A 64806-nucleotide genomic window follows, 5' to 3' on the forward strand; every position below is an offset into this window, starting at 1 on the left:
AAATTTAAAGTTAGCTTGTCTGACAGCTGGGATGTAAAGAGACAGTGAAAGGATTCTGACTTTTGGCATTGTCAGCAGTTTCCCTTGAGAGTGGAGCCATGTCTTTCTGCAACCTGCAGCTCTCGCTTTCCTGCTGTGACTGAGCCAGTGGGATCGTCGGCCAGGAGAGGGCGCCTCACTCAGGTGAGACATAAATCCAACTGCACCCTATGAGGGCACTAGGAAGGTGAAACTCAATCCTCACCTACACTTGCTCTGCTCTCTGCCGTTTCAGCATTCCACCTTAGGGCGTCAGGCTTAACTTTGCAGGTGTTAAATCTCCGTGTGTCCATGAAACACTTCAAGTACTATTTCAGCAGCTTGGAGAAATCCCAAACACAAGTCAGGAAGTTATCTCCGTCAGAGGCTTGCCGCCTCACCCCTGCATGGCTCTCAGAGAAAGCTTCCTTTCTGTGAGACACATTCCAATCATCGCACTGTGGCTAAAAGCCTAAATATAGGAGAGACATTTGCCCAGATATAGCAAAGCCGATGTTGGTTTGCCTAGGCAATTTGATAAATGATGATTGTGTGCAAGTGTTGGCTAAATAGACCATAGACTACGTATTAAGATAACTTATGAGGTCTGCTGGAGAGAATGGGAAAGTGGGTGTGTGTGGATGTTTGGCACTGCCTGGGGCTATGGCTATAAGAACCTAAGTCTAGGATTTGCCATAGAATATTCTGTGAGCAAAAAAGACACCTAATTCTCAGTTATAATCCTCATGAGAATTTTTATAATATTTTTTAAGCTGTGCAATCCACAGCTGTGTAACTGAGAAAAATCACTTAACCTGTCTGAACCTAGGTTTCCTCAAATATATTCAGTCTGCACTCCCAGGACCTCACTTTAAGAGAAACCTGAATCTCTTGAGCACGAGCATTTGGATGGGTGTTATTCCCTTCCTGCACACCTTCTGTGCTTCAAAGAGAGAACTTATGTAACCTTTTTCCTCATGTATCCCTGCTTTGAAACCTGTAAATTTCTATCTTTCTCTGCCCTTTTCTGACTTCTTTTATTATTATTTTCAACCTCATCGATTTCTTCAAACTACTTTCCATCCACTAAATATTTCTAATGAGCCCTGTACATTTTTCTGTACCACTGTGGAAAAAAAGTAAAATAATTTCTGTCTTAACAAAGGATTGCCGCACCCATCTAGCATTAAAAGGAAGAAGAAAAAGCGGGACACATTAAAAACAATAAGTGTTGATTTCTCTGGCTCTACCTACAGACCTGTTACTGTGAGGCCTTTAATCCATCTTCACCGCCGCTTTCTTCCCTTGCTTTGTCTTTTAAAGTTTCAGGGGACTGTCACAAACAGGGTCTTACTCAGGGCCTCCTGCTGCTGCTCTGTGGCCTTGTTGAGCCCGTGGGGCTGGTTCCTGTGGCTCCTCCTGGCCAGTTGTCCACTGCAGGTGCCATGGATCCAAGAATAACCTCTGCTGGGCACCTCCCTCCCACACAATGACACCCTGCTTCCAGGACATGCTGAGTCCTATCTCAAGGCATTCTTGGTCTTCCCTCAATGTTCCAGAGTAATATTATTTTATCTAGAACATTCCTGTGTTGAAGCTCAGTAAATGTCAGCACAAGTAGGCAAAAGTGTATTGCTTTGGGTGGTAAACTTTCTCCATGTTCTCCCTGGACCCCTTCTTATCCACTTTACCAGCCATGTGAATGCATCCTATAGCTTCTCTGTGCTATGTTCCAAATGGCCTGCCCCTGTGACCTTCTTCAGAGGCTGACCATGGGCCAGTCCATCCCTCCCAGAGAGAGCCTGGAATGCCTGGTAGTGTAGTTCTAGGGAAGCCTATAGCCAATGACTGTGCAAGATTCTGAAAGCCTGACTCCCTTTCCTCAAAATGGGGCAAATTCTGACATAATTTATGGTCTGGAGCTCCCCAAAGATCTGGCTAAGGCCAGGGAGTTGGCTAAAATTGTGCCTTTCTCTGTTCTTCATTTCCTTTTCTCTTGCATTCTTCTCCTGGCCCTTAATAAATACCTTGTTCATGATCTGTGTCTCAGAGTCGGCTTCTGGAGGTCCAGCCTTAGGTATTTGGTTAGGAGTGCAAGGATGATTTTTGGAGGCAGATTCTGAGGGTGGGATTCTAGAGTTAAGTCACCAGCTAAGTGGCAATAAATACCCCATCACAGGGGTTATGTGGAGCCCAGAAGGGCCCTGACACACTAGAGCATTGCAGTTGCTAAAACTTTTACCTGGAGCAAATTAAGATGATGTTATGGGTTGAATTATGTAACCTCAAAAGATGTTGAATTTCACCCCCAGTACCTGGGAATGTGATATTACTGGGAAATAAGATATTTGCAGATAATCCAACTAGAATGAGATCATTAGGGTGGGCCCTAATTCAATATCACTGTTGACCTCACAAAAAAAGTGAAATTTGAACATGGAGACATACATGCTTAGAGGAAAGATGGTGTGAAGACACAGGGCATCCACAAGAACAATTTGAGGCCAACAGGGAGGTCATGGAACAGATTCTTCCCTACCGTTCTCAGAACCAACCTTGCCGACACCTTGATTTTGGACTTCTAGTCTCCAGAACTGTGAGACAATAAATTCCTCATGTTCTATGCCACCCAATTTATTGTATTTTGTTATAGAAGCCCTAGGAAACTAATATAGAAGGGATTCTGACAGAACAGGTATGCTAGATTGTGCGATTTTCTTTGGCTTTTGATGGTACAAGGTAAATGGTCATTACAAAGGCTGTGGATGGGTTCCATGATAAATAGACTCCAGTTGGTCAGCATAAGGCAAAGTGAGAAAGTCAGAAAGTCCCTTGGCAGCTCTTAAACAAACCCCCTTTTTCTATAGCCAAGGGAGACCATGCTGAAGACCAGGCCAGGACCAACTATAAGAACAGTGGACCTTTGGTGGCTCATGCCTGTAATCCCAGCACTTTGGGAGGCCGAGGCAGATGGATCACCTGAGTTCGGGAGTTCGAGACCAGCCTGAGCAACATGGAGAAACCCCATCTCTACTAAAAATACAAAATTAGCCAGGCATGGTGGCATGTGCCTGTAATCCCAGTTACTCAGGAGGCTGAGGCAGGAGAATCACTTGAACCCGGGAGGCAGAGGTTGCAGAGAACTGAGATCATGCCATTGCACTCCAGCCTGGGCAACAAGAGCAAGACTCCATCTCAAAACAAACAAACAAAATGAAACAAAACAAAAACAAAACAGTGGACCTTCAGGGATGCCCAGTTTACATCCTCAGCAATCCCATGCAACAGCCAGGACCTTGGTAAGGAAGAAATGGCTTCTTAAGACTTGGAATCAGAAAATGTGAATAGATGTCATTGATAAATGTGAAACTGCAGCTGTCCCTGAATCCTCTGGGCCTGCAGAATGGGCCCACATCTTCTTTCTAGAGGGCAGAGCTCTCTTGCTTGAAGATTGGAAGCAAGTGTACAAATGTAAGCAGAGAAGCCTAACAAGAGATTAATTTTATGGCTTATATCTTTATTAGAACTTAAATCCAATATGTTTGTTAGACCTTACAGTTCTGTCTGAGAGAAAAGAGGGATATGTTAAAGTCCTCACTCCACAAGATTTGTAACCATAGGCATAAAACCTTTAAAGGATATACTTTATGGCAGTGCATTCCAAATTTACACATAAAACAGATTTCTGCTATTGCATTCCAAATTCAGACATAAAACAGATTTCCAACTTCTTTCATCTGTTGGGCTGGTCCCATGTCATATACTCAATGTGCAGTACTCACTTCTTTGAGCCTCAGTAACATGTGAGTAGAAATGGGATCATTGTAATAAATCTACTTGCATCAATATATGTTCCTTGTCTCATAACAGCCATTTCTCCCCAAACTTAATTAAATATTTCTGAAGGGTAACTAAAGAATACTGGATTGCTGTTGGTTTCAGATGAAATCTGTGCAGAGTCTGTGCCTTGAAGGGCTCTGCCTATATTTTGGTTACAAAAGTTATCTTATTTTGGCAGGGTGCGATGGCTCATACTTATAATCCCAGCACTTTGGGAGGCAGAGGTAGGAGAACTGCTTGAGCCCAAGAGTTTGAGACCAGCCTGGGTAACATAGCAAGATCCCATTTCTACAAAAAAAAATTAATTAAGAAAATTTTATAAATTTGTAAAGCTCTTTGTGCCAGCTCCATGCAGAGATCCTTAAAGACAGTCCCAGTTGCGGCCGGGTGTGGTGGCTCATGCCTGTTATCCCGGCACTTTGGAAGGCTGAGGCAGGCGGATCAAGAGTTCAGGAGTTTGAGACCAGCCTGGCCAATATAGTGAAACCTCATCTCTACTAAAAATACAAAAATTAGCCAGGTTTGGTGGCAGGTGCCTGTAATCCCAGCTACTCAGGAGGCTGAAGCAGGAGGATTGCTTGAACCCAGGAGGCAGAGGTTGCAGTAAGCTGAGATCATGCCACTGCATTCCAGCCTGGGTGACAGAGGAAGACCCAGTCTCAAAAAAAAAAAAAAAGCCTCAGTTGCAGGCCTTCGGAAGCAAAGCACAAAGCAGCTGGAAGAGGCTTACAGAAAGAGCACAAGAATGCGGGGTATCTGTGTGTGCTGTCAACAGTGCTCACTATTACTGCGAATGAATATCTGTGTCCCCCCAAAATTCATATATTGAAGCCTAACCCCCAAGTTGATGATATTTGGAGGTGGGGCCTTGGGGAGGTGATTAGGTCATGAGTGTGGAGCCCTCATAGGTGTGATTCCTGCCCTTATAAGAAAAGATGATCTCTCTCTCCACCATCTAAGGATACAAGAAGACAGCATCTGCAAACCAGGAAGGGGGTCTTCACCAGTCACAGAGTCTGCTGACACCCTGACCCTGGACTATCCTAGGCTCCAGAACTCCAGAAATCAATCTCTGTTGTTTAAATCACTCAGTCTGTGGTATCTTGTTATAGCAGCCCAAACTGACTAAGACAATTATACATGTCAAAATCCTTTCTAATCTGTGGATCTGGGCTTTGCAATTTTGCATGTCTCACAGCCAGTAGAGGATTCTATTATTAATGGTAATCCATGCCAAATTTAATACTATAAGAATTTTTCATAAAATCAATTTGTTTTTAACCTTTTGGCTATCAAACCAGTTGTGATTTGAAATCCAAGACAATTAAATCTTTGTAAAATGTGGGTCTTTTTGTAAGATGACTTTAACCACAGAGAAAATGTAAAATTTTAGGAAGCATAAGACATGTAGTTAGCACCGAGATTACTATGTGAGGCCTAATGTCATCTATGTGTAAGGCAATCATCAGTGTTACATTTCATTAGAAAGATGGCTTTTAAAAAACAACTAGCACCAAGGTGGGCAGATCACCTGAGGTCAGGAGTTCGAGACCAGCTTGCCCAACATGGTGAAACCCCATCTCTATTAAAAATATAAAAAATTAGCCGGGTGTGGTGGCAGATGCCTGTAATCCCAGCTACTTGGGAGGCTGAGGCAGGAGACTCGCTTGAACCCAGAAGGCAGAGGTTGCAGTGAGCCGAGATTGCTCAACTGTACTCCAGCCTGGGCGACAAGAGTGAAACTCCGTTAAAAAAAAAAAAAAAAAGAAAAAAGAAAACTAGCCAGCTTCACAATGGAGGCAGTTCCATAATTTGTTGGGATTTTGGGATGGCAGTGAGCTACTTATCTTTTCTTTCATGTTCTAACATATAGAAAACAAACTAAGTCTTTGTATATTAGCTAACTCAGCAGGACAGTCTGTGGGAGATTATATTGATCTTGAATACACAGTGCACACGTATTGGATATTGATGCATAATTTGGGTCTAATTTCGTCTCGTATCTAAATACCTGTAAACATTTAGAATGGTTTAAATGTACAGGCTCAGAATGACTTTAATAGGGCCTTTAAAATTTATATTTATACATTCAAATAAGTGCTGATGGCACTGTTGTTTATAATATTAGGTTTCTTGCTGACCTCTCAGAATTTTCCTTAGAGCCTGAGACAGGCCGACTGGTTGGTTCCCTATCTTAAGATTGTCTGAAGGAAAAGGATAAAAGCCCCTCAACTCAAGCTCTAGCTTGTCTAACTCTCAGCCAATCAGCAATAAAAGACCAAGGAAGCTATTAATTGCAAATTTCTATTTCAGGGGGCTAGAGGCTTTCCCAGAGTCCCATATGTGGAGTCAGATTTAAACTCCAACCTAAAGTTATCTTTTCCTCATTTTAACACTAAAGTTCATGCCCAGGGGTGGAGATTTAAAACGCTAATGCTACATGCAATGTATGAAGAAACATGTTGAGCCATTTTGCAGGTGCTAGCAAAACTCCCCCTATACATTCCCTGAGGGAACCCTTCCCTATGGAAAGACCCTATACCTAACCGAACCACACAGTATCTTCAGGGAACAGCCCACTCCTTTTTGCTTTCTCATGGCTGGCTCCCTGAGAGGTAATAAACTCTCTTCATTGCTGCCTCTGGTGAACTCTCTTGATTTCTATCCTGGGAAATCACAAGATCCCAGGGCACTGGTAAGAAGCTTATCACAGATTCTTTGAATTTCTTCAATGGTTCTGAAACAGGAGTGTTCCCTTGACCCCTTTGCGGGACTTGTGACATGAGTGACTTGTTTACTTGTTTACCATGCTGAATCCCTTATGGAAGGAAGCACATGAGTGGATGGGTGTGGGAACCAGAGCAAATGAATGTGGAACTGGCCTGTGGCTCCTCTCCGGCGGGAGCAAGCTTTGTGTGGGTTCTGCAGCAGTGTCAAAGTGTGTTACAATGGTCTTTTAGCTCTGCGGTCTGGGAGGGGCTGTCTGCGACCCCCAGAGCCCCAGAGGGCATGTGTTACAATCAGTGCTCCTTTAACATTTGCTGTCTGTGGATGGCTAAGTGTTAACCAACTCAGTGGATGGTCAGGGTGACAGCCTTTTACACTTTGCTGTCTTGGTAACTGAGTTCTGATCCAGCGTCCAGGAAGAATCAGGTCACATGAACAAATTGAAGGTGGTGAATGTGGAGGACTTTATTGAGTGGTAAAAGTGGGCCTCAGTGGGAAAGGGAGCTGGAAAGGGGATGGAGCAGGAAGATAATCTTCCCCTGGAGCCTGGGTGTCTCCAGCTGAACTCTTCTCTGACCATAGTCCCTGACCTCCAGCTGCTTCTTCTCATCTCAATATCCAGACACTTCTCTCTTCTGTGTGTGTGTCCACTGAGTCTAGGGCTTGGGATTCTTATGGGCACAGGATAGGGGGTGGTGTGGGGTGGGCCAAAAGGCAACAATCAGGTGGGAAAACAGGGATAGTTCTCACTTTGGGCTGCGGGTCCAGGCATGTGGGTGGAGCCCTTGCCAAAGATCCTGCCCTCTTCTACCAGTATTTGCCTGCCTTCTGTCCATTTCAGTTCAAGACAGTTTGTGCAATTTGGAAACAGCCAGATCTAAACAGTGTAAAATCTGGATAGTCAGGCAGAATAAGGCTGGAAAAAATATATAATTATATAGAATAAAGCTGAAAAAATTCACTGAGTAATACTGTGTGTGTGCACCTACATGCACATGTAACAAAGTGATAATTTCTATTTCCTTAGATGTTTCAAAATGTATCTTGAACATATGACAAATATTTAATGTTTTCTGGGTGACTACATTGAAGCCCACCACTCACTTGGGACAGAAAAGTCATTTTTTGGTGTGTGATTATACTTGCTATCTTATGGTCACAACTTTTAATACTACATAGAAGCATTAATATTTTTTATTTTTCCTTTAGATCCTTCACTGAATTCAACCCAGTCTGCTCAACAGTTCACCAAGAGTCTTGCTATCTCTAATTTCAGGATATGCTTTCCATCACCAATACCCAGGTTAATGGACACTCCTCAACCCTTTGTCAGTCCCTGCCCAGCATTGCCTTTGAGACTGAATTCTGGACGGCCTTTCCATGTTCTCTTTTCTGTAAAAATGAGACTTTTTATTTCTGGAAGCACTTGCCTAGGAGATAGCAAAGTTAAATGTTGTGTTTCATCACAATCAGTCTCAACTAACTAAAACTAATTAAACACTAGGAATTTTGAGTAACCCACCTACCCTCACTAGACCCTTTCTGGATCTAACTGAAGATGTTCATGATCAAGAAGCAAGAGGCTGTTTCAGCTCTCATGTACAGATCTCAGCCTTGTATAGAAAGGTAGTTCTCAGTGCTTAATTAGCACCAGCAGCATGGCCCTACACTTCATAGCATTTAAAACCTTCAGTTTTGCCCTTAGGTCCACCTATGCAGTTGTCCCCTAATAAGCTCAGCTCAGCTCCAGGCCACCCCTGGCTCTGTGGCCCATGGTTTTTGTATTATTCTTTGTCATCTCTAATTAGCCTCTTCCGCCTCGCCACTACTTAATTATTTATCCTTTTCAGAACTTCTGGCATGTATTGTACTATATTTTACTTTTAAAATATGTTGCCAGTGTTCTCAGTTTGTCATTTATATGACATGTTCCATGACAAAGTACATCCCTAATACAAAGCCTTAAGCAATCTCATTAAGGACAGATTGCTGATATCTAATTTCTTTTCCCATTCGTAGAGGCAGTGGTCTTCAAAGTGTGGCCTCCAGACAGCAATATCAATATCATCTGGGAATTTGCTAGAAATGTAAATTCTCAGGTCCCAGCTCAAATTCAATGAATCAGAAACTCTGGGTGTGGGGCCCAGCAGTCCTTCAGGTGTTTCTAACCACATATTCAAATTTGACAATCGTTTACGCAAGGTCTCACCCCTGGTAGTGTCTTAATAAATGCCTGTTAGGTTGACTTTGATAAGTCTTTCTCTCAAGCCATCTTAAAAAGCATGGAATCCAAAAATTCCAGAAAGAAATAAGGAAAAATGTTACAAAGAATGAAGTAGGGATTTTAGGTTTACGAGCAATTAGAGGGAACCGAGTCTTCACAAAGAAACACAATATCCTGATTTCCTATCTCATGCTTGATTTTCCTACATTGTCTCACCTCAGCTGCATGATTCCATGTATCTCACTAACCCTTCTATTTGCCTTCTGTAAGGTTACATGTGGATTCTGAGAAAAATCTTTTTCAACTTTCTATCTCTTATTCCCATTTCAGTCTATGTCTTCACAGAAAATTATCACTGCAAAGCTGAGCGGTTTCTGGAGAATCTTGGCTCATTCACTGAATTCTTTGGGAAGGGCTGGTTCCAAGAAAAGGGAAACTGAGCCATCCTTCAGCAACTCTAGGAACAAATCAAGGTACATATAATGATGGGGTAGTAAATGCTAATACCAGCTATCTCCTTCCCTTGTATTTATCCCTGTTTTTGTTCCCCTCTGTCCACTCTGGCTTCCTATTCTCCCTTTGTGGCAAAATATCCACTATTCTTGAAGAAAGCGAACCAGCAAACCTGCTAATATTAAAGCTTCAGTGACCCAATAGGTAGCTACACTTTGAGGAACATTTGCATTTCCAAAGAAATTATCTGAAGACAAAAATGTCTAATTCAATGGGCTAAAATGCAAATTGTTATATTTCAGGCTAGAAAGATATCTATCCCAAGGAACTTCCTTATCATGCTCTGGGAGACAGTAGGCTGCCTCATGGAAGGCCGTTGTAGATGTCCAAGTAAACATTGCAAAAAACAGGTATAGAAGCATTGGCTTGGGACTGAGAAATGATATTCATTTGGTGCAAAAGTAATTGCGATTTTTGCCCTTGAAAATGATGGTTAAAACTGCAATGACTTTTGCATCAACCTGTGGATTAGTAATTGATACACAAAGACATGACACATGAGAATACCAAGTGCACTGCTTGGCACATAGTAGACATTCAACAAATGCTTCTCGCTGACAACTTTTGCTTTCCTCCTCAATCACCCACTTTTTAGAATCCTTGAAAAAATCTTACAAATTTTTCAAATATTCAGGAAACTTAAATAACATCAGATTTAGAGAAGAATTATTGACTGTAGCCAACTTTTGGACCTATACATTTTTTTTAAACTATGTGATGGGAATCTCTTCATTTTTTAGAGCAACATGGATGCATATCAATTACAAACCTTGCTAAATCATCCTTTCTATCTGTGAGGCAATAAAATTCATTATCCTGGTTAGTTTGAGGATATACTTAACCCATAAACACCAACAGCAAGTATAGATTCAGACATTTGTATCTATAATTTAGACAGTTTAAAATGCAATATTAAGTAATTCAAAAATTGTTCAAAGCTCAGTACCTTTTCACACATTAATACTTTGATTATCAACTTCCTTTTAAAGAGTAAGTGAGTAGAAAAGGGTAAGTAGAAAAGAGTAGAAGAGGCCTTTCTTTCACAATTTGCCAAAACATGCATCACTTATTTAAAATAAAAAAAAATGCTGTTTGAAAAACAAGAAGGATGGCAAGAATGAAGCTCCTTCATGCAAGATACCTCTGACTACCCTCTAAAGACAGATACTATGGCATGGTCATAGAATTACTGCAGGAAAAATTTGTCCACTGAGGCTGCTTCCTCCAGAGGTAAGGTTTAACTTATGGTAACTTGCTATGGATCAACAGCTCAAGATGAAGTGTGTGGCTGGCAATTTAAGTGTAAAATTAGATTTCCAGTATAATCAGTCATCTGATAGCCCATCTAAATGTATTCTGCATTTGCACATTTAATTAATTATGTCTTAATTGAAAACATTTTGCTCATAACGATTGGTTCTAATTTTATTCCAAATTAAATTAGTAGGGGAGAAATTTAGTTTGGGAATTTATTGATTTTTATATATATTAAAGAAAAAGTAAAAATAATGGATTTTCTCTTTTCTTCTTAAAAGGAAATATCTTTCTGCTCATTTAGAGGTGCAAAGGAAAACATTTAGAACTTTCCAGATGAATAAATTGCATTTCATCTGAATGAACATCTAACTTTGGAGATGGAGAGAACATTCTTTCGTATTGTTGTAGATATGCCTAGTATAATATTGGTATAATTAATTTTTCAGCTACAATGCAGATTCCTGGGTCAGTGCAAAAGACCTTGTTTATTTAGAAGTGATTATCTGAGAAAGTGGCTCATAAGTCTTAGATTCCTGGAATGCACAGTCTGGTCTGCAAATTAAAATAGCTATTTAAATTCCCTTTATGAAAATTATGCCTGATAGGGCACTTCCATGTGCAGTGAGGTTTGTATTTGCACATCTAGAGCATCCAGGAAATCAGCGAAGTTGCGTTTTGTGTCTTTAGATATGCTACAGTTGATAAACCCTAAGATTCAGATATTAACTATTGGATAAGCTCTTGCATTTCCCATAACTTTAGCTTTGAAGCCATTCATTACATTAATACTAAGGAAAGAATGTCAGAAAATCCAAAGAGAGAGAATTCACAGTTATGATTTTTGGACATATAATTGGAAAGAAGTCAGATTTGGCTTTTACAATTAGTGCCATATAATGTCACACAAAGTATTTCCTGCAGTGTGCTCAAAGAGGTCAATTTGTGATTTATTTGCAAGTCATAGTTCTGAAATTACTGACTTGTGTGTGTAACAATTTAGCTTTAACTTGGGCACTTAATTTAGCATTAAATATAGCTCCTCTTCAATATTGATCCTTGCCCTGAACAAGATATCATTTCATAAACCCAATTAAACATGGTGCCTACTGTGGTTTAAATACCAAGACAGATTAAATGTATTGTCCAGTTTCACAGATCAGCAATGCTTCTCTTCCTGTATCACTAGCTCATGATTAACATAAGGGACCAGTCTGTGCCAGTGGATGGGCCAGAATTAAAAGAGGATAAATATTGATGTCCTGCCTGAAAGAAAATTGGGCACCCAAGGTGTCAGAGAGTTGTCTGATATACTGTGACATGAATGTCCCATATGTATAAATTGCAGCCTTTTTAAAATAAGGTAGAATTGTTTGTGGAAGATTAAAAACTCTCTTTCTAAATTGTTGAATTAAAATATTTAGTTAATAAATAAATCACTGCTATTTTCATCAATATTGGAGTTGTTTCTTCAAGTTTGTGTGTTTTCTCAATTAGAAAAAAAGTCTAATTTGTTTAAATAGTGAGAAGTCAACATTGAACTGTTGTCTACTCAATAGCCACAATTCCTTATTTCTTGTTTACAATGACCATAGATTGTTTATGTTTGTATTGTTGCAACAAGTTCACAGACAATGGATTCCTCTCCCAATCTGGGAGGATGAGCCATGGTTAGTCTAGGCCATGAATATTGTGGTAGATTGTATTGTGTGTTCATAATTCTTTGTTCTCTGGCCAGGTGCAGTGTCTCACGCCTGTAATCCTAGCACTTCGGGAAACTGAGGCGGGCAGATTGCCAGAGCTCAGGAGTTCGAGACTGGCCTGGGCAACATGGCAAAACCCCTCTCTACTAAAAATACAAAAAATTAGCTGGGTATGCTGGTGCGCACCTGTAATCCCAGCTACTTGGGAGCCTGAGGTGTGAGAATCACTTGAACCCAGAAGGCGAAGAATGCAGTGAGCCAAGATTGTGCCACTGCACTCCAGCCTGGATGACAGAGCGAGACTCTGTCTCAGAAAAAAATAATTAAAAAAGATGATTCTTGTTCCCTCCCCATCCTTACCTTTTTTTAATGAGGAAAGAGAATATTTCCCTGTATCACTGACTTTGGGCTTGGCTATGTGACTGCTCTACCCAACAGAATTTGGGTAGGTTAATAGTAATAGAAGTAACTAAGCAGAACTTTAAAGAAGCTTCTCCTCTTCAACTCTTGCTTATAAAGCATTATAAAAATCAATATATATAAAGCATTATAAAAATCAAATGCCCTAAGTAGTCTGTGTCCTTCAACATGGGTCCAGGAATGAGAGACACCTGGAGCACACCTGACTCTCATCTGTAGTCTAAGGTAGAACTGCTGCAACCAATTCACAAAATTCATGAGCAAGGAGTAAATGCTTGCTGTTATCGGTCAGTAACTTCTTGTCATGTTTCTTAAGCATTATTGGAGCAAAAGCAAACTAATACAAATGTTAATGTAATTCCTTTGCTTGTGATTGATTTAGAGATGAATATTTGTCTTGTTTCCAGCTAATACAATGTATTTAGGAAGAATGCCAAAGGAGGGAGCTTATTAGTAGGATTTTGACCTCTAATGAAAATGATGGCCAAATATATGAAATTTTTTCTTTCTTTGGTTTTTATTGTTCAAAGACATAATTATTTAAGTTGTGTTAGTTGTGTGTGATCTTTTAACTGTGAGGAATTACATAGAATGAAAATGGAATGTGCTGTGGTGGCAGAACAGAAAGAAGTTGGGTGATTGACACCATTGAGCTGCTGCAGGAAATCTGTTAGTCTCCATTTCCAGGGGTCTTGCTATGTAGAAAAATTGGATGACTTTATTGCTTAAGTCACTATAAGAATGTTTTCTGTTACCTGCAACCCAATGCACCCAACTAATAAAGTATGTTTCTAGAAATACACTTGCCTGCACTCATTTTTAAGACACACAGACCACATACACACGGAGAGATATTTTTAAAGGTCTTGTACTACATAAATTGTACTATTTTTTAATTTAAAAATATGGGCCAGGTGCAGTGGCTCACACCTGTAATCCCAGCACTTTGGGAGGCCAAGGCAGGTGGATCACAAGGTCAGGAGATCAAGACCACCCTGGCCAACATGGTGAAACCCCATCTCTACTAAAATACAAAAAACTAGCCGGGCATGGTGGTGTGTGCCTGTAGTCCCAGCTACTTGGGAGGCTGAGGCAGGGGAATCGCTTGAACCCTGGAGGCAGAGGTTGAAGTGAGCTGAGATCGCGCCGCTGCACTCCAGCCTGCTGACAGAGCGAGACTCTGTCTCAAAAAATAAAAAATAAAAAAAGATAATCTGATTTTTTTACATTATAGCACATGTACAAGACTGAAATCTGTCTCATTTTTTAAAGTAACTGCCTAGTACTTTATGCATGAACATCCTTTGCCTTCAAATTGAATTTGAGGATCAACCTCAGCTATTTTCATAAAATAAATTTAAAAATGTATAAAAAGATGAAAAATATGAGGGAAACATTAAGTGAAATGGAATTTGAATTCATAAGTTGTGATATCCATCTAAATGAGTCACCAAGAGATAAAAGATGAAAAATGAAAACAAATACAGAAATAATAGAAGAAAACTTTAAAAGGTAGAGAATAAAGAAACACATGCTGTAATGTCACTACCCACTCAGTGTTAATTTAAATGGATTTGTTGGGAAGACTCCAAAAGCAGGTATAAATGTCGAGTATGTGTGTGCACATGTGTGTGTGTATGTGTGCAACCCTATATAAAATATTTTAAAATCACTTTTATTGAAATATTGCATATGCACATCTAAGAACAAATTTTAAGCTTGATGAATTTTTACATTGTTGACACAGCCATTTAACTATCAGCTAAGAGAGGAAATAAAACATAACCAGCAACTCTCACCTCGTTTTATATTCGCTATCAATCCTTACTCTTTTTTTTAATTTGAGACAGAGTCTCATTCTGTTGCTCAGGCTGGAGTGCAGTGGCATGATCTCAGCTCACTGAAACTTTTACACCCTGGGTTCAAGCAATTCTCATGCCTCAGCCTCCCAAGTAGCTAGGATTACAGACACTCACCACCATGCCCAGCTAATTTTTATAATTTTAGTAGAGACAGGGTTTTGCCATGTTGGCCAGACTGGCCTTGAACTCCTGGCCTCAAGCAGTTTGCCCACCTCAGCCTCCTAAAGTGCTGGGATTACAGGCATGAGTTACTGTGCCTGGCCCATTCCTCTTTTTTAATACCCCAAAGGCAACCGATATCCTAATTTCTCACACAAGAGATTGGTTTTGCCTGGGTGTTGAACTTTATATAAAGGGACTATCAGTACATTATTTGCCATATTGATCTATGTTATTTTATGTAACAATAATGCATATTTATTCATTGTTCCATAGTATTCCATGTAGATATAGATCACAATTTATTTGCTATTTCTTCTCTTAATAGATATATTTGGGTTGGCTTCTGTTATTGTTATTATGAATACGATGCTTTAAATATTCTTTTTTTAGTAAAAATATGTGCAGATTTATAGCTGAACAGAAAAAGCTTTGTCTTTTAACCTGGATATCTGGAGTTTTTTACTCTTGGTGAAGATAACTGCAATGACATTTATCATGTATGATTTAAAGTCAGGAAATGCCTCCTGGTAACCTACAGGGTCAGTTTTTCACTGATGGGTTACAACTGGCCTAATTGGTTTGACAAACCTAGCTTGATTACATGGACAAGGAAACATAAAAGGCTTGTGGAGAATTTCTCCTCGAAGCCCTCCTGAAAGCATGATTCCTAGCACAGAATCTTGGTGGTTGACACTGGAGACAGAATGCACACTCTGTGTCTGTGAATACTTGGAGCCCTGGGTAGCTTTCAACATGGGATGTCTTTCAGACTCCCAGTCCATGCCCGCACTCTCTTTCACTTGCTGCACCATATCCTTTGCCTTTAAATAAAAGCCCCATGTAAATATGTTCTATGGAATGTAGTGGTTCCTTTCAAACATCCAAACAGGAAGCTTTTCAGTATGTATACATTTCTATTGAGAATACACCTAAGAATGAATTTGCTATTTGCCAGTTCATAAAAGTATATATATTTATATATTGAGCTTTAGACAAAATTTGCAAGTAAAATACAAAAAGAAATTTCTTCAACCATTAGAGAATAAGTTACTGACCTGATTCCCAATTACCACCAAATATTTTGGGGTTTATTCCTTACAAACAGGTTTCTCCTACATGTTAACAACACAACTATCAGCATTGGTTGTATTCCCACTAACACCCTGTTACTGTCTAATCCTCAGACCCCATTCAAGACCCTGGCACTCTACATTAAGCTACCCCTGTGTGTAGTTACCTTCTTCACTCTACTCTGACTCCAACACCTCATGCTTGGCCACCGTCATTCTTGGATGCCATCCCTGGGCTCTGATCTACTCCCTAGATTATCATCCATTTCACACAGACACTCTTCTCATCCTTCCTGGGTTAAACCCACATGGGTGCTCACCCTACTCTGCTCAGTCAGGCTCTGACACTCCAACCTTGCTACATCACTGCGTGATGCCCTTTTCATCTTGCTTGGGTTCTGCCACCACTTCTGTGTGGACTCCTTCTCCTGTTCTTTGGCTTTGATACCTGGCACCTTGGAGCCCTCCTATACAGATGCCCCTTTCAGTCTATTTACACCAGAAAATCCCACAGTGACCTGACTCTTCTACATGCAAATCCTTTTTATCCCATTCTGTGCCACTGCCTTACATGGGTGTTATCTTCCCACTAGCCTGAGGGGTTTAGACACCAGGTGATGGATAATACTTCTGTCTGGATGCTCCCTCACCTTTTTTTGATTCTGACACCCCACGTGGGTCACCTACATGCATTGAAGCCCTTACTCAGCTGTGGCTTCAATCCAAATGAGGCAGCCTTCCTCTGTAGATGGAGGAATTAACCATTTTTCCCTATTCTAAAAATTAATCATTTCCCCAAAGAGCACAGGTTTCTTTCATGGAGAAATAGTGTTTGGATACAAAGGTCTAGAGGCTAGGTGTTCTACTAGGGTGTCATTGCTTCTAGATTCTTTCACTTCACAAAGCTAAGAAATACATATGCATATACCAAGCAAAGCACACCATAAGGGTAAAATGATGACTTTTTTGAGGTTGGAGGTTACTATCTGTCCATCCTGTCTTCCTTAGATTATTTCCTTGAAATCTTAATAGGTCCAAATAACAGATTTATGCTTTTGATTTTGCAGTGGAAGAATGGGGACTTTCTGACCCTTGGAATTGTAAACAAATGCCTCCAAAACTTACTTGGGAGTTTTTCACAAGAGGACTATCTTAGGATGTAGCCCTTTGTCTCTTGAGGAGATGAGAAGTTATTCTTACTTCTGCTTTGCTAAATAAATTATGTGAAAGTCTGCCTAGACATTTTAGTCACTTTTGTAGTACCTACGTGCATAGAAATCTGACCATGTTCATGTAGTAATAAACTGTGTTCTCTTTTCTATGTTGGTTCAGAGAGGTCTTTGTTAGTGTTATTTTATTTCCAACAAACACACGGCCTATATTTCTGTATTGTTACTTTCTAGAGATGGATGACTTTGGATGGTCAAATATTGATAGAAAGGCACTAGTGAAACATAATTCAGAAAAAACACATTTACAGATTTGGTGACAAGAAATGAAGAAATTTTTCATGTTAAGCTCCAATTATCTCCGAAAGGTAGAAGGAAAGTCATTAGTTGAGAGTATACATGGCATTGGAGTTGGAAGTTTTGAGAAAAGTGAAGGCTTATAAAATTAAAATAGTTGTTTCCAATAAGATGAAATAGAACTGATTAAAGAACAAAGGAGACATGATTGCCGAGGAGTATCTCAGATTATTTCACGTTGATCACTGTAGTCTATTGTTTCACAATAACTCATTCCAAAGCAAGCTGCATATTGGATTCACCTGGGATCTTTTAAGATATACCGATTCCTGGGTGCCACCTGCAGAGATTCTGTTGTAATCACTCAGGAGTCTGACATCAGCATCCAGATTTCAAAAGTTCCCCAAGTGATTCTAAAGTGTCCTGAAGATCAAGAACCATTGACCCAGATAGAATGTTCATCACCTTTATTGTTTTCCACAAAAACCTACCCATGTAAAGCATTTGTGAGGATAGAAAAGTTTACTGAAAATTAGAAATTGAGAGTTGAATTGGCAAACAAATTTAGTCAAATTAAATTCTGAGTTTTAATGCTTTCCTATGGCCAACCCAAGAGTGTGGAACTTTCCTTGGGCCTTCACCCCTTTGTCTGCAAACTCAAATCATTTCACTAACTCTTCTCCACCTTCCCAGTCTCTGCTTTCTGAATGCCACTTCCTAGTCTACCTGACTCTGGGAACTATCGGTTGGAGCAAAAGTAATTGCACTTTTTGCCATTAAAATTGATGTCAAAAACCACAAATTACTTTTGCACCAGCCTAATAAAACTTCTCACTCCATAACTCAGAGTGATTCAGCTCTCACTAACAACCTGGTGTTCTCCATTTTCCTTTAGCGTGGACTATAGCTATTCATCACTTTTGAGAATTTTTAAGAGGCAACATTCTTGCATGTGATCTGGTTTATACAACCAGGATAAAAGGCCAATGTTGACTCCAAAGTTTCCCAGGCCCAGGATCTCCTCAGAAATATGTGGCAGAGACAGACCTGCAGGATAAAGACAAGATATGCAGTCTTTTCTCATTCACTCCATTGATAGCTAGTAACAGCCGACCATATCTCAGTTCAATGAAGGAAAAAGATAGACAAATAGATACAGTAGAGTGTAGACTATATAATGGTTTAGTATACATAGGAAGTACACAAGTACAGTAACATCTGGACAAACTAGAGGATGAGAGAAGAAGGGAATTGAGAGAGCATTGCAAGAAGTGAAGAACCCAGGGTTTGAGCTAGCCTTCTGAATCCACATGTATAGAGTTGTAGAATTGGAGTACTACAAAGGATGTCAGAAATCGTCTAATCTAGTGACCCTTTGTTACAGACTAGAAAATAGAAATCTCATAGCCTAGGAGTTGAACTGAATTACAGAAAGTCCCATAACAAGTCAGGGGCAGCACAAGGATTAAATTGGAATTGGCGTTCATTGACGACTGGCCCAGCAATACTCCCTCAACAGGTAACGAATTTCTAAGGTTCTATGAGCACAGCTACAGGAGGGATTAGGCCAGCAATAGGGTCGCTGGTGGCAGTAGAGGCCTAAACCTGCATGGCTTACACCTCTGTCTGCAACGTAACTGACTCATTCTAGCCCTATCTGTGCACTCTGCAGTACCTCTGCTCAGAAGGTGCCAATGGGGGAAAATGCTAGATAGATAATTTGGCTTGAGCATAGAGTGTGAGGGAAGGACACATACTGAAAACAGGAAGGAGAATGAGAAACCTGAATCAAGAACCAGCCTAACAAATATTAGGCCTTTGAATTATAAAGCAGGCATATGGTATGGCTTTAGGAAATTACAAGATCATAAAGATGAGCAAATAAGACTAGAAAATTATGACTTTGGGACCTTGTGTCTGAAGTAAATGGAGAGGCACTTTGGGGAGTGGCAGGCAATGAAAACATATCTACCACCTGAGGAGATGACTCACAGAAATTCAAAACAGCCTCTTTTTTTTAAGTCCAATGCAAATATAGTCAAGTGAGGGAGGGTACATCATTCATTCTCAACTCACTGTGTTTAGTTTCTTAAAAGATGGCCGAATTGTAAAAAAAGTTTTTGAATGGGGCAGTTCTAGTGTCAGTTGTTCTCTCTTTTCCTTTTTTACTTACCCACTACTATAAACTACCATAGATACATTCTTTACATTCAGTTAGTTAGTTTTACGTTTCCCAATTTCCACATTTGTAATTATAGCCTAGGAAGCTTCTTTGCTTGGAGAAAGATGTTCTTATATTAAAACATAAAACTCTTCCCAAGCATCCACTAGTTCATCCAGTAAGCAATTTCATCATTACACACCAGAGGTCAGTATTGGATTATTAATTTACATGAGTGATTAATTTTTACTTTCCCAGTAATAAAGATGAGAAACAAAATACCAAAGATTATTACTATATTAGAGCTTTGGTGTTAGTTCCTTAAGCAAGTATCATCAGTGCAGGCATGCACAGATCATGAATGGCTTAACAAAAATACAAAAGAAAAAGAAAAAAGCCATCACAATGAAGGTGGCCTTTGTTCTTTAGGAAGACATTCATAACTCATTCCAGGCATATTAATTATGCAACTTTTACACAAAAGTTACTTTATATTGAGAAATGTTCACAACTAGCAGTATTAACAGACATGCTGGCAGTGAATTAAAAAGATAACAATAGTTTTTAAAGCCTCATTCAAATCTGCATATCTACAATAGTGTATCAATTTGGGATGGCCAAAGTTATAGATAATTTGGATAAATAAAATAAGGGCTCAGCAGTAAAATAATGACTATCTCCAGAAGCTTTAAGATTAAATGAAAAGAAGAAAAGACTAAAGGCAGATCAAGCTATCATGCTGACTACAGACATAGTAAAGGCTTTCCACAGAAAGAGAAAATAGATTAGTCTTGTTTTACTCTGGTCAACAAAGGATAGAATTATAGAAATGGAGATTGCAGCTGCATATAGATAGAATTGTTAAGACTCATAGCTATTCCAACATCTTTGCTTAGGGGGCCATAGGGAGTGCCAACATCGAGTATCAGAACAAACTAGATGAATGCCAAAATCTCTTATATTCTAAGGTTATATGAGAAAGTGATTTTGATGCCAAAGAGTAAGTATTCCACAAATTCCAAACCTCCTTCCAGGCATATATATTCGGGTGGCACCTGCTTTAAGAAGTCTCCCTTAATCTGAGAACACAGTTTGCTTGTGCTTCTAATACTTTGACCATATATTGTCTTTTGTCATCTTTTGACCATATTGTACATTTATGTATTATTTAGCTTTGTGTTGTTATGTCTTATCTAAAACCAAGATTCTTCTTTTAGGAATACATGTTATTTTATCCTCTATGACACCTAGCACAATACAATGAAGTTAGTAGATACTCAGATAATATCTGTAGTCTGAACCTATTTCCTTATCTAAAAAGTAAGGAATAAAAGCACCCACTTTACCTGCCTCACTGAGCTGTTTTGAAGATCAGATGAAATAATGTGCCTGAAAGCACTTTGAAAAGTATAAAATGTTATACAAATGTAAGGCATTCTAATTTCAGAGGGAGGTTTTTCTCAGTTATAACCTCCATGTCAGCTTGAATAAAGGAACATTTTTTAAAACTTAATCTGAAAAGAAACTTGTCCCTTCTGGGCACAAATTATAAAACTCCCCAAAAAATGTTTGTATATATTTTTGTTTGTTTGTTCCTAAATAGTATAACAAGCTATGGTCTTTCAGGGAAAATGTTGCTCTGATACTAGTTCACAATGTAGAAAATTGCCCTTATGTACTTTCAGGAAAGAATTGCAAACAAGTGAGCTATTTTCTCTTCTCGAGTAAAGGGACTTCCCAAGCATGGGTGGCAGCTGTTCAAGTCCATCTGGTCAAGAATTCACTAAGATCATAATGTGAAAGTTGCTCAAGTGCAGATTTGCATGACAGCCTGCAAATGTTCCTTTGGAGACGAAATGGTTTCTCAGGTCAATAATCTGCATATTTAAAAGTCTCTAGGACACCCTAAGATGGCGGCGAGGGAGACGGTGAAGGTTGGCTCCCGCCTGTCTGGGCTCTGATCCTCTGTCTCCCCCTCCCGCTGCGGCCGGCTCACGGCCTGGCGGAGGCCCGAACCAAAGACCTCCGCACCGCCGTGTACAACGCCGCCCGTGACGGCAGGCTGCAGCTGCTCCAGAAGCTGCTCAGCGGCCGGAGCCGGGAGGAACTGGACGAGCTGACTGGCTAGGTGGCCGGCGGGGGGACGCCGCTGCTCATCGCCGCCTGCTACGGCCACCTGGACGTGGTGGAGTACCTGGTGGACCGGTGCGGCGCGAGCGTGGAGGCCGGTGGCTCGGTGCACTTCGATGGCGAGACCGTGGAGGGTGCGCCGCCGCTGTGGGCGCGGACCACCTGGACGTGGTGCGGAGCCTGCTGCGCCGCGGGGCCTCGGTGAACCGCACCACGCGCACCAACTCCACGCCCCTCCGCGCCGCCTGCTTCGAGGGCCTCCTGGAGGTGGTGCCCTACCTGGTCGGCGAGCACCAGGCCAACCTGGAGGTGGCCAACCGGCACGGCCACACGTGCCTCATGATCTCGTGCTACAAGGGCCACCGTGAGATCGCCCGCTACCTGCTGGAGCAGGGCGCCCAGGTGAACTGGCGCAGCGCCAAGGGCAACACGGCCCTGCACAACTGTGCCGAGACCAGCAGCCTGGAGATCCTGCAGCTGCTGCTGGGGTGCAAGGCCAGCAGGGAACGTGGATAGCTACGGCATGACCCCGTTGCTCCCGGCCAGAGTGACGGGCCACACCAACATCGTGGAGTACCTCATCCAGGAGCAGCCCGGCCAGGAGCAGGTCACAGGGGTAGAGGCTCAGCCTGGGCTGCCCCAAGAAGGCTCCTCCACCAGCCAGGGGTGTAGGCAGCCTCAGGGGGCTCCGTGCTGCATCTTCTCCCCTGAGGTACTGAACAGGGAATCTTACCAAAGCTGCTGTCCCACCAGCCGGGAAGCTGCTGTGGAAGCCTTGGAATTGCTGGGATCTACGTATGTGGATAAGAAACGAGATCTGCTTGGGGCCCTTAAACACTGGAGGCGGGCCATGGAGCTGCGTCACCAGAGGGTTGAGTACCTGCCCAAACTGGAGCCCCCACAGCTGGTCCTGGCCTATGACTATTCCAGGGAGGTCAACACCACCGAGGAGCTGGAGGCGCTGATCACCGACCCCGATGAGATGCGTATGCAGGCCTTGTTGATCCGGGAGCGCATCCTCAGTCCCTCGCACCCCGACAGTTCCTATTGTATCCGTTACAGGGGCGCCGTGTACGCCGACTCGGGCAATATCGAGTGCTACATCCGCTTGTGGAAGTACGCCCTGGACATGCAACAGAGCAACCTGGAGCCTCTGAGCCCCATGACCGCCAGCAGCTTCCTCTCCTTCGCTGAACTCTTCTCCTACGTGCTGCAGGACCCGGCTGCCAAAGGCAGCCTGGGCACCCAGATCGGCTTTGCAGACTTCATGGGGGTCCTCACCAAAGGGGTCTGGGAAGTAGAATGGGCCCTGCAGCTGCTCAGGGAGCCTAGAGACTCGGCCCAGTTCAACAAGGCGCTGGCCATCATCCTCCACCTGCTCTACCTGCTGGAGAAAGTGGAGTGCACCCCCAGCCGGGAGCACCTGAAGCACCAGACCATCTACCGCCTGCTCAAGTGCGCACCCAGGGGCAAGAACGGCTTCACCCCTCTGCACATGGCTGTGGACAAGGACACCACAAACGTGGGCCGCTACTCCGTGGGCAGATTCCCCTCCTTGCACGTGGTCAAAGTGCTGTTCGACTGCGGGGCCGACCGGGACAGCAGGGATTTTGACAACACCCCGCTACACATAGCAGCCCAGAACAACTGCCCGGCCATCGTGAATGCCCTGATTGAAGCAGGGGCCCACATGGACGCCACCAACGCCTTCAAGAAGACGGCCTACGAGCTGCTGGAAGAGAAGCTGCTGGCCAGGGGTACCATGCAGCCCTTCAACTATGTGACCCTGCAGTGCCTTGCAGCCCAGGCCCTGGATAAGAACAAGATCCCTTACAAGGGCTTCATCCCGGAAGATCTGAAGGCATTCATCGAACTGCACTGACCTGCCCAGAACATCTGCACCCTCACCTCTCCCCTCTCCTGCTGAGACGGGGGAAATCAGGCTGGGGTATAGCAGATGCTCGTTCTTGCCTCCTTCAGGCACCAATCAGGAGAAGGGTTCTGCCTCCCATCCCCTTTACCTGAAGACAGGGTCTGAGGTGTTAGCGAGCCTTTGGTGCTAGAAGCCTTCAGGGTCACATGCCAAGAGGACAGTCTTTCTCCGGGAGCCCACTGACTCAGAAATTCTGAGTTAGGAAAAGACACAAGACCTTCCCCACATCCTGTCTGCCTGGGTTACGGAGGCCTTTGCCTTGTTACCTAGAGGCGGAGGGACTGAAGCCATTGCGTTCCTTCCCTGCTAGAAACACAGGAAGAAGTTGAGGACGGTCTGCCTTCCCTTGTCCTTTTACATGGCCAGGTAACTCCCCCTGCTGAATACAGTGTTAGGACTGGGGGCTCCCGAGATGAGAGTTTGAAAGTCAGGGAATGAAACCACCTCTCATTTCTTCCAGCATGATCACGACCTGCTCCTGTGCCACCGTAGTCCCTGGCAGACAGGCAGGGCTCTGCTCAGGGCAGCCTGCCACTTGCATAGCTTTTGGTTAGTTTGGTGTTCTGTTTATTTAATAAGTGGGAAGGTTGCAAGCATTGCACAGAAATTCTGAGATTTACTGCCTTTTTTTTTTTTTAAAGAAAGTTGTTTGTTGGACTCCATAAGTGAATTTCAAGCAGTGAGGATTTTGTAGTGCCTGAGATGGCTGAGGCCACAGGGAGTGAGCTGTATGTGTGAGGAAGTTGGTGAGCGAGATAAAAGTCCATGGTGTCGACCCCTAAAACGGGTGACCGTACATTTTTATACATCTCCACTCTACGGCCTTTTATAGGCTTTCCAATTTTACAGGCCCTTCCAATTTTCCATTCTCATTGGAAAGAGAACTGTGCTTCCAAACAGAAATCAGGAGTGACCACAAAGCCTGACAACACTTTGCCACCCAGCAAGAACTGGCACAATTGGTTTGGGTCTGCATTGCCATAGTGCCCGAGTTAAAACTACAGGCCACTCCACCTTGCAAACATCACGTGGCCTCTGATTTCATTGTGGGTGCATCCACAGGTGGCCCTAGCTCTTTTTTCAGCTGCTCCGAGGATTGGGACCCAAGTCATCATGAAAAAGGCCCAGGTACAGTCTTAATGTGAAAAATCCACTAGCTAAGACGTTGAGTGCCAAGACCAGCCTTCCAGCCAAGGTTTGGACAAAGTCTCAAGTTCCCATGACTCAGGGTAAGGTGCTGGGGCTGCCAGAGGACCTGCCCCAGCAAGATTTTTCTCAAGAGTGAGACTCCATCAGCCCGGGCAGACGGGAGCAGGTTCTTGGCCGGTGTAGACAGCAGCAAACAGCAGAAGGGAAGCCATTCTCACTACATCCTCCCTGCAGTAGCCACAGCCAGGCCCTTAGGAGGAGTAGCAACCGGGGGTGTCCAGAAACATCCTGTCCCTGGATGGAAACTAGGTCTCGTTTGGATTTTTTTTTCTTTTTTTTTTTTGCTGTGTTAGTTAGGAAATTATTTATTAATTTACAAGACAGGTTTTATCTCAGCCAAGGAGGGAAATGGCGTCCCTGTCCCTCCCAAAGCACAGAGCAGAGAAATGAGGCTGTTTACATCGCAAGTCTCTGCGCTGGTGTTTAAGTCATTAAAAAGATATTCAAAAAAAAAAGTCTCTAAATACAGGCTTATGGAATAATTCATAACAGCTTTAAGGAACTATCATGGTACACTGGGAAAGTCACTCATATTGCAGGATAGATTTCTTCTGTTGGCTGGTGAGCATTTGTTTATAGTCGGCCTTGACTCTACCACAATTTTAGAAGTAGTTCTTTTATTTCTTTAAAAGAAACATTTTGGGACAAAATATTGTGAACAAATAAGGAATACGACTATATTTGTGAAACCCCTTGTTAATTTCCAAGTGACATTTTAAATCTTGAATAAGACATGAACGCTCATAAATAAAGAGGGAAAAGAAATAATTAAATCAATGTTCCTAAGAGCTTCTCAGAAAATAAGAGATAAGTGATAGAACTATGATCTACAATCTACCCTAACAGTATATTTGCATCACTTCTTAAACTTTGTTTAGTATTTTAACACGCTGTTTCTTATTATATGTGAAGAATGCTGTGAGGTAGCATGTCAATGTTTTGCAGATTAATAAACTGATGTCAAAAGAGGTTAAGTGACTGATTTTGTACTTTCATTATCTCAAAAGTGCAACTAAAACTGCACTTAGGATTGCCACTCCTGTCGGGGGCCATGGCTTTGGTCCTATTTTCTGCAAGTCTCTGGATGATGTCTGTCCACCCACCGTCTCTGAGTGTTCTCCTCACCTCGGCCTTCCTCCCTTATTTTAGTCCCACAACTGTCACCACTCTTCAGAATCCTCATGAAACTTCAGGAAAATCGACTGGGTAGGGCTTGTTTCAGAATTATCATCCAGCATTCTAGGGCTGATTTAGAATTCAGAGAAAGAAGCAAAAGCACTTATCAAAGTGTGTGCTCTAGAGGTAAGCTCAGAGGCACCATGGCAATCCCCACATTTCCCTAGGATGTCTTCAGAAATACCTGATACTGTCATCTCAGGCCCAGATATCATCCACCAGCTGAAGGCCGTGGGCAACATTCACATCTCAGAGTAAAGAGTGTTTTAGAAGTCCATGGGCAATCACCAGTCACGCAGGGAGTTCCAGGGACCAGCCAGTTGTTCCTTTCATGAGTTAGGAGGCAGTAAGGACATCACGGTGATCATTTCCACTGAAAACACAAATTTAAGTCCACTCTGCTACTCAGCAGTTAATGCTGACTTCTGAAAATTATGAAGCATTTATCACTATGGTCTCCTTCTAGGTTTATCAGTGCAGTCAGCTCAGAAAACTTTCATTCCTTCAGTATATCCAGCTCCAGCTAATCAGGTAGGGAACAATGAAAACAGGCTGACATTTGATTCAGAGGTTCTGGAAAGAAAGTGGACCTGGCAACAAAGTGACTGCACTTACAATCCCCCAACCTAATGTCATCAGGGTCCAGGGTAGACCATCTGGGGCTACCGGGGAGAGAAGACAGTTTCAGAGGCTGTCTATTATAAGCAGCTCCGATTAACATCTTAGGACCACAAGACAAATTATCATTGGTATTTGAAGGCAAAAGGTCAAGGATGATCTGGCCCTGGGTGAGTACCTGGGTCTAACTCACAATTCTCAGAAAGGCCCTCTGGGTCCATTCCCGATACATTAACAAAATGCCTGAAACACAGTGGGGTTTGAGCAAATGATAGAATGAATGTTTATGGAGGACGATTGTCTGACCTCTTCTACTATACACTTTTGAGAAAGGTTCTCAGAATGTATGGTTAAAGTATTGTATAGGATTAGGAGCATTCCTAATCCAAAAATCAGAAATTCACACTTTTTGAATGCTGACATAATGTTCAAAGGTTATACTCAAAAGGAAATGCTCATTAAAGCTTTTTAGATTTCAAATTTTTGAATTTGGGGTGTCAACCGGTAAGTTTAATGCAAATGTTGAAAAATTTTTTAAAAATCCAATATGCATCTTGTCCCAAGAATTTTGGATAAGGAATACTCAGCCTGCATTTCAATTGTTTGCTTGTTTGCTCTGTCATCAAAAATGAACCAGGTGCGGTGGCTCATGCCTGTACTCCCAGCACTTTGGGAGGCTGAGGTGGGCAGATCACTCGAGGAGCTGGAGACCCACCTGGCCAATATGGCAAAACCCTGTCTCTACTAAGTTAAAAAAAACTTAGTCTGGCATGGTGGTGGCAGGCTAATTTTGTAATCCCAGCTACTCAGGAGGCTGAGGCAGGAGAATCGCTTGAGCCCAGGAGACAGAGGTTGCCGTGAGCCAAGCTTATGTCACTGCACTCCAGCCTGGGTGAGAGAGTGAAACTCTGTCTCAAAAAAAAAAAAAAAAAAGAATGAGTTTCTTCAAGAGAGAAATTGTACCTTGTTCATGTCCATCATTCCCATGCATAACATGGTTCCATAAGAACTCAGTCCTTATGAAACTCCACTCAGTAAGGACTCAGTTTTTTCAGAATGAACAGACCAAGTAAGAGCAATTACTTATTGTCATGTAGCTCAGATGAGAAAGGGCTGGGATTTGAGAAAAGGCTCTATTACTGCATAGGATCCGGATGGATGGATTCCATCACAGATGTAAAGCAAGACTACAGTAGTGTGTCCAACAAGATCGAGTGATAGCAGGTTGTAGTGCAGGTAAGTAGATATCCACGAAGGGTGGCAAATGAAGTGTTGACCTGTCCAAACAGACGGATGCAGTACAAGACAATTTATCCTTACAAGAAAGATAGCAAATTGGAATTAGGAATATTTGTCATTTCAGAGGAGGGTCCAAGACAATGGTCCAGGATCCAGGACTGGGGAACCCCTTCCTGAGGACAATGACAGGTAACAAAAAAGGATCAAGCTGAAGCTCAGAAATCAGACTTGGGTGCCGGGAGAGGAGACTAAGGAACAGACTGAGATCCACTTACCAGACCCAGGGTATTGTCTCTGCATTAGCTCAGAGACAAAGAAAAATGATGAAACCACAGCTGGCAGACACGTAGTCACGTAAATCTCCTTAGCATCATTGCAGGATTCGTGCTGAAAGTCAAGGCAATGGTGAAGCTGCAGGAAGGCTGTAGGTGGTCATAGCTCTTTCAGAGACTAGAAACTAGGTCTGAGCTAAAACATTTGCAATCTTGGATTTCTTTGGGGATGTTCATTCTACTAACAAACCAACACCAATTTAATTTCCTGATGTTTATTTTGGGAGGTTTACAAGAATTAATTTCCTTGGAACTGATTTTTTTAAACATCCATTATAGAAAATTATTTTTCTCACTTGTGAACACCTCTGAAAAAGAAGTATTATTTATAAAAGTTGGTACCTGTTGACCTATTAGAGTTGTGGGGAAAAGCCTTTACAGGGTTCACAAGAAAATGACTTCTCCAACTATGACTTACAGATGTACTCTTAAAATAATGACTTGACATATTTATATGTATACCGTTAGTTTAATGTCTTACCTAATCATCCAACAAACTAATTCAATGTTGTTTGCGATGCATTAAATGAACAAAAGATAAACTGGGTATTAGAGAATCCAGAGAGCCTAGTGGCCCATGAAATCACTGGATTTGCAAAGTTATTTTCTCTTCAGCGCTGTGCACTATCTCAGAACAAAATCTGTTGGCAAAGCACTTTATTGGCAACCAATGGGTTAGAATATAGAGACATTAGGAATGCCACATGGGGTCCAACCAATGCTCCATCCAGGCCAGCCTAGTGCAAAAGCAACATGAGAGGATTTTGGAGAGCGAGGTTGCCCGATGTGGTATTAGTTTGTAGTGTTGGAATTATTTAAAATATCTTCCCAAAATCATTTTGTGAACTAACATGTAACTCTAATCTATCATTTCAGACAAATCCCTTGATTTTTTCCCACAGCTCTCCCTCTTTGTGTTAGAGTTCCATAAATGTAATGCCCACTATGTGAAGAGAAAATTAACATTCCCCTTTTTCTACTTGCAGACTTCCAAACATTTCCTGAAACCTTAAACTCTTACTGATTCTTTAAACTGTCCCCATTCCACTTTTCTCTGCAGCAAGTAGCTCTCAATGTGTAGTCCTCAGATGGGCAGCATCCACTGGAAAACTGCTAGAAATGCACATTCTCAGGCCTCACCCAAGATCTGCTGAATCAGAAGCTCTGGGGTGGAACCCAACAACCTGCATTTTAACAAGCCTTCCAGATGACTCTGAAGCATGCTCCATACTGATAACTAATGCAATGCATTATGGTAAATTTGCCCACCCACCCTCTGGCAAAAATAACATCTAATTGCATTTACTTTTTAGTTTGATGAGTACTTATCTCGGTATCTTTTAATTCACCTGATGTTTCTGTTGGTAACAAAACCAACAAAAACATTGTAAATTTGGTACACTGAAATGCAAAATAAGAGTGAAGGAGAGGGCTCTCCCTCTCCCTCTCCTTCTCCCTCTCCCTCTCCCCATGGTCTCCCTCTCCCTCTCTTTCCACGGTCTCCCTCTGATGCCGAGCCGAAGCTGGACTGTACTGCTGCCATCTCAGCTCACTGCAACCTCCTTGCCTGATTCTCCTGCCTCAGCCTGCCGAGTGCCTGCCATTGCAGGCGCGCACTGCCACGCCTGACTGGTTTTCGTATTTTTTTGGTGGAGACGGGGTTTCGCTGTGTTTGCCGGGCTGGTCTCCAGCTCCTAACCGCGAGTGATCCGCCAGCCTCGGCCTCCGGAGGTGCCGGGATTGCAGACGGAGCCTCGTTCACTCAGTGCTCAATGGTGCCCAGGCTGGAGTGCAGTGGCGTGATCTCGGCTCGCTACAACCTCCACCTCCCAGCCTCCTGCCTTGGCCTCCCAAAGAGCCGAGATTGCAGCCTCTGCCCGGCCGCCACCCTGTCTGGGAAGTGAGGAGCGTCTCTGCCCGGCCGCCACCCCGTCTGGGAAGTGAGGAGCGTCTCTGCCCGGCCGCCTATCGTCTGAGATGTGGGGAGCACCTCTGCCCCGCCGCCCCGTCTGGGATGTGAGGAGCGCCTCTGCCCGGCCGCCACCCCGTCTGGGAGGTGAGGACCTTCTCTGCCCCGCAACCGCCCCGTCTGAGAAGGGAGGAGACCCTCGGCCCGGCAGCCGCCCCGTCTGAGAAGTGAGGAGCGTCTCCACCCGGCAGCCACCCCGTCCGGGAGGGAGGTGGGGGATCAGGCCCCGCCAGGCCAGCCGCCCCGTCTGGGAGGGAGGTGGGGGGGTCAGCCCCCCGCCTGGCCAGCCGCCCCGCCCGGGAGGTGAGGGGCGCCTCTGCCCGGCCGCCCCTACTGGGAGTTGAGGAGCCCCTCTGCCCGGCCACCACCCCGTCTGGGAGGTGTACCCAACAGCTCATTGAGAACAGGCCATGATGACAATGGCGGTTTTGTGGAATAGAAAGCGGGGAAAGGTGGGGAAAAGATTGAGAAATCGGATGGTTGCCATGTCTGTGTAGAAAGAAGTAGACATGGGAGTCTTTTCATTTTGTTCTGTACTAAGAAAACTTCTGTCTTGGGATCCTGTTGATCTGTGACCTTACCCCCAACCCTGTGCTCTCTGAAACATGTGCTGTGTCCACTCAGGGTTGAATGGATTAAGGGCGGTGCAAGATGTGCTTTGTTAAACAGATGCTTGAAGGCAGCATGCTCGTTAAGAGTCATCACCACTCCCTAATCTCAAGTACCCAGGGACACAAACACTGCGGAAGGCCGCAGGGTCCTCTGCCTAGGAAAACCAGAGACCTTTGTTCACTTGTTTATCTGCTGACCTTCCCTCCACTATTGTCCTGTGACCCTGCCAAATCCCCCACTGCGACTTCCCTCCACTATTGTCCTGTGACCCTGCCAAATCCCCCTCTGCGAGAAACACCCAAGAATGATCAATAAAAAAATAAAATAAAATAAAATAAAAAAAAAATAAATAAATAAATAAATAAATAAAAGAGTGAAGGAGAGGACACTGGTAGTGAAATCAACAACTATAAAGCAGTTTGGGGCAATTCAGTTTAGGGACAGGCATTATATCTCAAAAATCCAGTGAGCATCACATTATAAAAGCACAGCTCCAAAGGTGATGATTTCATGTGAGGACCCTTCAGTCACAAAGAGAGGATTAGCTCACGTTCATTATTTCCAAATTTCCCTCACCAAAGCACAGATTATTAAGGCATTTTTGCGACATTTTTATCAAAATGAAAATGTGTTTGACAATGGAGCAAACTGAGATATATGAAATATTTACTTGTTTGAATATCTGAAGATACTAGAAATGTGTCCTTAATTTACTCTGTCTTATATGAAATGTAAACCAATGCTATCCATTAGCTTCTAAACATGTTCCAACTGATGCATGTTGCAACTGTTCCAGCCCTGTTGCATAGGACAAGACTCAGTTTTTTCAGAATGAGCAGACCAAGTAAGACCAATTACTTATTGTCATTGAAGTTTGTGGTTTTTGTTCAAATTTTATAAGCGTACAATATAATGTGTTTAATCATCATGGTGGCCACTTTTTATACATAGCTTTTTAAAAACTTAAATGCAAACTTCACAACCTTTGCCTCATACTGAATGTGGCCTCATAACAAGCCCTCCAGATGAGTCAGTACTAGTAGAAGTCTGATTTCACATTCCATGAGTGTTTGCTGAAGGAGAATGTATGTGCCTGTGTTCTGCTGGGCATTTCTGAAGGATATTGACAAGCACAGCATATAAATCCTAGGCTAGCTGTGTCACAGATTGGCACAATAGCAGAAAGAATATCTCTGAGAATTTACATCCCGGCAGAGGCAAATCAATCAGTCAACTATGGAGTAAAACATTGTTAAATTCAATTGGAAAAAAAAGTTGAAATTTTCTCATATGCTTTGTCATCTAATATCTGTGTTTTTCTCCGTTCAGTTACTCTTCTCTGGATTTCAAATAGAATTTCTAATAATAAACGTGTACCAATTCTATCATCAAGCTGTTTATGTTCTTTACATTTCTGTTCTTGATAATTATATGCTAGTCTTTGAATATGAAGATAATGCTTCTGACCCAATATTCATAATGCATGTGCCTCGAGTTGTTATTTTTTGCAAGAGAAATAAGTTTATTTTGATCTGATGCACTTTCTTTCCCAGTCTTCATGTGACCAGCAGCACCAACTGCAAGACTGTCTGTCACCTGAGTGTGGCTTGCAACCAAGCACATGTGGGAATTCAGTGAAGGCCCCTGCCTTGACCTCATTATCAACAGGAACCAGCCAAAGACAGTGGTCACTCTTTATCCATGTAAATAGACACCGTAATTTATTTTCAAAAAAATCCAAAGGAAAAAATTTAAGGCCATTGTAATACCAGAAATCTGCACTGTGAGTACTTGGAAGATGACAGTTGATAAAGCTGGGAGGTTTACAATGACTAGATTGTCAGAAGGGGTTAAATGTATGTTCTAATAGTAAGAGAACAAGAAAAAAGAATGACCTGGTGATGTGTAAATTTAAAATACAGTGGTACATTTTAGGAAAACCAAAAATCAATCCATGAACTTTGAAATGAAGGGAGATAGTTCTGAGAGATCTAGAGGAACTGGACTTGAGATCCAAGATTACAATTTACTCAATTTTTTTATAGATACTTTAAGTATGGAAAATTTAATTTTATTCTTACAGATAGTAAGGTATAATACAGAATATAAAGTCCATTAAATTAAGGTGGTTATAGATCCTGGTTTTCTTGACACTCTTATATCATGCTGATGGTTCCTGTGTGAATATTAACATTACCCCCTTCAATTCACAAGTGTCTTGCGCTGTGTGTGTGTGTGCGTGCACGCATGCCTGTGTAGCTTTTGGTTTTATTCTGGTTTGTTTTGCAAAAATGAAATAATAGCAAACATGTGATCCTGAAACTTTCTTCACTGAATACGTATCTTAGAATCTTTATTTTTCTTATTATTCAAAATAATTCATTTTTTAACCTACTACTTACTCATCATTAAATATAGTTATTTAATCCCCTTTTAAAACCATTTGAATTGTTTTAAATTTTGTCCTACTGCAAATAATTTCATCATATTCTTTTAACCTATAACTGCACATATGTTTTAGTATTTCTGTAGGTTAAATTTTTGGAAATGGTATCAGATCAAAAAAGTTAACATTAAAGTCATAATCAATATTCCCAAATGTAGACACATTTTTGAATCTTCAATTTAATCACTTTCATAAAATTTCAACTTTCCTTAATAATACTTCCAATTTAAACTAAGGAGCTTTAATTGTTTAGGACCACAAAGATTTCTATCAGAGGGAGGACAAAACATGAAATATTTTGTTTTGTAATTTATTTGTTGCAAAAAACATCACTGCTGTTTGGAAATTGAGAAACTGTCCAAACAAGTACACTATGGACAACAAATGTCATGAACTGCCTGTCCACACTGAGGTTTGAGAGCCACAGGAGACTTGAGACTTCTTCTAAGACAGTTTAAAGAAGTCTCATTTATTTGTCTTTTTATACAACGTAGCAAATCAATATATTAAATAATATAAGAACATCAAGTTTTCTTACATATAAAACTAGAGTAACCTATCAAACAAAGCTGTTCCACGTAACTGAGAACTCATTAACCCTGAGGTCCTAGGACTATATGAAGTCAGTGCAATAGCAGGCAATAGCCTGTCATGTGCAACTAGGGCTGCTGGTGGGGAAAAGTACAACATCCCAGATTCGTCAGTGATGTGGCTGGATTGTTGTGTGTGAGAAATGCACCAGCCCTGACTCAGAGATGCCCTCTCTTACTCATCTTCCTGTCATTCTGGTGCTGAACACCTGTGCCCACCCATAGTGACCTGTGACCAAGGGCATGGGCACAAACACCTTCCCTATCTCCCTGTCTTTTTTCTTTCCCTCTTTTCCCTTTATTCATTCCACTATCCTTCTTCCTCCCCCTGACAACCCCAACTCTTTTCATATCATCAACAAATGGCAAGTACAGGCCCTGAGGAAGACACAGATGACTAAGACAGAGCTTCTGCCCTTGAAAAGCCCCTGATCTAGTCTGGGAGACTGACATATAATCAGAGGATCAGACAGCCTGATGAATACCATGATCATGTGCCTGACACCTTAGAGTAAAGAAAATGTGGCAACTCATGTTGCTAGGAGAAATCAGGACAGCTTTGCAGAGCACCCGGCGTTTGTGATGTGTCTGCAAGTTCATTGTCTTTGAGTGTAGGAAACCACCTTTGGAGCATATAGGCTGGACCTAGGAACCCTGGGCTCTGCACCAAACACAGGCTCCTGAATGGAAGATAGGAGACATTGTCACTGTCCTTAGTCCCTGCCCTGGCTTGCCTAGAAGGCAATAAATTAAGTTGTTATAGGTGGTGTGTACTTGTACCTAAAGATGTCACTGCTAGCTGAGGGGAAATAAGCCCCTGAAGATTGTTAGGGCAGTGAAATTATTCTTTAAGATACTGTTATGGGAAATATATGACATAATGCATTTAGCAAAGCCCATAGAACCGTACAACACAGGGACTAAATCCTAATATAAACTGTGGATGTTAGTTAATCATAATGCATGAATATTGGTTCATCAGTTGTAACAAATGTGCCACACCAACACAAAATGTTAACAATAGGAAAAACCAGAGGCTGGTCGGGGACGAGAGTTTACAGGAACCCCATATATTTTGCTCACATTTTCTGAAAACCTAAAACTGGTCTAAAAATCAAAGTCTATTAATTTTTTTAAACACCTTGAAACAGTATATCTATTAGTTCCCTGCCTTTGTGAAAATAAGAGCAGACTTTTGGTTTTTCTTCTTTAGGACAAGAATTATATTTTTATAATAACTCCTCCATTACTTTTGATATATCTAATTATTTCTTTAATAACTGGATCAAACACTTTAATATTAATGAAGGTAGAGCCAATAGGATATCCTGGTAGATTGGAAGAGACAGTGAGAGAAACAGAGGCATAAAGGATGATGCTGAAGTTTTTGGCTTGAGCAAGAAGAAGCAGGGCTGCTACTAGGGTGAGCCAAGTGAGATGTTGAGGGCATACAATTTAAGGAGGCCCTTGCATAGCCATGCAAAAGCAAGGTCAGCACTTCCTTGATGCTCTGAATGCCTTAAAGTTTGTGCCTAAGTGGTTGGCTTACTTCACTCTTGTCCTAGTCCTGACTGGATCAATGGTATCACCATCCACTGAGTTGGGGCAGGCTGAGCAGAAGCAAATTTGGGGAGGCTGGATTGAATATAGAAGCTTGGTTCCGGACATGTTGACTTTGAGATGGCCATTGAACATTCAAGTGGAGACATCCGGTACTCAGCTGGATCTCTGAGTCTATATCTCAGGAAAGAGGCTGAGACTAAAGTTATGTATTTAGAAGTTATCACAGGACTAAATGAACTCATGAAGAAAGTGAGTGTGAATGGATAGTTAGATGGATAAGGGAAGAGTTTCAAGGCCTGAGCCATGAAATACTTCTATTTGTCAGAAAGAAAAAGAGGAGCCAGCAAGGAACCTTGAAAAAGAGCAGGCAATAAGAGAAGGAACACTGGCAGTGTGTATTCCTGGAAGACAAGACAATGCTTCAAGGAGTAGAGAGTAATAAGTTGTGTTTCATGCTGCTAGAGTTGAGTTAGACAAAGCTTGAAACTAGAACTTTGGTATTAGTAGCATTGAGGTCATCGACGATGTTGACTAAAACAGTTTTGGTGGAGGGATGACAACAGAAGCCTGGACAGAGTGCACTGAAGAGAGAAGAAGAGAGGAGAGAAATTTGATTCTGCATATACATAAAACTCTTTCAAGGTCTTCTTTTAGAAAGAGGAAGGAAGATAGAGAGAGAGACAGACAGACAGAGTGAGAGAGATGAGAGAGAAGCCAGAGGGGGAAGAGAGGTCCAGAATTTAATACTTTCCCAGTTTTTCCAACTTGCATCTCAACCCCTTATGTCTGGGTTTTAGCAGTGGATACTTTGAGATTCTAATATTTATCTCCTCAGAAGGTGAGATGCAGAAGAAGAGATAGGAAATTGAGATAATAACTACTTTCTTCTGATGGGTGGGAAAAATTCTATATGAGAATTTTTCTACCAAGACACATGTGAAAGGAAGTGGCAACATGTGGCAATTCATCTAAGATCAGCAACTTTTTTTCTCTGTTTGAATTTGTTGATTTGGAAGGTATTTGTCTAGCTCTGCAACAGAATCATTACTTGCTCTACCAACTTTTCTAAAGTCTCACATGCTGATGCCAGTTAAGAAAGAATACATTTTAGTCTGTCAACTTTTGCTTACAAAAGAGGATCTAAAAGTGTGTTCCAAGGTAATTTGAACACTCTTTCAAGATGGTGCATATTTTAGTAGGTCCACAGAACAGTAAATATAACTTGATAATCACCCCAAACATTTCTTGAATTGGGAAATCGAATTGGCAGGTTTGCATAATAAAGGGCTAAAATTATGAACCACACAAGATTTGCCTGAAACTTGATTGTTCAGGCTCACAATTCTCTACTGAATACTCTTGTGCTTGCTTTTGTATTTATCCATTTTCATGTAACTGCTTAGAGCAGACATTTCTTTTTTAAATCTTTTTTCATAAAAATAAATTTTAATAAATATGCCGGCGGATGGTAGGGATGCCGACCCTACCGAGAAGCAGGTGGCAGAAACAGAGAGAAACGATGAGGAGCAGTTCGAATGCCAGGAACGGCTCAAGTGCCAGGTGCAGGTGGGGGCCCCCGAGGAGGAGGAGGAGGAGGAGGACGCGGGCCTGGTGGCCGAGGCCGAGGCCGTGGCTGCCGGCTGGATGCTCGATTTCCTCTGCCTCTCTCTTTGCCGAGCTTTCCGCGACGACCGCTCCAAGGACTTCTGCAGGACCCGCAACAGCGCAGAGGCTACTATTCATGGACTATCCAGTCTAACAGCTTACCAGTTGAGAATGATATACGTATGTCAGTTTTTGACAAGAATTGCAGCAGGAAAAACCCTTGATGCACAGTTTGAAAATGATGAACGAATTACACCCTTGGAATCAGCCCTGATGATTTGGGGTTCAATTGAAAAGGAACATGACAAAGTTCAAGAAGAAATACAGAATTTAATTAAAATTCAGGCTATAGCTGTTTGTATGGAAAATGGCAACTTTAAAGAAGCAGAAGAAGTCTTTGAAAGAATATTTGGTGATCCAAATTCTTACATGCCTCTCAAAAGCAAATTGCTTGTGATAATCTCTCAGAAAGATACATTTCATTCCTTTTTTCAACACTTCAGCTACAACCACATGATGGAGAAAATTAAGAGTTATGTGAATTATGTGCTAAGTGAAAAATCATCAACCTTTCTAATGAAGGTAGCAGCAAAAGTAGTAGAAAGTAAAAGAACAAGAACAATAACTTCTCAAGATAAACCTAATGGTAATTATGTTGAAATGGAAACTGAAGCTAATTTGGATACAAGAAAAAGGTCTCACAAGAATCTTTTCTTATCTAAGTTGCAACATGGAACCCAGCAACAAGACCTTAATAAGAAAGAAAGAAGAGTAGGAACTCCTCAAAGTACAAGAAAGAAAAAAGAAAGCAGAAGAGCCACTGAAAGCAGAATAACTGTTTCAAAGAGGCAACCGGTAACTCCTGAAAAACATCGAGCTAGAAAAAGACAGTCATGGCTTTGGGAAGAAGACAGGAATTTGAGATCTGGCGTGAGGAAATATGGAGAGGGAAACTGGTCTAAAATACTACTGCATTATAAATTCAACAACCGGACAAGTGTCATGTTAAAAGACAGATGGAGGACCATGAAGAAACTAAAACTGATTTGCTCAGACAGCGAAGACTGATTGTGTTTCTAAAAGCTTTATGAAAGGACAGTTAAGTATTTTGATCACTGCATTTTGTTTGAAACTTGTGTCATTGATGTATTTTAAAACTTCTGTTTAAAGCATTACAGTATTTTTCTGTGACCATCAATTAATATGAGGGTTTGTGCTATAAGAGTTAAAGCATATGCTATCATTGTATTCTTTAAGAACTTTATTTTGATAAAATGTAAATTTGTTGAACCCTGCCACATTTAGTATCCCCACCCCCAAAACCTGTTCCAATGAAAAAATTAAAACCTGTTATGAAAAAAAAAATTCAGTTAACCTATTTTGTGTCTGTAGGCTGACCTCAACCCTGTAATATAACCCATTAAAATGAATTTTCTTTTTTTTTTAAGACAGAGTTTCTCTCTGTCACCCAAGCTGGAATACAATGGCACTATTTCAGCTCACTGCAACCTCTGCCTCCCGGGTTCAAGCGATTCTCCTGCCTCAGCCTCCTGAGTAGCTGGGATTATAGGCACACACCACCATACCCAGCTAATTTTTGTATTTTTAGTAGAGGCGGGGTTTCACCATGCTGGTCAGGATGGTCTCGAACTCCTGACTTCATGATCCACCCACCTCGGCCTCCCAAAGTGCTGAGATTACAGACGTGAGCCACTGTGTCCTGCCTAAAATGAATTTTCTAGATGATTGAATAACAGTAGTCCTTTGATAGGAGATAATGACTTGGTTTATGGCCTTAATATACTACTTAATTACTTAAGATGTTTATTAATAGAATGATAAATGTACAGAGTAACCTATAAGTGTGACATACTTTTGCTTTCAGTAGTTTCATGTAAAGAAAAAAACTTGAAAATAGATTACTATTAACCTGAGGACCCATGGGAATAACAGACACTGGGGAGGTAGGGTGGGGAGCGGGAACAAGAGCTGAAAAACTACCTACTGTGGACTCTGCTCACTACCTGGGTGACAGGATCATCCATACCCTAAACCTCAACGTCACACAGTACACCCAGCTAACAAACCTGCCCATGTGTTCCCTGAATCTAAAAAAGAATCAAAATAATTGTTTAAAAAAAGAAAAAGACAATAGTATTACCCATGGGACAAAATTTGTACTATTAGCAAGAATCATTTGTGTCTCATTTAGAAACAATTTGACTTTTGTTCCATTGTTTAAACTTTGACAAAAATGGTTTTGAATAGATCTTTATAACCTGATGCCATAAATACAAGATTCTCTGATACCTTCATTTAATATATCAATATTGGGCCTAAAAGAGTATTCTATAAAGCTTAAATTGGTATTAACTATGATCATCTTGATGTCTATGATAGATAATAAACAAGGTCATACATACCTTACTAAACAATTTTGGTTTCTCACCAACATTTTATCTAAAAGATTTAGACTAATTGAATTATTTAGCATTTCGAGTCATGTGCTTTATTTAGCAAGTGAGTAAAAATATTGGAATATTGAAGTATTTGCATAAAAAATCAAATGGTAGTGTTTTGTGATCTCTATTGTATTTCCTATTAAGGTTTCATATATTACTTTCCCATTGTTCCTGAATTTGAAACATGGATGAGTACCATAAAAAATAAATAAATAAATATGCCAAACTCACTCCAATAGCATCCATCATATCATATGTATTATATAAATACATATTTTACCATTATAATTGACAAACCAGCAATTATGAGCTTGATTTTTGTGGATGTATTAGGAGCAATGTTTCTTCATAGGATATAATATTTTGTAATTTCTTATTCTTTACTGCTTGCTGCACTGTAAAACATTTATAAAATGAGTTGCTTTTAGGGTGTGAAATGAGCAATCATCAGAGGAAAAGCATTAAGGACAAGAAAGTGGAGTGAGGATCATGAAGCACATGCATTTCTTTCTCAAGGTCGTGGGTAAATTTCAGCTCCATGGAAAATCTTGAGAAAGAATCCAGCAAGAATGAGATCATGAAATGTTAGTTTTCCCCAAGTAGAAATTCCATAATAGAACTATAAAATTGCTGCTTACAAATTTTTTCTTCCAAATTCTACTTGAAATTAGGGAATTGAAAGGGCCAGGAGGGACCTTGGAATTCATCTAGTCTGAACTCATTATACATAGGAAAAGCTAAGCTGAGCCATTCTGCAAGTCACACTAATGTGACATAGAAAATACTAGAACCTAAGGTTCTGAGTTACTGTTTCAGGTGTTCATCTGCTACAACAAACATTTATCAAACACCTAGTAGGTATAAGAGATCATTTAAACCCACCCCAAAGGATACAAAGTTGAGGAAAGCACTCTTTGCCTTTGCAGAAACCACAATCTATTATCAAAGCATACGATAGAAATTTCAATATCTAAAACACAAGATCTAATGTGTTAAGTGCCATGAGAATGATATAAGAGTTTAAGAAGGGAGAGATACAACAAAGTTTGGGCAAGCCAGTATGTTTCTTGAAGGAATAGTACTTAATTTGTGATGTGAAGATAAAATCTCAGTAAAGAAAAATGGGGAAGAAGATGGTAAGCCTGGCAGAAGGAATATTATTAGCAAGTGCAGGAAAATATACTCTAATCAAAAAGAGCAAGTAGCCTAATGTGACTGGATTTCAATTTACCTTTACATTTTTCTATCATGTTATTTCATGCCCATAAATTATGGCAATAGTCTAAATGAACTTGAATATCAGACCAAATTGCCTTGTCTTATGTAGTAACCCACTCAAGTTTCTAAGCAGAAAATAACCTGACCCCCATTCTCTGAGATTTGAGAAAAAATTGTGTATCCTTCACTAAAGTTTGGAATGCATTTTGGAAGGAAAGAAGAAAACAGAATGAATATGTCCTGACCACGTGTATTACTCATTTGCTCTGAAAGCCATACCCTGCCCCTTTTTCTGCTCAGCTCTGAATGTTAGTCTCACAATTAGATTTAGCTAAGTGAAGGCAGAGGAGCGGGCATCCAAAGGGTGGGAGGGAAGGAGAAGCCAGACTATTTCTTCTCACTCTCTGTACTTGAGGTAGCATCTCTTCTCTGGTTTCGGTTCCTGTTGTGCAGTCTTTGCCATGCTTCCAGCCTGGCAGCCTCGGCATTTCCTAAGCAGTTCCTTCTCCATGATTCCAGGTCCTACTGAGGCCCCAACTCAAAGAATCCCGTAGTGCCACCGCCTCCCTTTGAGCTCCATTTCTGATATTACAGAGACTTTCTGTTGTTGCTAACCTCTGGGTGCTTCACATTTCCTTATTAACCTTTCCACTCTTCCAAAATAGGATATTAAAAAGCATATTACCGAAATGTTAAAAAGCATAACTGCCTTTAGATACGATTAAACAAAGGGCCTCAAACAAAGTCACCATGGACCTGCCTCTTTCTCCCTATTCCTGGACTCTTCTGTGCTCTTTTTGCATTGTCTTTGCTGTCAGGCTAGTTCTTTCTGTATAATTGGAAAGATGACTGTTGCTTGGCCCAAGTCTACATCCAAATGAAAAAGAGATTATCTATTTTCCAGAAACCCTGTATTAAATCTCAAATTTGAATTTGATTGATTTGCTAGAGGGTAGGGTGATGAAGTTCTCTGGTCCTGGTCATTGGAGAGGGGTAAATGTTATTTCAGCCTCATTCAAGTTTTATGGAGTGAGGCATAGCATTTACTCAAAAGAAGGGATACTGGGCAAACAACAGTCATCTAATACAGAGAGATGCTGAAAATTATCTATTTGTTCCTCCATATCCACTCTTCATCCTTTTCTAACCTGATTTTGTGCAAAGGAAGCTCACCTCCTTGGCCACTCTCTTCCTTTGTCCTCTGACTTTATGTCAAGTGCAGCCAATGGAACACATTGCCATGGGATTGAAAAGCAAGAGGAAAGAGCCTTAGTGGGGTTTATTCCACCCCGACCTGGCCAGGCAGTGATGTGGCAGTGGCAGTGGCAGTGGCAGCATCCCTCAATGAAGCAGCTCTTGCTGGGTAGTATCTCCCATGTGCAGGTTCCCCAGTGCTCTGATAAGAGCTCCCACCTCCCCCATCCCTACAGGACTGATGGTAGGAATGGCCTTCACCACCTCTAGTCCCTGGGTGCCTCACTGCTTCTAATGGGTTCCTTAGCTTTGTCCATACCCTGAATGAACTCTTGATTAAACCCTCTTCAGTTATCCTTTTTTTAGCATGCCAACTGATCCAGCCAGGACCTGGTTCTTACGGGTTAAATGATTATTGCCACTTTCTAGCTGACAAAGCCAAGCTTAGACATTTTCAGAAATTTACTGAAGACCACACAATGAGGAGGAGGTGGGTTTGGGACTGAAATTTTGGTTTATTTGCCTTCAAAATCTGGATCTTAAAAGAACAATTTCTCCCCCTTTGACAGACATAAACCCAAGAGCATCTGTGCCATTGTCATGTGCCTTGTCTGTCTACCTTCTACATACATCCGAGTGTGATGGGCCAGGTAGACAGGGATTTTGGCTTCCTTAGCAAAATTGGCTCTTAAGTTAAAAAGAAAAACAAAATAAGATGGAGAATCCCCTCTCTTACATTCACAACTTCATGGCTGATTCCAGTTTGCTTTTTGATAATATACACATTCCATTTCTTATAGTCTGTGAGTAAATGGGCCTTTCATAAGCCCATCCAAAGGGTAGCTTATAATTTTCATGCTGTCCCCTCTCCTTGCACTTTTCTTAAAGTGAATTGCTAGTTAATGCCTGAGAGAGTAAAATTCCTGATCCAATTTTTTCACAAAATGTATGGTTTTATGTGGAAGAAAATAGGAGTCTGGAGGATACTCAGTCTCAATGAACTTTACTCCTCTGAGGAAGGTTAGCAATGGGGATAGGAGTCAGTAGAGGCACCCTCATTAGTCACCAGCTCTGATTGTAAACAGTGGGATCATTGCTTTTAATTCTTTACCAAAGAACTTTCTCTGGCACCAGATTCATGTAAGTAGAATTCAGAAATGTAAGTGGGTAAAGCTTATTGTCCAAGGCTCCCAAGGACCAAAAAAGAAGGTGCAAAAAATGCTTAAAAGTAGCCAAGTAACTCTGACCTGGAGTGCTGAAGTTCATTCCCTTTCTACATCATTTCCATAATATCTCCATATCCAAATGGTATCCCAGAATACATGAAGGAATTAGGAAGTCTAAGAAGTTAAATGGAAAATAATAGCATGGGTAAAGTGCAATTAATGCCATAGGCAGGAAAGGCAAATACACTGATTTAGCTGAGATTTAACACAACTTTGGAATTCAGCTTGGCAAAGCAAGAGGGGACATTGGAAAAGCCATACCTTGCTAAGAGAGAAAGTAGCTTTCTATTCTGAAGCAGCTATATATGTGCAGTCATAGAAGGTCCAAACCATGAGAGAAATGAGCAGTCTGGTTTATGAGAAGAATCCAATGCAAGAAGGCATTTACATGTAGCTAAATCACTGATCTTGAGAGGTCAAGGATGATAGAAACCTTATTTAATGACAAGGTAACAAAAACAGAAATAATACTTTTTAAATTATTTTTAAAATCTTACTTGTGATGCATACTAATGTCCCAGAGTTGTGTGGGCTTTTCTCCAGAAGTACAGATTCACAAAGCATTATTTATTTATTTATTTATTATACTTTAAGTTCTGGGATACATGTGCAGAATGTGCAGGTTTGTTACATAGGTATACACATGCCATGGTGGTTTGCTGCACCTATCAACACATCATCTATGTTAGGTATTTCTCCTAATGCCATCACTCTCCTAGCCCCTCACCCCATAATAGGCCCCATTGTGTGATGTTCCCCTCTTTGTGTCCATGTGATCTTATTGTTCATTTCCCACTTGTGAGTGAGAATATGTGATACTTGGTTTTCTGTTCCTGTGTTAGTTTGTTTAGAATGATGGTTTCCAGCTTCATCCATGATTATTTTGAGAAAAGTTTAGAGTAAAACAAAGGATAGACCAAGGGCCTCTGTGGTCAGAGTTTGTGCTCTGAAAGGGGGTCCCTTTCTCCATGGTGCTAGGCAGTCACGGTGATACACAGACAAAACAGAAATGATCTCCCTATTTTCTTCAACCAAGTTCCAATTACTCCCAGCATCTTCACAATGGGTGAGAATGAACCTCTGTTGAGTGCAACATGCTCTGTGGTTTGTGTTTCTTTACTTTTTTGTTTTGCTGCAAGGTTGCAGGCTCCTTTGTAGTCTACAAACACCTTGAGAGCAGGGATGGCCTTTATTCATCATTGTTCTTATTCCTTAGTTCAAGGCCTGGACACATAACAGGCATTTAATAAAGTGAGTTCTGTTAACCTCATCTTTAAATGTTGATGTTGTTTTCTTTTCAGGGGAAAAACTTATTTAGGTCACACACATACACACATACCACATGCAGTCACACTCCAGAAAAGTAAATCCAACACATACACACACACAAAGAACAACTGATGTAAAAAATAGTAATGGTAAATTGAAGGCAATAAAACATTTATTTTTATACTAAAATTAAAAAATAAGATATGAAGAAAGCTGAGCATAAAAGACTGACATATACAGAAGCTACAAGAAAACAGACCCACAAAGCATTATTTCATGTCTTCATGTACTGATTTTTTTTCTCTAACATGGGGAATGAGGTAGGATTTCCATTGCCTCCCACTTTCTGTTGGCTGCTGATGGCTACATTTCCTTTTCTGAGAATCTCACATATTGACCATAGATATTGTTGTCACTAAATAAACCACAGGCACCATTAATCAAATAGGAATTCGTGAAAGGGAAAGAGGTATAGTGGGTTGAATAATTTTTCCCTAAATTTATACGCATCTGTGTCTTAGTTCATTTGAGGTGCTATAACAAAAATACCATAGACTAGGTAATTTATAAACAAAAGAAAATTTATTGCTCATAGTTCTGGAGGCTGGGAAGTGCAAGATCAAGATGACTTCCTATTCAGTGTTTGGTGGGGGTTTACTCACTGCTTCATAGATGGTCCCTTCTTGCTGCGTCCTCACATAGCAGAAAGGTTGACCAAGGTCCTTGAAGCCTCTTTTATAGGGTATTAATCCAATTCATGAAGAATCTGTGTTCATAGCTTAATCACTCCACCCCCCCAAAAAAGCCACATCTCTTAACACTCTCATATTGGGGATTAAGTTTCAACATATGGGCTGGGCATGGTGGCTCATGCCTGTAATCCCAGCACTTTGGGAGGCTGAAGCAGGTGAATCACCTGAGGTCAGGAGTTCGAGATCAGCCTGGCCAACATGGTGAAACCGAAACCCTGTCTCTACTAAAAGTACTGGGCATGGTGGCACGCACCTGTAATCCCAGCTACTAGGGAGGCTGAGGCAGGAGAACCACTTGAACCCAGGAGGTGGAGGTTGCAGTGAGCTGAGATGGTGCCACTGCACTAAAGCCCAGGTAACAGAGCAAGACTCTGTCTCAAAAAAAAAAAAGTTTGAACATACGAATTTTGGGGTACACAAACATTCAGAGCATTCCAACATGGAACATCAGAATGTGACCTTATTTGAAAAGAGAATCTTTGTAGATATATTTGGGATATAAAAAGGATTCTGGGATAAAACCATCCTGGATTTACAGTGCATACAAAAATCTAGTGTAATGACTGGTGTCTGTATGAGAAGAGGGAAAAATACAGAGACACAGGGTATAAGGCCATTTGTAACCTCTGGCAGAGATTGGAGTTATCCTGCCACAGACCAAGAAATGCAAAGGCCCAGAAGAAGATGAAAGAGGCAAGGAAGGATTGCAACCTTCCAAGGAAGGGTGTCCCTGCTAACACCTTGATTTTGGACTTCTGACCTTCACAACAGTGAGAGAATACATTCTTGTTGTTTAAGCCACCCGGTTTGTGGTACTTTGTTACAGTGGCCTCACGAAACTAATACAGGAGGTTTTTTGTTTAGCATATTACAGGATATTGACTTGAGTAGGAACTCAGATTTCACAGAGAGATAGTTGGATGAGGTCTATGTATTAACACCACACTGAATATAAACTCTATAAGTGGGAAGCATTGTTTCCAGGAAGAGCAAATACCACATTCCAACCATATTGATGGTCGTTGAGTCAGGGCCCTCTTCTTCTATGAGATTCCTGTCGAAACTACCTTATCAGCAACTGTCTGGCTGAGAGCAAGAATAATCTTTTGCCTCTTTTATACACAGATTTTATGTAGTTAATTAAATAAATGTTAATTTAAATTAATAAAAATCATACTAAAGCAATTTCTAAAAATATATTTATCAGCCACTTTTTTTTGTAGGTCTTCAATAGAAGAATGAAATCCATGAAAAATCCTCGGGTTTTCAGAGTTTCATCTTGATATCTTAGCATTCTGTCAAGCTATAGGCTGAGGGAGAAACATTCTGCAGCTTCCCTTAGAAGACCCACTTTGGATCCACCTTTCCTCAGAGGCATTTTTCAGGATTTCTGTGTCTAGATTTCTCCCTGGGAAAACCAGGGATAAAACCATCAGTCACATCACTTGCAGCCCAGGGAATGTTCAGCTGGCACACGTGACTAGACCAGTGGTAGAAGGCATGCAGGACTTAGGATTTCACATTTCTTTACGTTTGACCTTTACATTTCTAACAAGAAAGGCATTGTTTATTAATGTCTTCATTTTACACAGGAAAAAAAATGAAGATCAGGATAGTTAAGGCAGTAATTTTCCTATGTTTTTCACTCTTTTGAGGAATGGGCTGGCCCCGGGAGATGGGATGCAGTGAGAAGGAAGAAAAGGCAGCCTAGCTTTTATCTCATCAAAGTCAAAAGTCTTATGGACACACCTTTGCAATACCTCCCCTGGAAGTGACTTAAGTGTTATGTATTTCCATATGCCCTTATTTTAGTAATTTTTCCATGGAAAAACAAATCCATGACTCAGTAAAATTTGACGAAGTAAATCGCCTAAAATTTCACAACAAAACTCCCCCTAAATGGCGGTGGGAAGCCACAGTTAGAAACAAATTTTGGCCTACTATTTTTCAACTAATTTTTAAAATAGTGGTAAAATACACATAACATAAAATTTACCATCTTAACCATTTTTAAGTGTGAAGTTCAATAGTGTTAAGTGAATTACATTGTTGTGTAATCAATGTCCAGAACTTTTCCATCTGTCACAACTGAAACTCTATCCCCATTAAACAACTCCTCATTTTCCCCTCTCCTCAGCTCCTGGCAACCATAATTCTACTTTCCATTTCTATGCATTTTATTACTTTAGACACTTCATGTAAGTGGACTCATAGTATTTGCCTTTTTGTGGCTTGCTTATTTTACTTAGCATGTCTGCAAGATGCATCCACGTTGTAGTATTGTGTCAGAGTTTCATTCCCATTTAAGGCTGAATAATATATATATATATACAAATTTTGTTTCCATTCATCTGTAGATGAACACTTGGGTAGTTTCTAATCTTGACTATTGTAAGTAATGCTGCTATGAACATAGGTGTACACTCTACCTACTACTTTTAATCACAATTTAAACCCTTCCATTTTGAGAAAAGTTGTAAAATAACAGAATATGTTTTATTTAGAAAATTAATCATTTTTATTCTCAGATATGAGAACAACACAAATAAAGTATTTTTCTTTGAAGTTCATAAAATGCCATTGCATAATTTATTTTTACATAAAAATACTTTCTGGGTTGAGCATGGTGACTCATACCTATAATCCCAACACTTTGGGAGGCTGAGGTGGGAAGATCACTTGAGGCCAAGAGATCAAGACCAACCTGGGCAAGAGAGTGAGACCCTATCTCTACAAAAACTTTAAAAAATTAACCAGGCATGGTGGTGGATGCCTGTAGACCCAGCTACTCAGGAGGCAGAGGTGGGAGGATAGTTTGAGGCCAGGAGTTCAAGGCTGCAATGAGCTATAATCATGCTACTGGGCTCCAGCCTGGGCAATGGAGTGAGAACCTGTCTCAGGAAGAAGGAAAAGAGAAGGAAGGAAGGAAGGAAAAAAAGAAAGAAAAAAGAGAAAGAGAAAAGAAAGAAAGGAAGAAAGGAAGGAAGGAAGGAAGGAAGGAAGGAAGGAAGAAAGAAAGAAAGAAAGAAAGAAAGAAAGAAAGAAAGAAAGAAAGAGAGAAAGGGAGAAAGAAAGGAAAGAAAGAAAGAGAAAGAAGAAAGAAAGAAAGACAAAATTTCAGAGTACATTGCTGCTTTGAATTGAGTTGTGCATTGGGAAGCATCAGTCTCCCAGGGAGGGACAGAGAGCTGATAAGGTAGCATGCATTCTCCCAAATCTGTCCCACCCAGGGAATAATGTGCTAGATTTTTCTGACATGCTTCTGGAGGGTGAGAATGCTAAAAGTCCCTCGCAGAATCATTTCCCATTACTAAATTCACCTGGTTTATTACATCTCATGAATGAAATTTTTCAATTAAGTCTTCCCCTTGTTTTTGTTGTGTTGTAACTAGTTTAGGATGACTGTTCTACTTAGAGATGGTATCTTAGTCCATTTAGGCTGTTACAGAAATTTTTATTACAAAAACACCATAAACTAGGTAGGTTATAAACAACATAAATTTATTTCTTACAGTACTAGAGGCTTGGAAAGCTGAGATTAAGTCACTATCAGAATCAGTATCTGGTGAGGCCATTTCCTGGTTCACAGACAATGGCTGTCTTCTCACTGTGTCTTCTCCTGCAATTGATTTCTCTTGCAGTGGATCTCTTGCATGTCTTTGATAAGAACACTAATCTCATTCACCAATTCATGAATCACTAATCACTTATGAAAGGCTCCATCTCCTAATGCCATCATATTGGGAATTAGAATTTCAACATAGGAATTTTGGGGGAATATTAGTCTATTGTTGATGGTTTGATGACCTAATTCTCATGGTGGTTTTAACCCATGCTCCCTTTTAATAAACATAAAATGTTGTAAAATTATATACTTTTTCTCATAGACAACTCCCCCCCTTCCTCATACTTTATCCTCTTTAAAATCGCTGATATACTTAGAAGATGGTTTAGTTTCTAGGCATTTCTGCAGACTGATTAGGTAGAGCTTTTATTTTTCTTTGACCAAATATTATATTTCTTTTCTTTCTTTTTTTTTTTTTTTTTTGAGACGGAGTTTCGCTTTTGTTGCCCAGGCTGGAGTGCAATGGCCCAATTTCAGCTCACTGCAATCCACCTCCCAGGTTCAAGCAATTCTCCTGCCTCAGCCTCCTGAGTAGCTGGGATTACAGGCATGAGCCACCATGACCGGCTAATTTTGTATTTTTAGTAGAGACGGGGTTTCTCCATGTTGGTCAGGCTGGTCTTGAACTCCTGACCTCAGGTGATCCGCCTGCCTTACCTTCCCAAAGTGCTGGGATTACAGGCATAAGCCACCGCGCCCGGCCCTATATTTACTTTCAAGTATATGCATTCTACTTTGATCCTCCTAATTCTGATCCTCTCTCCGTTACCTCTTCCCCAAAAACCTTCTAAGGATCATATCATTTTAATTAGGAAGTTATTTGGCTACCTTCAAAATATGATTTGTCTTTATAAATATTGGACTAATAACTCCAATTTGTGCACACGACATCTGAAGAATGTTACGAACATGTGTGAACTCTGTAAGGCTCCCAGTCCAACTTTTTTTTTGAGATGCAGTTTTGCTCTTGTCACCCAGGCTGGAGTGCAATGGTGTGATCTTGGCTCACTGCAACCTCCACCTCCTGGGTTCAAGTGATTCTCCTACCTCAGTCTCCTGAGTAGCTGGGATTACAGGCACTTGCCACCATGCCCAGCTCATTTTTGTATTTTTAGTAGAGACGGGGTTTCACCATGTTGGCCAGGGTTGTCTCAATCTCTTAACCTCATGATCTGCCCGCCTTGGCCTCCCAAAGTGCTGGGATTACAGGCGTGAGCCACTGCGCCCAGTCCCGGTCCAACTTTTATTTCATTTTCATCTTTCCTAATCCAGCCTTGTGTTGGAAGCTTCTTCAGACTAAACCAAGAAAACCTTAGGTCTTCATGTTCATATGGGGACTTTAATGTTGATATGGCGTTTGTACACTTTAAAATATTTACACATATGTTAACCTTGTGGTGATTCTCTGAGGCATGACAGATACTATTTTCCTTGTTTTATAGAAGAGAAAACTTGAATTACAGAGAGGTGAAGTGACCGCCCTGAGGGCTTCCCCAGCTAGCAAATTCAGGATAGGCTGAGCTGGATTCCAGGTTCTCTGGCTTCCAGTCTGGTACTCTTCCTGCTATTCCATGCTGTGTTTTCTGATTGAAAAATCATAAGTCTTTGGTATTTCTCAGCTTGGTCAAATCTGTTTAAAGATCACTTAGCCCACTTTTGTCTGAGTCCATATGAACCAAGTGATCCTTTAATCTGTCTTACTGAGTAAATGCACCCTTCCTGAAGTAAGTGAGTGCCCTATGGAGTTAGGTGCTGAGCTGAGCTGCAGTCCTGGGTTATTTATTGCCAATTTGGCATCACCAACTCTCCCTTCTAAGGGTTCCTCTGTCTTTCAGAAAAGTTGGGAGCTATATTTGCAGAACGCCCTTCCCATATGGTTATAGGTTGGTTTACCAAGAAGTCCCTTCCCTTGCTGAAGATTTGGAAGGCTGAAACGAATGACAGGCTAAAGGGGGTTAGAGGCAGAAATGTGGACAGCCATGAGATTCTAAGAGGCTCCACCAGAAAGCCACTCCCTTCATCACTGCAGACTGTGATGGTTGAAGAGAAATATCTAGAAGTTCAAGGACAATGGACAATGAACAGGAAACTATTCAGCTGGGAGCTGAGCTGAGGTTGTCCACCGTGGCTTCATTGACCTCAGCTTCCCCTAGTCTTCCAATGGTTGTATAGGCTTTTTGACATCTGCATTAAACCTTTTTAATTTGGATTATCTAGAGCAACCAGTTTTTCTTGACTAAACCCTGACTGATAGAATCATTCCCATGCTAAGTGCTAACATTTTGATTATGACTTTTATTCTTATTGCTAAAGTATAATTTCAAAAGATATAATTAGGACACTGATGCAAATATAATATGAATATATGGCAAGGATTTGTTCAACTCATTAGTTAGGTGGGGAAACAATTAGATATTAAGACCAGTTCAAACAATATTTGAGGAGCTAGGTATTTATAGACCATTTAATTTTAAAATGTTAAGATATTTGGGTTATATATAAAACTTGTTAATATCTTACAGAGCAATGCATAATAACATTTGGGGTTATATTTTCCACCAAATCATATGCCTTTCCATGGGACAAAAATCAACATGTTAAAGTAAAACTTCTGGGACCTTCAATAGATATTTTTTAAATTAGCATCATCATCATCATAATTTGCTATGCACTTGATAGGTTATAGACACTACAGTAACATGTTCTCAAACATGTAATTGTCCTTTCAACAATTCTGTGAGGTGGATTTTGTCATCCCCATTTTAGAGATTTGGAAACTGAGCCCAGTGAACCCACCTGACCTCCTCAAGGTCATGGACTGAGTTAGAGCTAGGATTTAAATCCAGATTTGTCTCACACTGAGGCCTGTGATTTCCTCCTAGTTCACTATCACCTAATTAATTCAGATACTCCTGACTCTCTCTGTGTTAATTAATAAAATCAGCTTGGAGAATAACAAAGTTGAAAACTAAGCAAAGGAACATAACTGAATACAAAATGTTATTACAAAAGATTAACGGCTTTGAAAAGTAAAAGCAGTATGAACTATGCCATGTAAACCTTGGGGGGATAAGGGCCTTAGATTATTCAAAAGATAAATATATTTGGAAATTTTTTTTAATTTTTTATTTTTTTAATTATACTTTAAGTTCTATGGTACATGTGCACAACGTGCGGGTTTGTTACATAGGTATACATGTGCCATGTTACTTTGCTGCACCCATTAACTTGTCATTTACCTTAGGTATTTCTCCTAATGCTATCCCTCCCCGCTCCCCCCACCCCACAACAGGCCCTATGGTGTGATGTTCCCTGCCCTGTGTCCAAGTGTTCTCATTTGGAAAAATTTTAACAACTGAGATTAAAAATCCAAACTTGCCATTTCCACCAGATTATTTTTTCACGGTCTGTGATGTGCCAAGTATAAAGAATAGGAGTAACATAAATGCAGGCCCCAACCAAGCAGAGTCTCTCAAACTTGAATAGAGCGTGGAACCTACTTAGTAGAGGGAGTGAGGGAGACAGAGTTCCCAGACTCTGAGCCCACGCCCTCTCATCCAAAAGTTTAGAGAGCACAGCTTGCGAGATTCATGGTCAGAATAGGCCTGATCATTTTTGGTGCTAGAATAAGATAAATTGTGTCTTTCAATTAACATTTTTCTATTTGCAACATTCTTACTTCATCCTCAGCCAGCGTAAAAATCAAAGTTTTATTGTAGATTAAAGAAAATAAATGAAAACATGGACAAAAAAGATAAATGAATTAGCATGAGTTGTGGTTAAGGGCATAGACTCTGGAGTCAGAATGTCTGTGTTCAAATCCTGACTCTACTGTGTCCTGTGAAACTTTGGGTTGGTCACTCAACCTGTCTGTGCCTCAGTGTTGTAAACGTCCAGTGGGTTTACCTTGGCCACTGCCTAGACAGAGCCAATTAATCAAGATGGGAATTGCAATAGAGAAAGAGTGAATTCACACAGAGCCAGCTGTACAGGAGACTGGAGATTCATTATTTCTCAAATCCATCTCCCAGAGCTTTCAGAGTTTTTAAGGATAATTTGGTGCATGGAGGAAGGCCAGTGAGTCCAGAGTGCTGATTGGTTAGGTCAGAGATAAAATCATAAGGAATTGAAGCTGTTCTCTTTCACTGAGTCCGTTCCTGGGTGGGGGCCACAAGATCAGATGAGCCAGTTTATCGATCTGAGTGTTTCAATAAACTGGGTGCCAGCTGATCCATCAAGTGCCGGGGCTGCAAAATACCTCAAGCACTGATCTTAGGAGCAGTTTAGGGAGGATTAGAATCTTGTAGCCTCCAGCTGCATGACTCCTAAACGATAATTTCTAATTTTGTAGCTAATTTGTTAGTCTTACAAAGGCAGTCTAGTTCCCAGGCAAGAAGGAGGTTTGTTTTGAGAAAGGGGTGTTAATATCTTTGTTTTACACTATAAAGTAAGTTCCTCCCAAAGTTAGTTCACCCTACACCCAGGCATGAACAAGGACAGCTTGGAGGTTAAAAGCAGATGGAGTTGGTTAGGTCAGATCTCTTTCTCAGTTATAAGTTTGCAATAGCTGTTTCATTGTCTTCATCTATAAAAACAGGGCTAATAAGAATTATACCTCCGTTCATCAACACCAACATCTTTGCCAGGACCAAGATAGACCCCAGCGCCTTGGTGCAGAAGCTGGAGCTGGATGTGAGGAGCGTCACTTCCATCAGGAGAGGTGCAGAGGCCAAGACCGTTTTGCCCAAGAAGGAGAAAATGAAGCTGAGGCGTGAGCAATGGTTGCAGAAAATCGAAGCCATAAAACTGGCTGAGCAGAAGCACAGGGAGGAGCGGAGGCGGAGGGCCACGGTGGTGGTGGGGGACCTGCACCCGCTCAGGGATGCCCTGCCCGAGCTGCTGGGGCTCGAGGCTGGCAGCCGGCGCCAAACCCGCAGCAGGGAGAGCAACAAGCCCCGGCCCTCAGAGCTCAGCCGGATGAGCGCAGCCCAGAGACAGCAGCTTCTCGAGGAAGAAAGGACCCGGTTTCAGGAGCTGCTGGCCAGTCCGGCCTACAGAGCCAGCCCTCTGGTGGCCATCGGGCAGACGCTGGCCCGGCAGATGCAGCTGGAAGATGGCGGCCAGCTCTGACCAGGGCAGCAGGCATGCCACAACTCCTCAGGACACATGTGTGGGCCAAGTAGAGAGCGCCGGCCCCTCAAGGACCATGGCCTGAGCCTGGTGGACGCCCTTCCTTCTGGTCGGTTGTGGGGCTCAATAAATGGCTCTGTGAACTTCCCCTGCACCCCCAGGGCCGTTCCCATGAGCTGCTCCCTGATTCACAGGGCTGGGCCCACCCTGGGACAGCTGCCCCCACTCTCCTCAGGACAACAAGCCACATCCCTCCACTGGGGGCCCCAGCCCCCACGCAGTCAGGGTGGACCGTGCACAGGGTTTGTGGGGACTGCAGTTGTGGAGGCCCCAGGTCCATCCCTGAGCAGGCACTGGTGCCCCAAGATAGCCTCCTGGCTGTGTTGGGAAGGAATTGTGCCCCAGCTGTGCCACCAGCTGCCCTGATTTGCTTCAGCCTCGGTTCCTGCTGCGGCCCTGGTGGGATCCAGGAGCACTGAGGCCTGCAGGGGCTGCCGTGGGGGCTGGCTCGGGGCCCTCCCCACCTGGGGGTCTGTTTCCCTTTCAGTCTCCCCTGCCACCCTCAGTGACCAGGGACACAGATGGCCCTGGCAAGGCCCTCGGCCTGCTGCTCGCCTGTTGTCTGCACCCCCTGGGCTGCACCCCCCTACCCCACCCATTGCCCTCGCCCTACCCAGCTGCTCCAAACCCAGGCAGCCCACTGCATTGCTCTGGGGGCGGAAAGCAGAGGGTCCTTCTGCAGGGAGGAGATATGGAGTGGGCCCAGCCCTGAAGCTCTTGCTGACCCGGAAGTGAGAGAGGTCCTTCTTTGTTGCTGGAAGCCCTGGGATTTGGGGGTTGGTTTTTGGATTGTGAATCAGTGACTGATCAGTCCTTGTTTTCAAGTTGTGGAAAGCAAGGGGGTGGTGCGTCCCCAGGTCCCTGAGGCCCAGCTTGGCTCCCCCTGCCTGAGCTTCCCCCATCCCAGTGCTCTGTGGGGCCTCGCTGGCCCATGTCCTGCAGCAGGGCTGGGCAGGCTGGGTATGGTGGTGCACCCCACTGGGGGTGTCTGGGAAGTGCAGAGCAGGACCACTCTCAGCTCCCAGGCGGGGGCCCAGCACCCTGAGCCTTCCCAGGTTGCCTGGGGTGGGGGTGGTCCCAGGGACTTTATTAACTGGCTCAGTCCTTACTGAGAGCTCTGCACCATATCTCCTCCACACAGGTGCAGATTTTGCTTTTAGTTTTACAAAGATTAGAGCAAGAAAGAAGCTGCTTTTAAAACAAGAAAAAAAATCACTTTCAGTGCACCGTCTCGTATAATATTATATCCTATTGTACCCTGCCGTGGTTTAGGCATCACTGTATTCTCTCATTGTGTCATGTATATATCAAGAGCTAAATAAATGTCTGTTTCATTGAATGTAAGAGCTAAATAAATGTCTGTTTCATTGAATAGTTCAGCTCTGCTTTCACCTCTTCTAATTAAACCAACACCACATGCCACTTGCTACCTCCTGAACAATTACTACTTTTGTGTTTCTTCATTTATCCAACAAACAGCTCCAAAGATGGAACATTCAACTCTAACATAAACCCTGCTGCTTCCATGGGCTCTGCGCCCACCCCCTTGTTATGCTACACTGACATTTAGACCTACTAGAAGGTAACTGTTTTTCATTTATGTGTCCTTACAGGTCCCAATAAGAGTCCCTGAAGAGAAAAGGTACATTGCATACCCAACATCAATTACATTTATCTTCCTTCATATGCAAAGCATCGTATGTTTCCACATTCAAGAAGCAAACTCATGAGTCATCATGGGAACACCATGACTTTTAGATTCAGACTGATCTATATTCAAATGTGGAACTGATTCCACATTACATGTCTAGCTGTAAAACTGGGAGTAATGCATGTATATGACCTTTGTAGATCTGTTTTTTTAATCGGAATAATAGCAATATTTACCTTGCAGGTTTGTTCTGGGAATTCAATGAGATGACACACATGCAGTGCGGCTGCAAATGTACTGATGTTAGAGTCAAAATGTGGGAAAAACAGGGGCCTTTTAGTGTTCTATATGCAGACTAGTCTTTGTAGACTTGCACCCCCATTGACAGTGGAGGCAGTCGTGCGATCTTGGTTTGATCTAGTAATTGACATGTCATTTAGTTAACACAATCTGTTTTAGATGCTTTTCAGACTTTCAGATTCTGTCTCCTACTCCTGAACTTCCCTGGAATGACACCAAGTTGTATGAGGGGTTTACTGTGTCCTTGTGATAGTGGAGAGAAAAAAAATTCAGATCATGTGGAATCCTTAGATGCCCTCTATGCCCAGCTGTGGACAGGCTGGTCCACCTCTCCTTGTCTGAGGATTGCTGAGCTCTGTCTAGCTCTGCCTATCCTTTTGGAGTGAAGCTTTGGCTTCCTGGAGTCCAAGGTTTCAGGCATTTGTGTGTATTCAAGTCCACCCCCACTTTATCCTATCCACTCTGACCCCAAGCTTCTGACAGTTGCCCACTCCTTTTTCAACACTTCCACATCCCTTCTGGAACATTTGGGAAATCTTAAATCCCTGTCATAACAAGTGCAGACAATGGAGAGCCAGGGCTCCATAGTGGACTCACCACCTGAACCCATTCTGCAGTCTTCCCACAGAATTGCTCTGGAGCCATGATGGATCTGGCATCCAGCTGAAGGCACAAGTTGTTCTAGGGGCCTGCAGACTCTGCCTTGGAAAATAATCTACTCCTCTGGTATTTGTGTATTGCCCCATACTTCTATGTTCCTAAAAGAATTTGCATTTGATGTATGATTCTTACGTGGGAATAGGAACATTTTTGTTCTACTTTTTTTTTTTCTGCCTCCATTATCTGACAGGATGGGAAGGGGTAAGCTTTCCTGTTACTTTCCCTTCCTGTCTGAATGCAACTGTCCTATATCATTTGCTCCTCATTCCTCTAAGATTTCAGTCTCAAAGTTCAGCCCAAATGATGAAATTGGCTGTATCTTGGTTTATTCTGGCTACTACAACAAACTACCATAGACTGGGTAGCTTATAAAAAACAGAAACGTATTTCTCACCGTTCTCAAGTCTGGGAAGTCTAAGATGAAGGCACCAGCAAATTCCATGTCTGCTGAGGCCTGTTTTCTGGTTCATAGATGGTGCTTTCTCACTGTGTCCTCACATTGGTGGAAGAGGCGAGGGCTTTTCCTTGAGTGCCTCATAAGGGCACTAATCCCATTCATGTGGATCTGCCCCCATGACCTAATCACCTCCCTAAGTCTTCACCCTCTGATACCATCACCATAGGAGTTAAAATTTCAACATACAAATTCTGAGAAGGCAGAAACAGTCAGACCCTAGCAGGGTGCAAGGACAGAAATCAGCCCAACTGTAAGAAAACTTAGAAAATATATCTAAAACTTTATCCCTGTTATAGATGGAAAACACTTGGTGCAGAGCCTGGAATCTTCTATGAACTTGGATAGGTGAATAACACTGTACTACATGGTGATAGCTGTGAAAGATCCAAGTGTTACACTTAGAACTGACAAATTCAACATATTTTGTCAGACAAGCATTGGGCTCATTCTGTCCATTCCACAGTCTATTGGCTGAACTCTGCTAAACCTATCTGATTAAATAAAGACATCTGTAAAAGTCTTAATAATGGTCACACTACAAAGCTCTTTGAGTAACTAATCCCAGTGTTAGCCAGCAATGAGTCTTAGGGAAGTTCTTCACATTGACCTGGATTCCAAATACCTAATAAAAAAGAGCAAGTGTCAAACTCAGAGTGTGTGTCTCTCTCTTCCTGTTTATTTGTGAATGGCTTTTAGTGAATAGGAAAAGAACAAAAAGTATAAATGCAGCTTGTCCACCACAACAATGTGCTTTTTCAACTTTTAGCTGACTAAGACATAAAAAGTTATAATTTCACTACTTTTTATATAAACATAACTGCATATTTTCACATCTTTGCTTTAAGACTTAAGCTCCTCCAGCTGATCATAAATTGCCAGGAAATGTCTGCCCAGTCTATCACAGTGTCTTAATTAAGCAAAGGCATAGAAATTATATGGGGGCCTTGGCCCGTGGGACTCACTAGGTGTAATGAATTCTGAAGAAGCAGTAGACACAGATTTCCCATAATAAATACTAGTGGAAGGACAACAGAAATAAAAAAAGTTTTTTCTCTTTTCTACCAATCTCTTCCTTTTGAAAAAGATAGCAACGAAGATAGCTTAAAGATAGATCTTTAAGCCTCAATTTTGAGGCCATTTCTTTCTAGAGAATTTTTGGTTTCTCCTTTCCACACTCCATTATAGGCTGTGCTAAGGGACCCTCCTCTGCACTCCTATTGGTAAACAACATTATTATTGCATTATTCACACCTGCTGTAATTGTCTTGTTTATATATTTGTCTCCCCCAATAAGTCTGTGGCCTTGCCTTGTGTTTCCAATAATTCACTCCTCAGAGGGCTTTCCCAGGGGGCTGGGGGCAGCGAGGGGCCCACTGATAAACAGCAGATGCCCAGTAGGCCTGAGGCATGTCTGACACATGGATGATGAAGGAGATGGGAAAAAAGGAGCAGCAGCTCCTGGGATGATATAGTTAAGAGCCCAAGGAGGTGCATTGCTTTAAAATTACTGATCGTAAGAAACAGTTCCTGCAAATGGTGTGGGGCATGCACCCTTCTGTCCATGTGAATTCAGTTGGTAAACACCAGAAACAGAATTCTCATTGGGTACTTGAAGCTCATAGAAATGTCAAGAGTAAAAGGAATGGTGCAGTTGGAATTCCTGTGCAATTTGAAGCTCTCACTTGAAAATGAGAGTGGGACAAGGAACCAGGATGAACAGACCAGGGGATCAAGCAGGAATAATATATGGTTCAATACTTGTCCAGAGTAAGAGAGATGAAATATTCACTGCTTTAGAAAAACTGAAGTTCTCACCTTTCTGAGGTCATGGCCTTCCAAGAAGAGATATTTTAGTTGCAATAAATGAGCTCTTTCTACATGAGGCTGAGGGTTTGGCTTCCTTAATTCTGCAAAAAAAAAATAATAAAAACAGAGAGAGAGAGAAATAAAACACACCCACTGACGTTCAAAGAGGAAGAGCAAAAGCCTGAACTTGCCATATCAATGACTAACTACAGAGTTATTCATTGGAATAAGATACATAGGATTTGCATCCCAAGAGAGGGCACTGACCCTGTTTGAGAACGATCATTTGGTTAAGAATTGTTTAATTTCCTTCCTTTTTAGAATTTGAAACAACAAAATCTATTAAGCAAAAAGTGGTAAGAGAGCATAAGATGCAGGAGACTTTCTCTGTCCCAAAAGACCTTACAGACTTGTTGAGAAGATTGTATGAATAGGTGAAAATCACCAAACGATGGCATATGTGCTTGGCACAGAGTGGAAAATTGGTTAATATCTGTATGGATTGCTGCTTAGCTAATGAAGTCTGTGGTGTATTTACTAGCCTTAAGTACATAATGGTGACTAAACTATGCTCCACCCTGACAAACCATGAGGCCTGCTCTTCGCACCACTCCCACCTCGGGCCTGTGCAATGAATCCCTGAGCTCCCTGTCCTTAGGAGTCACTGCCCTTTGGTCTTGTGAGGCTTTTCAGACCACACCCCTCCTGCCCTAACCTTCTTCCCTAACCTTCTCACTTAATTGCCGCAATTTTAGTTTGTTTGCCAAAGGAAACGAATCTGTGTGACCGTGAAAGTAAGAAGTAATATGAAGTAATATAAACAAGTGGCATAAAGTGTTGTGATGATTTTGTATTGAGATGAGAAGTTGATCAGCTCGAACACAGAAGGAAGGTAGTGCCCTTAGAGGCAGAAGTATAAATTGATGATCCAGGTCTGTCTCTTCGAAGTGTGCACCCTTGAGCAACTTACCAATTCACAAAACCCAAGTTTCCTCATGTTTGCAGAGAAGGGATCCCAGCTGTGGCACAGGCTTTGTTGGGCCAGTGGGGTGAGCGCAGCTGGAGTGGACAGCCTTAAGTCTATTTTGCATGAACAATGGCTTGTTTGAACAGAAATGCTGGTAGGTCTTTTATTGGCGGTGAGAGAGGGCAATAACAAGTAGAATGTAGGTGACAGTCAATCAATTATTTCAACTCATTGGTGACAGTCTTTTGGGAAATGCAGGTTACATACTGTCAGGCCTCTGAGCCCAAGCTAAGCCATCATATCCCCTGTGACCTGCACTATACATCCAGATGGCCTGAAGCAACTGAAGAGCCACAAAAGAAGTGAAAATAGCCTTAACTGATGACATTCCACCATTGTGATTTGTTTCTGCCCCACCTTAACTGATCCCAAAACCTATAAGAACTAATGATGATCCCACCACCCTTTGCTGACTCCTTTTTTGGACACAGCCTGCCTGCACCCAGGTGAAATAAACAGCCTTGTTGCTCACACAAAGCCTGTTTGGTGGTCTCTTCACATGGACACGCGTGACAAAGGGAAATCGTTCCAGCCTTAGAACTGTGCCTTTCTCTGAGGAGGGAGCCACAAAGTGTTAAGGAGGGCCAGGCAACAGGAGCCTAGGCAAGAAGTTAACACTCCCAGACCTAAGCAATCTAATCCCAATAGCGTTCCGGGAGAGAAGAGCACTAAATACTTCCTCAGCAGAGAACAATTGAGGGTCTCCAATGCCTTTTCCATCTCAGGCAGCCAAGTCTCTGCTTCTGACTCCACTGAAGAGACTGGAGGGGGCATCAAAGAAGAGGAGCTCCAGCCATAAAATCAGAAAAGCATGAAACATTTGGTTGGAGGATGAGAAAGACACATAAAAATTCTTGTTAGCATGCATGTTACCTTTAATGAATATTGATCTCTACCTTTACACGTGCTTATTAGCATGCATATTGGAGTAAAACAAATTGGCAGCCACCAGTTTTCAGGAGAGATCCTGAAAAGTTTCAATTAAGCTAAACACGGCAAGGGAAATAAATGTACATGCATTACTACTAATTTAGTGTGAGAAAAGTCATCGATTGCCTATATTTGGTGTTTATTTTTGCAGTTAAATTTCCTTAATAGAAAAGTATTTGTAGGAGCTTTTAGATGAATATTTCTGACCTTTGTCTTCATTCTATTTTCCCCCTTAAGGTCTTCATTTCCTCAAAAGTGAATTCTTTCACCACAGGAATTTTCCCGATCCTTTCTTACTTCCCTGTATTAGTCAGCCACTTACACAGAAATAATGATATGGAAGGACAAAAAAAGATGAGACAACCCATTTTCCTTTCAGCCCTTCCTTAATCATCTGTAAGCCAAAGACAGAAAGCACTGATAGGATGTGCTGATATCAAGAAGTGAAAAGACAAAACATTGGAGATAATTCAGTGCTAGGTCTCCACTCTTCTGGTTAGAACAAAATACATATGTATCCATGAACTAACAAATACAATTTGTGAAGTTTTAGTGATTCTGCACACAGGTTAAATGTGTTAAATTAAATATTTAATTTAAAATGGGGATTGCACAGTTGATTTGCAATCTAAGATATTCTATCGCTAGTTTATTACTTTGGGCAAGTTATCTAAAAATCTGTGATCCTGTATTCTATCTTTAAAATGAAAGTAATAATATTTACTTTCCAGTGTTGCAGTGTGAATAACTGAAATACTCTAAGTAGTAGTTATTAATCTCAACAATCATTTATTTGGCTTCTGATATATACAAGAGCCCATTTGAAATTCAAAATAAAATATAGTTTCTGATCTCAAGAAATTCACCATTCAATGGAATAGACAAGATTATATACATATAAATAGAATGAGATTTAGAAGTGTCAATAGAGGTAGGTACAAAATGCTGGGGAATATAGAAAAGCATCATTCTAGGGGATGGGTGAGATTTCTCCAGGTAGACAAAATGGGTAGTTGTTCCCATCATGGGAAGGGCAGTGAAAAGACGTGATGTGGTGCAGCAGCAGCGTGACACACTGCACAGCCAAGAGGAGGTGGAAAAGCAACCAGGGCCTGATCACATTCACCTGTTAAGAAATTTGAATTTCTATTGCAGTTTGTCTCTTAAATAGGATCTTTCTCTGATACACCATGATCAACTGGTTCACAAAATAAGAACTCTGAATCACCCAACTGAATTTTCCTGGTGGACAGATTTTCCAGATTTCTAAAAAATGGGTGTTTGAGCATAAAGTAGCTGGTATCCTCTGTATTGTCATTAACGCTGACACAGAAATTCACAAGGAATAACAACATCCAGAATTTTCTGTGCAGGCTATTTATAGACCAAAGCCAGAGCAGTTATAGGAGTTCTGTTATTCACCCAGGATGATATCCCAATTCATTCATTCACTCATCCTGCAAAGGTTGCCTGGCCCTGCTCAGGCTGACATGCCCCCACCTCCAGATGTTGAGCTGCTTCATAATCACCAAGCAGTGGCACCTCATGCCGTCCCATTAGAGAGTAGCATGCAGCCCACTTGTTGGGCATGTTGATGCAAGCTTAGGAAGGAAAACATAATTCACTTTTGCCAGTGACAGAAATGTTAACACTTACTTGAAATAGCTGATAATCTGACAAGGAGAGCTAAAGGATTACTGTATTTCATGTGGCTAATGAGAAAAGCTGTTTAAAAGCCATATGAAAAAAGACTTAATGTATGGTGACTGAGTATTGCTTTAATGTATTATGTGCCATCAACTATTAGAATGATTTTCCCCTCTTCTATTGCCATAGATTTTTGCCTCTTTTCTCTGGGAAGAGATAATAGAAAGCAGCATCTATTCAACAGAGACTTTCCAAAGGAACATTCATTCAATAAGTATTTCTTGAGCACCTACTGTGTGCCAGTCACCACACTAGGCATTTGGGATTCAAGGTCTCAGACCTCTCAACAGGGGCTTTTTTTGGAAAGAATTGATAGGGGAAGACAGTAGACAAAAGATATTGAAAAATCATGTTTGGGATTTAGTTGATATATGAAATAATCTTATTTAACTTTCATTTACTAGATGAGGAAACTGAGGCCTAGAAAACCAAGTAATTTGTGGAGGGGGCATGGCTAATTAGTGGGAAACCCTGGCCTGGATCCATGATGTTTTGCTTCTCTTTTTGATGCTGGAGCACAGTCTCCTGCAGTCACAAGAAAGAACTATGAAACGATGTGTTTGCAGCAGGGCAGGAAGCCCCGTAAAGTAAAATCCCACGGGGCTCCAGAGTCCCTCAGCATCCACAGGGGGCACTCGAGTCCATGACAAAGATGCCTTCAGTTCTGTCCACACTACACAAGAACAGGCTGCTTCACCCTCTTGCACTGGAGGGCTGCCCTCTTCCTGGTGGTTTGTCCTTGCCCAGTGCCCCTCCTTGCTATCCAGGGCACTTTCAGCACAGAAGACATTATCAGGAAACAGCTACATTCCCCCACCCCCACCCTCACCAGTCAGCGAAATTAGCGTTTCTACAGCTGAAATAATCAGGTCTAAAGCCAAACGCCTTTCTTTATTTCTTCCTTCTTTTCTCTCTCTCTCTCTCTCTCTCTCTCTCTCTCTCTGTCTCTCTCTCTCTCTTTCTCTTCCTTACCTTTTAGCGTGTGCCTCATATTCAAGGTACCAGGTACCAGGTACCATTCCTCCTTCTCAGGACTTGGAGCTCCCTATCTCTCTGAGATACTGTGATCCAAAAGCAACGTGACTCCATTCTCAGATAAGACAGCAAAACTTCTCCCCAAACACTTGGGATCCTTACCCCCGGCAATGGCAGGGTTGTGTGTTCCTTTGCCAAAAGATTACTATTGCAGGCGTCAAAACTGACAAGGGAGCCCAGAAACTAATGCAAATGATTAGGGGCTCCCCCTTCTGCCTGCCCTAATTTCTAGGTGAGTGTGGCCCACTTTGGTGACAACAAGGAGCGGGAAGCCATTGACGTGGTTAATGCATTACAGCCACCTCAAATCAGGGTTTTTTCATACAGAGGTGATCACAAGCAGTGGCCACACAGGTTAAGCCATGTGGATCTACAGACCCCTCATTTACTTTTACTACAATGTCAGAAATTCCTGAGATTATGGGCTCAGTAAATTGATCTAAATAATTCAAGGCTATTATACCATAATTCTATTCTTTACCTGCTGCATGAAGTAAATTCTTCTTTTCATTCTCCCCTAAATTGGACCTAACCATCCTCTAAATTGGACATTAAAAACCATGTGTTTTTCCACCCTTAGTTTTTGTTTGCTGCATTTACAAAAGGCATTCTTTGTTGTAATTTCACCGACATAAGGAGTTTCACTACCTCCACCACTCCATGTATCTGGCACAGCTTCCTTTTGGATCAGCTTTGCCCTTGGCTCAGCTTTGCCCTTGGCTCACCTCACTCTTGAGGTCCCAAAATGGCAAACACACTCGTGTCTCCCACTCATTGCTTTGTCTGTCGCACCCACTGCCTCACCTAAATTCACTAACTTAGCATATCATGTTTCTATAAAACAAATTAATACATTTCCCTCCTCCCACAAAAGATGTTTACTTCTAATCAATCTTAAGAAACACTACTAATCCTAACACTATTAGTAATACTAATAAAATCTCTATCATTTATGATGTACTTAACATGGGCCAGGCTTGGGCTAAATGCTTTATATGTATTACCATGGTTAATTCTCACAATAATCCAATGTGGTAGGTATTATTTTTACTATTTTTATTTCACAAATGAGGGTCAATGAGGTTGGGTAAATTATCCAAAGTTATTCCAGTTATAATTATTTATGCCAATCTTCAAATCTAGGTCCTTGTGACTCAAAGCCCACTGGTTTATTAGTCCCTCCTAGCTCAACCTCTAATTTGTTCTCTTGGAGCACTGCAGAGAAGTCAAAACACGATTCTGAATGACGAGCCCTGGTCATTAACCCTGATTCTCAGAAGTTGTCATCTTCCAGATTCTGCAGTCTCTGTGCCTTTGCAGCCTGCCTTCCTGGGAAAGGGAAGGTTTAGTTCTCAGAATTTTCGTTCCAATTAAGTAAAGCCATGGTTGTGTCTTTTAGAAACTGAAAAACAAAACAAAATTCTATCTATGGTAGTTGGATGAACCAGCTAAATT

General features: G+C 41.6%; 3 pseudogenes, besides 1 other annotated feature; all 3 read left to right on the plus strand.

Moving 5' to 3' along the window:
• On the plus strand, positions 21318–24138 carry FEM1AP4 (fem-1 homolog A pseudogene 4; annotated as a pseudogene).
• Positions 36699–39506, plus strand: TERF1P5 (TERF1 pseudogene 5; annotated as a pseudogene).
• On the plus strand, positions 53207–53905 carry FAM207BP (family with sequence similarity 207 member B, pseudogene; annotated as a pseudogene).
• Positions 59180–59380: a silencer, noted in NCBI's record as "peak2058 fragment used in MPRA reporter construct". NCBI's record gives its function as "represses an SCP1 promoter by STARR-seq MPRAs in K562 erythroleukemia cells {active_cell/tissue: K562}" and the evidence as "EXISTENCE:reporter gene assay evidence [ECO:0000049][PMID:32103011]".

This window comes from Homo sapiens, chromosome 13, assembly GCF_000001405.40.
Source record: "Homo sapiens chromosome 13, GRCh38.p14 Primary Assembly".
In the NCBI taxonomy this organism is placed as follows: Eukaryota; Metazoa; Chordata; class Mammalia; order Primates; family Hominidae; genus Homo; species Homo sapiens.